This window comes from Lucilia cuprina, chromosome 4 (assembly GCF_022045245.1).
Source record: "Lucilia cuprina isolate Lc7/37 chromosome 4, ASM2204524v1, whole genome shotgun sequence".
NCBI lineage: Eukaryota > Metazoa > Arthropoda > Insecta > Diptera > Calliphoridae > Lucilia > Lucilia cuprina.
In genome coordinates, this window is record NC_060952.1 from 80,655,152 (window position 1) to 80,727,240 (window position 72,089).

Below are 72,089 nucleotides of genomic sequence, written 5' to 3' on the forward strand. Positions count from 1 at the left end.
AAAGTCAACAGTTTTTATATGTATAAGTCAATGAATATAAAAAAAAATCTGGACTATATTCTAAATTGAGGGTGTGATTAATATAGAAAAACATGTTCTTAAAGTAATTTATTTAAACTTTAAGTCACAAAAGTTAAATTTAACACTTGTAATCAGTATCTCGCAAGTAAAATTATTCGATTCTTAAATAGAGAGCTAAATGAAGATAATTAAGATATATTGTCGGTTTTAATCATATCAATAGGTCAATAATTTACCTAACAAGGTGCACTTTTCGAAAAGCCCTTGTATATGTTACATTATAGTGTTTTATTATAATTTTAAAATACAACTTAAATAATTTATTTGAAATAATTTTTATAATTTAACCTGAAGTTAAATAAACACATTTACATTTGGTCATTTTGTAAAAGTAGTAAATTAATTATGTTGCCATGAATAAGCTTTTAATTTAATAATTCTTTAAAAATGCTTAAGATTCTTAAAAACTAACCAAAGTTTATTGTACTTAGGTTTTAGTATTATTTAAATTTACAAAAGTACAATGACTTCTTAATTTATTTTAAAGGATGATTCATTTATGTATTTTATAGCTAGAAAATAATAAAATTTCTTTTGTGGTAAGAATAAAATTTTAATATTTGTAAAACTAAAATAAAATATTTTATTATTGATGAAAAATGTTTCTCCCACACCACAGTATGTTACAAATCCTTATTTTTTGGAAATATGTTATTTCTGGAACACATTTTCCGTGCTTCCAAAATTCAATTTCAATATCTTTATATATTCAAATTTTACATTGATTCAGACTTCATACATATTTGAGATTTAAAAACATTTTTAATGACATCTACATCTACAAAGATTGCCACCAGAATTCTTCAAAGAAGAATTCAGGGGCTCGAGATAGATCGAAAGTCTACACAGTGAATGAACAAGACCACCGTGAAATAGGGCCATCAAGGCAGGTGTGTAAATTTTGAGACACGTCGTGGTGGATAAATTCTCAGATCAGAGAGGAAATATGGTAAAGTTTGTATACTAAATTATTTCCTTATTTTCTCAAAAAAGATGGGGGTATATGGATTTTAGCATTCCATTTATAACACATTATTTTAGAAGTACGAGTATAGCAATTCGATTAAATAACTTTCATATGAGCTGAAATCTATTTACCAAATTTTTTGAGGATCGGTCCATAATTGACTCTACACCCCATATAAGGTCTCCTTCCGAAAATGACTTTAATACTCATTACTATCCTAAAAATTCCAGTATACTGATAACATTCGGATTAAGCAAGTTTCTTACAATCCAAAACCCCCTACAAATTCATCTTAAGATCGAGCCCTATCCCCATATAAGATCCCATTCTGAAAATTACTATAACGCTTATTACTGACATAAAAATATGAATGTAGTAACAAAATTCGACTCACATAAGTTTTATGCATGGTAAGATCCTTGCGAACCAAAATCTCTCTACCAAATTTTGTATTAAACGGTCAATAATTGACCGTATCGCCCATGTAAGGAGGATTCAGAAAATCGACTTAAAAAGGCCTATACTTAGGAACATAAGACTTCATTAAGATTTTAATGATGACTGATCTATTACTGACACCAGTCCCTATAAAAGGTTCCCGTCACGAAAGGGTTTTGGTTATTTGAATATTAGTTATTATTATTACGTGTATAGCGATGAAATTTAACATAAACAATTTCTACTTATACAAAACAAAATCTATGAACAAAAGTTTGTGAGTATTGGTTCATATTTGTCGCAAATAATGTCCTCTTCAGAATATTACTCATACGCTCACGGTTTAAAAATTGAACAAATATTTTGTTTTTAAAAATTAATATTTTGTTTGTTCAAAAGATCTTGGTCCATAATTAACTTAAGACGTATTCACCCAGATTTTTATATGGGAGCATTCCTTTTACGACATACAGTTTTATGGTGGGTATATATGATATAACATTTTCAACAAGTTTGTCATATGTTGTGTAACAGCAAGAAATATTCATCTTGAATTTTATACAAGGTGGAGGGCATTAAAAGTTCGGCTGAGCCGAATATAGCATTTTAGCTTGTTTTTTTTTATTAGTCAAAATTAGCCAGCAATAGTTGTAGTATTTGTCCACTTATAATTAAAAAAATTTAAATGTTTACAAAACTTCAAATGTCAAAAAAGGAAAGTTTGCACAGATATTTAAACTTACTGACTTTTTATACGAACAAATATTTGTAGATTTTTATTTTTCTAAGCAAATAAAACTATTTAAAACTAAGCATTTAAAAATATTTTGTACAAATTTCTTGAACTACTTTTTTTTTGTAAAACTTTAAATCAAAGCTTACTCCAGTTTCCTCTTAACTTTTGATAAAATATGTGTAAATAGTTTTATAGTAGTTTTGTAGTTGTTGTTTAAAGTGTTTTTGGTTTTTTTGTAGCTTCTTGTTCCATCTTACAAGCACCAGCACACCATAAGACTAATTTGTTGCAGTAATAAATCTGCAATGCAATGACAATACATCTAAACATGAAAATGCAAAGCAGCAAAACTAACCAACGACATACATACACATTAACAAACACACTCAAACACTTACTATTAATGCATGCAACATGGTATGCAGACCACATGTCAAGGACTTCATTTAGTGTAAACCACAACTACACTAACCAACAACAGCATCGTCAGTAGTAGCAGCAGCAGCAGCAAAAATAAAGGCACCAGCAACAATTGCAATAACACAACCGAGAAAAATGTAAGGAAAAATAACAAATTGCAAGACAAACGAACGAGTTATACAAAGCAGACAACAAATAACAGCACAATGGGTTGAAAATTTTTAAATAGTAGTCTGCATTAGTTATAGGTATATAAAGATATCAGATACCAAACAATTTTTAAAGTATTTTATATAACACCTCCAATGGCGATTGGATGATTGGATTGAAGGTACCTTCAATGGCGATTGGATGTATATATAAGTTTGTCGATCCTTGTACAAAACTAACAAATATTCATCTTAGACTCAATAAAGTATATACACTTGTGAAATTCTGAATCGATTTAGCGGTGTCCGTCTGACTGTCTGTATACAGCACGCTCATGTTAAAACTACGCAAAGGATATCAGCCAAATTCACCAAAATCATTTGCTGTTGTACTAATAGTTTAGTATTAAAATCAGTAATATTGATTAAAAAATTATAGACTACCTCGAAAAAATTTAGTTTTTTCGTAATTATACCCTGCACCATCATCAGTGGTGATAGAGGGTATATATAAGTTTCGTTTCGCGTGTAAAACCAAAAAATATTCATCTGAGACCCAACAAAGTATATATATTTGCTGGGTTCTTATCAAATTCTGAGTCGATTTAGCTATGTCCGTCTGTCCATCTGTCTGTCTGTCTGTCCATCTGTCTGTCTGTGTAACACACGCTCACACTAAAAGTAAGCTAAGGACATCAACCAAATTTACCGAAAATATTTACTATTATCCTAAGCAGTTTGGTATTGAAAATGAGCAAAATCGGTTCAGAACGTAAAAAGTTATGAGTAAAAATTTCGGACTACCTCCAAAAAAATTACGTATTTTTCGTAATTCTTCTATTTTCTCAGAAACTACAATAGATAATTTGATGAATTTTGTCACACATTATTTTTTTCTATCTAGAATCAAGTATGTTGAAAATAATAACAATCGATTCAAAATTTCTCCTAGCTCCCATACAAAGGTACATATTCCCGGATTTTAGTTTATCATTAATAACTCCCTCAAATATATAAGTATAAATACAAAATTTTGCACATCATAGCTCCCATATAAGGTTCACTTCCGAAAATCAATTGTTTAATGTTCATATTATTCATTCAACAAAAATTTTTTCACATCGGTCCATTATTGGTCATAGCTCCCATATACGCTTCCGAAAAACAATTAAACGCATATATTTTATTGATTACTTGGGTTATTTTAAAAAAATTCGATGTATTGTCTTTACATAAATCATCTTACGAAATTGTTTTCCGGATCGGCTCATTATTGTTCATAGGTTCACTTCTGAAAGTCACTTAAACACACATATTTCATTATTTCAATTGCTGTAAAATTTTACTTAAATTGATTATGTATGCACATAAATCATTATACGAATTTTTTTCATTTGGTCCATAATTGGTCACAACCAATGTCCAATTCCGAAAAATAATAAAACGCAAATTGACAATCAAAGTTTTCGGGATTAAATTTTACATAAATTCGTATTTCTGAAAATCAGTGAATATCACATAATTTACTTTTAAATGTTAATATTTCATAATAAAATAAATGTTAAATAAAAATTTCATTCTGCTAAATTGTTTTGGAACCGACCTAATATTGATAAAACTTCTGATCAAACATCGTTTCAAAAATCACACAAACGAATTTATTTCGACATGAATGTGTTTGTAAATGCAAAAATCATTCTCCTATTTTTTGGCATCTACATGATCGTTCTAAAGGAATTCATGGCATCCGTACGAGGTCCACAACCAAAACTCAATATAAATTTTTCTGGATCTAATCAAAATTAGTTCCAAACATGCCTAAATATTAGTCGAGTCATCTAAAAATTATATAGTTAAATGGGCATTAAAAAAATAAGCTTCCTGGTGGAGGGTATTTAAGATTCGGCACAGGTGAATATAGCACTATAACTTCTTTTCATTAATACACATCGATTGGGAGGTATTCCCTAAAAGCAGCTCCTCGGAACTATCTACTTTTTTCAGCTTCATTAAATTCTTTTATATATTTTTATACAAATTTCTTCCTACTTTGCTGGAGGTCAGAATTTAAGCTCGAAATATTCTATAAGCATTCAAAATTCCATTCAAACTTATTTGTACATAGTACTTTTTCCAACAACTTCAAAATATTTTGAACAAATTTAAACATAATATTCTTAGGTATTTTAAGTAATATCTTATTGCAACATAATCCCATTATGCAAATACCAACAAACAAGAGAAATTTATATTTTTTAATAAAGTTTATCTAAAGGAGTGTTAAACTAATCTTTTTCTCTGCCAGTGAAGAAGAGAAATGCCAAATATTAGCAACAACTATAAACATAAGATTTTCTTGTTTTAACTTATTACAAAGAATCTAACGTCTTTCCATACTATACGTATGTACTTGTACTTACATTGTGGGTTGGCATCTTTTGGATAATAATAATAATAATAATATTGCTTTTATAGAAAATGCATAAGGAAACAGCAAAATAAAAATTTTCGGTTAAAATTTTAATACAAGAATTAATTTACATACATATGTATGTATATATATTTGAATAAACTGTAAGTTAGAAATAAGTATGAATAAAATAGGATGTTAGTATGGTAGGACCAGTAAATACGAGTAAGTACAAGGATATAAATCATTGTTTACCCGTAAGTATAATTTTAGTTTTAAAACATAACAATATTTTCAAAATTTGGTTTCTGTTTAAAATGCACAAAATGCACATACATATATATATAATACTTTTTTATGGGGGCTATGTGTTTATATAAGTTGTATTGTTAAAGTCAAATTTGTGTTAAAGTTAAATAAGTTTTAAACAAAACTTAAAGGAAAATGAAAACCCAGCAAACATATAGGTTTGGATGATTTGAAGTAATTTTATTGACAAGCCATAATTTTTCAATTGTTCGAGTTTCTGTTTGATAAATGTACGATCGCCTAAACATGGATATAGTTAAAAACCTAGCATTGAAGCTAATGATCTCGGAATAAAACTATAGTAATGCTGCCTTGAATCCATTAAAACTGTTGGGTAAAGTTTCTAAAAAGTATGGATGTAAGTATCTGTATTTATAACTAATTGTGTACTTAAACTCAAATATGAATGTTTGTATACTTATTTGTGTAAATTTTTGTTGTCCCTATTGTAATTTTAGAATTGTTAACAAAGATTTAAAACTAATTTTGGTCAATGTTTTACCAAAAGCAGCATAGGAAAAAAATATTAAAATGGATTTTAGTCCACAATTATGTACGTAATAATAGAAAATAAAATTAATATTTAAGTAGATTAAAAATAGGAAAAAATCAAAACCTAATTGAAAAAGTTTCAACGTTTTATTTGACATTGTCGAATCTTTAATACCCATTACTTTTATATTGATGACTTTATATTAATCGAAAATTTTTGAAAATAGTTTTCTAATGGAATTAATTACACAGGCCAACAAATTCTTAGCCAGATGACCAAAGTATGCTTGTATAAAGGATTGAGCCACACTGAATCCGAATTTGACCTCAGAAGTCCATTCTGAGTATATTTTTAAAACTTGTATATTTTATAAAGAAACTTTTATATTGAATTTCACATTAATTCCAAAGTATTCATGCAATTTATGGATAAAAAACAAAATTTTCTTAATAAGGCTTTATAAAGAATATGGGCCGACCGTCATTAAATTTGGGAAAAGGCAATAATTTTAAATAACAGTTTAATTTTTTGAGTTTCAATGCGATGTAAATGGTTGCAAGTCCATTTTAGACGTTTAAGATATTTTTTGAAGGGGGGTTTTTATGGTGGCTAAGGTCAAATATTTGTGTCAATTTTTAGAGAGATAATAGAATATTTGACGTAATTATGTCATAAAAAGGGAGGTACAGTTGTATGAGGGCTAGGTGAAATAATGGACCAATTTCAACCATTTTCAATAGACTTCGTCCCTGTGACAAAAAACATGCTTGGTCCAAATTTCATCAAATTATCTTGAAAATTGCGGCCTGTGCCTTGCGCACAAGGTTTACATTGACAGCCGGACAGACGGACGGACATTTCTTAATCGACTCAAAAAATGATTCTGAATCGATCGGTATACTTTAAGGTGGGTATTGGACCAATATTTTTGTATGTTACAAACATCAGCACAAACGTATAATACCCTCCCCACTATAGTGGTGTAGGGTGATCCCAAATAGAATGTTTTTGACAAAGGGAACATTCGAGTTAATACCAGTACGAATCCGTTGTTACACAGATGGCTCTAAATTTGGGGGACAAAGCGGGTATGAGGTTGAAGAAACAGAAATATAACACTGTTAACCTAATCATAACCCAACTTTTAGGCAGAAGTCTGAGAAATAAAGGAATACGTAAATTGGATTACAATAAATATGACGCCAACAGCTTTTAATATAATAATCGAAAGCACCATGGCAGTAAGGGGCTAAGACCGTATTCGATTGTCAGAAAGCTTAACTTGAAAACTATCACAGATGTAAGATTTACATCGTATGTGTACCAAGATACTCTTGAGTAGCCGACAACGAAAGGGCGGATGTAATAGCAACAAAAACTGAATTAAAACAAGTAAGAAGTTAAAGTCGGGTGAGGCCGACCATATACCTGTATAAGAACAAAATATAATTTAGTTTTCATAATAAAGCATTTAAGTTTTATTGATTACAATGTTTACAAACCATATTCGGGGGTACAGTTGTACGGACATAGCTAAATCGACTTAGAAAATTATTCTGAGCAGATTGGTATACTTTAAGGTGGGTATATTATTGTGCGTTACAAACATCAGCACAAACCCAATATACCCTCCCCAATAAAGTGGTGTAGGGTATAAATATGGGTGAGAGAATCCCATAAGTCCTGTTGAAATAAGGAAACGGTGAGTAGAACCAAATTAAGTATGATTGTACGTATTCTGAGTGGACACACAGGATTACGAACACATTCATTTGTATAATTGGCCTAGTTCAGACGAATCTATAGCTGTGAACAGGACAGTGAAACTCTTAAGCACTTTCTTTGGCAATGTCAGGCATTCGTAGAAGTTAGAAAAAAATATCTTGGAAGTGATGTTTTTTGATTAGAACAATGTTAGTTAGTTAGTTAGTTATTTAGTTAGTTAGTTAGTTAGTTAGTTAGTTAGTTAGTTAGTTAGTTAGTTAGTTAGTTAGTTAGTTAGTTAGTTAGTTAGTTAGTTAGTTAGTTAGTTAGTTAGTTAGTTAGTTTTACGTAAGTTTATTGAAATACACTTTGGTCACAATTGGTATTGTTGCTCTGTATTATCAAAGTCTCTGGCGGGAATCAAAGTCTTCGTCTAACAGCCTAAAACTAATCACTCTTCCCAGTGGCTATATCAAAAAAGTAACATTTTAAAATTCAACTTTTTTGGCAATTTATTTCTACTATTTTTAACACATCTGCCTAAGAAATAACATTTACAGTACTGTCTTCTTTTATTCTATGAATGTGGCTGTATTAAGTTTTAATTGTAGTTTAATTTCCGTAAGAGATTTTTGAAACAGGTCAAATGTTAAACATTGTTTTAGAATATACTAAACTTCATATGCCGTACATATATACACATATGCAGATTACAAAACTTATACAATAAATGGTCCTTAAAAGGTATGGATGTGTATGCGCAACATGTGTATTTATATGTATATAATGTACGAGAAGAAAAAACTTTAAAACATTATTTATTTTAAAAGATAAATACATGAACACAAAACAAAACTACTTGTAAAAGTTGAATTACTGACAGCAGTAAAAGTAATAAAACTAATAAATTGTTGTTAACATTTTGTAATGGCAGATTGTTTAACCAACTCTCACGGTCTACAATTGTTATTTATTAACATTATTATAACGTAAGTAGAAATAGTTTTAAGGAATTTTACTTTAGAGAAATATAATTAAGCTTATTGGAAATTTAAATTTAAAAAAAAAAATGAATAGAAAATATTTTTTATACAATTGAAAATTTGTTAAAAAAATCCCGAAAGCAAGTTATAAATACTAATAGAATTTCTCTATTTTTCTTCGGTAACTGTAAGACAAATATTTTGTTTAAGATCAACATTAACAAAAGATTTTGACAATTACAAAAAGCAAATACCAAATTCTTAGAAAGAAGTTTTACTTCAAAATAACTAAAATATTATATAGATTCCCATACAAATAACTGGTCAATGCAGCTGATGTTCTTTATTCATTCTATAATTACTCGTTCTGTGTAAAGATAATCAAGTGGAAAGTAAACTATTTTCATGACAACACAACGGATGATTATAGGTGGGTGGTTGGCTGTGAATATTAATATAGTTGACTGAACAAAATATTTGACGTTTAAAATTCCTGTTTTGTTTTTAATACAGAATGCACATAACACAATGCTAACATACATATACTATACACAAATACACATAGACATTTTTTAAGGAAGCATGTTGTATCAGAAGGACATCGTTTGACACATGCAGAAATATCATATATATGGTTGACTGTGCGAGTGTGTGTATGTGTGCGGATTGAAAATGAGAGACAGAAGTTCATAACTTGTTATAAAACTCAGTAGGATATCGCTACAACAGACAATTTCCGGACAACTTTAAGTAAAAGATTTTGTGCCCTTTATACATCCGGTCGCTTGCCAAATGTTTTCTTCTTTTTTACTGTTTTTTAATTCCTTTTTTTTTAATTTTGTTGTAGCTTTTCAATTCTACTTTAAACATACAACCAAAATATGAAACAGAAGACCAACAACCAATTGATTGTTGGTGGGTTCAGTGGGTGGGTGTTAATGTCTTATGGTACAATGGTTGACGCTGGATTTGATGTGTCAAGGAAGGTGGTTGTTAAGATGTTAAGAATGTCAGCAGGCTGTTGTGAATGGTTTATTATAAGACTATTAAAGGACAATGATAAAAAATTACAACAAAAACAGTAACAGCAACAACAAAAAAGTTAAGGTTATGCCAAGCATTATCCCCATGGATTGGGTGACTAAGTCATAGTCTTTGTTATAATAATTTCCAACACTCTGACATGGACTAACTATATAGAACAAAAAAAAGTGATAAAAATCTTTAGAGAAGATATTAATAATATATTAAAATTCCTGGGTAGTTTCTAGTCTAGTTGCAATTGAGAGCAGAAAAACATAAAGTAGAAAAGAAAACTAAACTTGAAAACAATACAATTTTGCTGTTTGCTTGCGAATGTGTATGTGTTTGATGATATTCTGCCATTTACAGCTTTTTCTTTCTTTGGCTTCTGTTTTTTTTTTTCTTGTGCTGTAAGACATGTCCAAAACAGCTGTTGCTCAAACTAACTTGCCAGTGTATTGTGTGCTCATAAACTATGACCATAGAGACTCCTGCTTTTTATTTAAAGTCCATTGGGTTGCAGTCAAGTCAATCATGATGATAAAGTTAGTAATTTTTGGTTGGTTTGTGAGAGTTTACTAATATTTCAACTTTTGCTGTTTTTTACCCAAGAGTTTTTTGTTTGGTTTTACTATATGAATGGTTTATGTAGTTATAAGATATTTAATATAATTCTCATGATAATGAAGACAAAATATAAATCAAATTGTAGTCATCGAAGTTATAGAAAATCTATTTAAACTGCGTAATTATATAAACTGCTGCATTGTGTAAAAAATATTTTTTATGCATTATCAGATATGGGCCAAATTAGCTTGATATATGACCTGAATTTTAATGATTTGTGACCTTTCACAACAAGATTTAATAACTCATCTCTAATTCATACAACTCAACTACAATTTTCTAGTAGTTTTTTCGATCTTAATGAATTACATGTAGAAATACAAGGGCTGAAAAACATTAATTGGGCTGCTGTTAAAAATTCGTATTAAAACAACCCTAGCCCACAAAATATCTGAATATTACCTTAATCACAATTTTTAAAATGGCGATAATTGAAACATTTTTATATATCCTTTGTTACATAGAGCTATATTATTGTCAATATAAACAAATAAATAGTAAAATATGCAATCAATCATATTATGAAACAAAAAATAAAAAAAAACAATCTTATTATTATTATTAAACAATTGTACTGCAGGGGATATGGAACAGACTTCCCTATCCATTCATATTTACAGTACGGAAGTCAACACGTTTCGCTACTTAACAATTTATTGAATAAAAGTAACAACAACAACAACAACAACAAAAATTAACAGCAAAATAAACACAAATATGTGTGCATCAATACATTTATGTTTTTATTTTTATTTTTTTATTATTCATCCTTCCACCCTTATGAAAAGCGAAGGCTTTGTCGAGGCTTTCAAGACATAATATTACATTTTTATTTAAATTATGAAAACAACAACATTTGACCATCTTGTCTTTTCTCCGTCACGTTATGATTGACCCGGATATTCGTTATTTCTTATTATATAAAGAGACTTTTTGCTTGCTGCTCATTTCGCCTTCATTGCCTGTTTGTTCGTTTGCCTATACTTATTTAATTTTGTTATAATTTTTTTGTGTAAAAGATTTTTTTCCAATTTCCGGCCATCCGGTTCTGGTTCTATATTGCATAGCGTTTATTGTTCGCTTGTTTTTTTTCTTTTTCAGTGTTTGTTAGTTTGCTTAAGATAATGTAATATAAAAATTATTAATATGTATATTGACTGATAAATATAAATGGGGGAAGATGATTTTAAAATTAATTTAATCAAAAATGTTATTATAGTTTACGTTAAGTTTAGATATAAGTACAAAATACAGATATATTTTACATTTTTCCATAAGAAAGAGTCAATTATGTTCTTAATATGTATGCATTCAGCATAAATTTTTTGGAAAAGTTTTTATTGATTAAAAAAATAATATATTCTATGTGGTAATAGTTTAGAATAAATACAAATCATAAAATATTTCTTTATATGTTTTATAAAATACCTTATTAAAATCACAAAAAATCACTTGAAATACAACAAATGTATATATACTTATTTCAAAGTGTTTAAGTTTTCAGTTTAAAAAATTTAAATGATGTTTATTAAACTGTCTAAAACTTGAGAAACAAAAACTTCGATACCGATGATGACACACAACACCCGAAAAAACCTAAGCAGAGAAGGAGAAAAACATGTGATGTTCAATCAAAGCACCTTTTAAAATGTCATCAACATAAAAAACCGAAAGGCAATAAAAATGTCAATTGTGCTAACAATCAAAGCTTTACCATAGCTACGATTCCTGTTGAGTAAGACACAGTATGTGATTTTATCATACCCTACACCACTATATTGGGGAGTGTATTATGCTTTCATGTTGTTGTAACACCCAAAAGTGTTAATCATACATACACCTTAAAATATACATATAAATCGGCACAAAATCAATTCTTTCCATCTGTTTGTCGTTCCGCCCTTTTCTCCGTCTGTGTGATTATAAAAATTTTGTGTGCGATATAATGTAATGAACCCTACACCACTATAGTGGGGAGGGTATTATGCGTTTATGCTGATGTTAGTAACACCCAAGATATACGAATCGGCTCAAAATCACTTTCTGAGTCGATTTTGCTATGTCCGTCCGTTTGTCCGTCCGTCTGACTGTCTGTGTGTCGATGTAAACCTTGTGAGCACGCTATAGGTCTAAATTTTCAAGATAATTTTGAATTTTAGAACATACCCTTTTTTGGTTAAAGGACGAACGCTATTGAAAATGTTTGAAATCGGTCCGTTATTTCGCCTAGCCCCCATACAACCGTACCCCCCGAATCGGCCCTTTAGGCTCATAATTACGTTAAATGTTCTATAATGTCAACAATAATCTACAAAACTTAGTTTTATAGAACGATAAATAACATTACTAATTTTTATACTGATCGAACCCCATACAAACTCCCTTTCAGAAAATGTCTTGAAGGTTTAAATTCACTTATATTTTCTAATAAAACGATTAAAATCTACATAAATAACTTTGAAGTAGAAGTAAATTAAAGAACAAATTAAATGCATTATTTTTTTATACCCTACACCACTATAGTGGGGAGGGTATTATACGTTTGTGCTGATGTTTGTAACATACAAAAATATTGGTCCAATACCCACCTTAAAGTATACCGATCGATTCAGAATCATTTTTTGAGTATATTAAGACATGTCCGTCCGTCTGTCCGGCTGGCTGTCCATGTAAACCTTGTGCGCAAGGTACAGGCCGCAATTTTCAAGATAATTTGATGAAATTTGGACCAAGCATGTTTTTTGACACAAGGACGAAGCCTATTGAAAATGGTGAAATCGGTCCATTATTTCACCTAGCCCCCATACAACCGTACCTCCCGATTTGAACTTTTTATGCTATAATTACGTCTGCTAGCTCTCTAAAAATTGGCACAAATAAGTTTTATATAAGTGTAAATGATACTGCAGATTTTTGTAAGGATCGGCCTATATTTGACCCTAGCCTCCAACAAACCCCCCTTCAAAAAATGACTTAAACGTCTAAAATTGACTTGTAACCATTTGTATCGCAATGAAACTCAACAAAACTAACTGTTATTTAGAAATATATTCTTTTCCCAAATTTACCGAGGATCGGCCCATATTTGACTTATATAAAGCCTCATTTAGAAATTTTAGTTTTTTATCAATAAATGGCTTAAATATTTTGGAATTATGGTAATATTCAACATAAAAGTTTCTTTACAAAAAATAAAAATTTTATAAAAGTAAAAATATACTCATGGTGTAGGGTATCATATGGTCGGCCATGCCCGACTATACTTTCCTACTTGTTTAAATTATCCACTTTTTTTAACATACTGACTGGTGTAGGGTATCATATAGTCGGCAATGACCGACATTTGTACTTGTTTAGACAAAGACTGTGCATATTAAAAAGAGTTAAAATCGGTCCATATTTTTACTTAGAATGTAGTTCATAATTTAGTTTAGTTTTTATACCCTACACCACTATAGTGGGGAGGGTATTATACGTTTGTGGTGATGTTTGTAACATACAAAAATATTGGTCCAATACCCACCTTAAAGTATACCGATCGATTCAGAATCATTTTTTGAGTCGATTGAGACATGTCCGTCCGTCCGTCTGTCCGGCTGGCTGGCTGGCTGGCTGGCTGTCCATGTAAACCTTGTGCGCAAGGTACAGGCCGCAATTTTCAAGATAATTTGATGAAATTTGGACCAAGCATGTTTTTTGGCACAAGGACGAAGCCTATTGATAATGGTTGAAATCGGTCCATTATTTCACCTAGCCCTCATACAGCCGTACCTCCCGATTTTAAAAAATGACTTAAACGTCTAAAATTGACTTGTAACCATTTGTATCGCAATGAAACTCAACAAAACTAACTGTTATTTAGAAATATATCCTTTTCCCAAATTTACCGAGGATCGGCCCATATTTGACCTATATAAAGCCTTATTTAGAAATTTTAGTTTTTTATCAATAAATGGCTTAAATATTTTGGAATTATGGTAATATTCAACATAAAAGTTTCTTTACAAAAAATAAAAATTTTATAAAAAGTAAAAATTTTAAAAATATACTCATGGTGTAGGATATCGTATGGTCGGCCATGCCCGACTATACTTTCCTACTTGTTATGTATATAAATGTCACTAATGATCTCACAAATGATCGAACCTCATTTGATTCTAGTCCAGACGCGGATTCGTGGGTGGTGGATATTTTTTCTACAAAATATAAAACTTTGAAAAAGCTTAAAGACTTATTACAATTGATTCGATATAGGTATTGAATGTTGTTCGGAAGACAACTATTTGGGACAGTTGTTGAATGTTGTGCGGGATGGTGTAGACGGTGCGATTAACGACTGGATTCCGGTGAGATTTTTGTTTGTATTTTACCGTTTATACTTTTTCTATGGTTAGTTGCTATACAATTGCAAATACTCCGCAAAATAAAGAATCGCGTATATTACACGATACCAAAACGTATTATTTTGTTATTGGTTTCGACTTAGATACTATACTAAGTCAAGAGGTATTAGGGTGTTGTTTATTTACACTAAGACTACAATCAGTAGTACTACACGAAGCCGAGAAGTGTATGAATGCTCTTGATTTCGACAATCAATCGTAAATACTACAAAAAGTCAAGAAATATTCATATATTCTTGATTTCGGCTAAGAATTCAACGGGGAATACTACATGAAGTTGAGAAGTATTTGCGGGTTTTTGATTTCGGCTACGAATACATTCTAGAATACTACACAAAGTCAAGAAGTATTCCTGTAGTTCGTACAATCTATAATTTTTAGTATTTTGACTACTAGAGGAGGTATTAGATTCGTGTGTTACTTCGATATAATGTGCAAGTTCATCACGAATAGCAATATCAGCTCTCTTCAATTGTTCGAAAAATTACAATATAAACCAGTTGGGAATTTCAAAGCATTGTTTCTTACATATATAATAATTTGGTCCATTTTATTTGGTTTGTTTATGTAAGAAGTTTTATTTACACAACTATTTAAAAGGATTTTTAACTGACACATTTAAGCTCTCTTCATTAAATGGCTTAAAGTGCAATACTTTTCTAATATTACGATGAAATTCCGCATAGTAAAATTTAAGATTTAAAAGAATATTCCCATATTTAGACTTCCATCCGTATAAACTTTCTTTCAGTTTTGTTGTTTTCAGCAGCTTACTGTTTCCTATTACCAACTTGTACTCAACGTACATACAAACAAGTTTTAGATACCAAAGATATCTGAAGTCTTCAGAAAATTTATTTCAACACTGACAGACAGACGGACATGGCATAATTGACTACGTTATAGAAATATATAGGTCTCCTGAATATATTTACTGGTCTATAATGCCCGACTGTATATTCTTACTAATTTAATTCAAATGTTAAATATTATTAGCGTATGAGTAATATTAAATAAAAATCGTAAATAACGTTATGAATACAGAGATTAGTTTTCATTCTGATTTAAATTGTATAATTTATTAAAAGTTTTAAATTTCATCCTGTTTTATTTATTTTTAGCAATTCTGATTAAGTTTTTTGTTATTTGTACTTCAGGAAAAAAAAACAATTGAAAATTAAAAATTCCATTCATGTTCTTGTTATTGATTGTATGTAAACTTTCGGTATTCAATATCCCTACAATATGGGTTTGATATTGAAAAATCAAAACTTTTAATGATTATTTAAACCATGTGCTGCTGTAGTCATATTGTAAACATCAACATTTGAGTTTTCTGCTTTCATAACCATAAATCTTAACTATTTCTCTATTCTGTAGTCACTGTGTGTGTGTGTGTGTAAATATTCTATTTCAGTTCGTTTTTGTATCTTGTCTCGGTTTAGATTTAATAAATTGTTATATGAATCCATATAACAATTGCATGTCATTGTCTTTTAAACGTGTAAATATCATAAATGATTTTCATACTATTTATTTTTCATTTGCTTCATCTGTGTTTGAATTCTAATGCTACATGTACATACATATGTACATCAGTTTGTTTCACATTTATTCCTTGGTCTATGTTATGTTAAAATAAATATTTTACTACAGGATTTTACCTTTTTGTGACGGGTTTGAATTTTAGTAGTATTTATTTTGTGCTTGTATGGGTGTATATTTGTACATGAATCTATATATTTTCATATAAATGCATAAATTCATATAAACGTTGTTATTTTTGTTGTGGCTTAAAACTGTCAATATGTATGATTATAGTTTATTACCTGCACACGTACTCTCGTCTCACACAGATACATACATACTTACGTACGCAATTGATAGTGGCTCTTTTCTTGTTATACTTTATTGTTCTAGTTACATCCTTTCTAAATTCTCTGCAAATACTACAATATTTATTTAAAATACCTTTTCTCAGATACCGGAGTACCTACATCTAGTAGATGTATAAAAGAACAAACTAGGAGGGTCATCATTTATTTTTAACATGAATAGCTCTCTCAAAAAGTTGGTTTATAATTGAATAAATTTTTTTAAAAATGTGTGCAACTGTTAAATATTTATTTATTTTTTAATATTTGTTTAATTCCAGAACAGTTTTTTTGCTTAATTTTTTTTTAAACTTCGATTTAGTTAAAAAATTATTTATTCTATTTTAAAAAAGGATTTTATATAACGTATAACTAATATGGTTCATATATTATAGGTTCCTAAAGAAAAAGTAGTGAGCTTTTCCTGGACATTTATAGTCCACTCAAGAAAAGTTTTTAATGTCGTATGTAAAAATTATCAAAAATAATAAACATCTGACCTTTGATGTTTATTATTTTTGATCAATATCGGTGAATATGGAATTTATTTTTAATTAAAATGATATTCCTCTTTATAGCTTTTATATCCACAATAAGAAACATGACACAGTATGAACGAACAGAGTTATAGTATTATAGTTTTTAGTATAAGTATTATAAGCAGAGAAAGTGCTCCCGAACTTCACTGTTCTCTCCAGATGATCTACATTCGTCTGAATCCGCACGGCCAATATAGATGTACTCGTACTTCTGTATGCCCACTCAGAATACATACCATCATACTACTTAACTTCAGACTTGCTCATTTTGAGGAGATTTATTGTCTTATACTCATCAGGGTCACCCCATAGGATCTTTGTGGTTCTACCCACCGTTTCATTATTTCAAGAGGCCTTATGGGATTCTCTCGCCCTGTTTTTATACCCTGAAGTACTCGAGCTATGAAATCTCTAACCATTGCTGCCCCGTTGCTTAACTTCCGATATGTAAAACATCACTTCCGTTTACAACCACGCATATGGAATGGCCTCTATTAATTTGGCAACAGAACCTAGAGACGTAACCGGTGGACCGAAGTACGAATCCATCGAATAAGCCGTGACACTGTGGCAATTCTGATATGAACAGAGTATACTCTGAACATATCTGGACAAGGAATGAAAATTCAATGGTAGCATTTGTATACGATACCTTTCATCCATTATCATACAACCCAGCATACATCTCATTTATAAGACACATTCATAAGAGAAAAACATACGTCATATTTATTACAGGTAGACGGGTGGGTGAGGCCCACCGTTCCCCACATTCATCCCGTACTATATACAATTAATACCAAGTCATTTGCTCTGTTGTTTCGGCAACAGCACCAAACTTATCCCGAAATAATGACTTTACCTTACATCAGTTTTTTAACCGCAAACTCATTCTTCCCGCGAATTTGGGTTTAAACCACAGCCACTACGTGGATCCCGAAGGAACCTTAACCAACTGACCAGTAAGGGCATAGTCCTTCTACAATATAATTTAGCGACCCTATAAAGTATATATGTATATTCTGGATCCTAATAGATAGCGGAGTCGATTAAGCCATGTCCGTCTGTCTGTGTGTTTGTTGAAATCATTTTTAGAGGACCCCAGATATCGGCGGAATTAGGTGAGAACCAGAAAAAGTTAACTTATTGGTACTTTTCTATAATATTGAATCTAGAAACATGAAATTAGATATGTTGATCCCGAAGTAAGTGATGTAAAAGAGGAATTTTTATACCGACTGTTTTTTAACACACCATGGTGATGGGTATATAAGATTCGTCACAGCCGAATATAGAACTCTTACTTGTTAATTCAGCTTTTTTGCGTCGAATGGTTTTGCGTTTGTCAGGTTAACTATCTCGAGCTCAGTTTCCTTTAAAGCTGTTCGCATTTCGTTGCCGACTACTCCCGAATCGCGTTGTACTCATATGATATAACCTTTACCTCTGAGAGAGTATTAAGTTAAAGCATTCTTACAATCTAATACGGTCTTAGATTTACTTCTATCACCTAATATCGTAAAATTGCCTTCCGGCTATCAGTAAATTTATTATGGGCTGTGGGCGCCATATTTTTTCTAATCCAATTATTCCGTTTTTGCTCGGACTTCTGCCTGGTTATGGGTCTTCTATATAGAACTCCAGGCCCATTTTATCCTCCAACGGAATCCTGCTGGTATTTGCTCAAGTTTTCCGCTTGATCAAGACATTCTATCTGAGATCGACGTGTCAAAGTTTCCCACATATTCTGTGTCTGGTATGCGATCAGGCACGCCTGATGATTGTGTATATAAGTATTAGTATTAGTATTAGTATTAGTATTAGTATTAGTATTAGTATTAGTATTAGTATTAGTATTAGTATTAGTATTAGTATTAGTATTAGTATTAGTATTAGTATTAGTATTAGTATTAGTATTAGTATTAGTATTAGTATTAGTATTAGTTATTAGTATTTAGTATTAGTATTAGTATTAGTATTAGTATTAGTATTAGTTATAGTATTAGTATTAGTATTAGTATTAGTATTAGTATTAGTATTAGTATTAGTATTAGTATTAGTATTAGTATTAGTATTAGTATTAGTATTAGTATTAGTATTAGTATTAGTATTAGTATTAGTATTAGTATTAGTATTAGTATTAGTATTAGTATTAGTATTAGTATTAGTTAGTTAGTATTAGTATTAGTATTAGTATTAGTATTAGTATTAGTATTAGTATTATATTAGTATTAGTATTAGTATTAGTATTAGTATTATATTTAGTAATAGTATTAGTATTAGTATTAGTATTAGTATTAGTAATTAGTATTAGTATTAGTAATTAGTATTAGTATTAGTATTAGTATTAGTATTAGTATTAGTAATTAGTATTAGTATTAGTATTAGTATTAGTATAAGTATTAGTATTAGTATTAGTATTAGTAATTAGTATTAGTATTAGTATAGTATTGAGTATTAGTATTAGTATTAGTATTAGTATAGTTATATGTATTAGTATTAGTATTAGTAGTAGTATTAGTAATTAGTATTAGTATTAGTATTAGTATTATATTATATAGTATTAGTATTAGTATTAGTATTAGTATTAGTATTAGTATTAGTATTAGTATTAGTATTAGTATTAGTATTAGTATTAGTATTAGTATTAGTATTAGTATTAGTATTAGTATTAGTATTAGTATTAGTATTAGTATTAGTATTAGTATTAGTATTAGTATTAGTATTAGTATTAGTATTAGTATTAGTATTAGTATTAGTATTAGTATTAGTATTAGTATTAGTTATTAGTATTAGTATTAGTATTAGTATTAGTATTAGTATTTAGTATTAGTATTAGTATTAGTATTAGTATTAGTATTAGTATTAGTATTAGTATTAGTATTAGTATTAGTATTAGTATTAGTATTAGTATTAGTATTAGTATTAGTATTAGTATTAGTATTAGTATTAGTATTACCTTGAGAATTATAACTTTACATATTTACAAAATACTTGAAATTTAATGCACCTCCCTCGTTTAATATTCTCTATTGCATATTTGCAAACTGATGATTTATTAGTATTTATTTTAAGTCTATGTCTTCTTCTACATCTCACAATTTTTAAACACCTTTTCGTTAGAATATTAAACAATATCTTGATTTATGATTGTGCGTAAGATGCTAAAGTCCATATAACTATTTACGTATGTATTTCAATTTGTTACATTCTCTTTGAAACATACAGTACCTTCAACATACGCTCAGAAAAACTTTTTGTCAAAAATAAAGAATAAAATTCTGTAACAGTTACTCAATATCTGAAGCATTTTACTCGAATGATTTATTATTTATACGAAATTTATTTCGTGAGTGTATTTTTCCTTTGTCTTTATTTTAACATTTACCAAATTGCAATAGTGGTTGCCTCTATCATTATCATATGTGGGTAGATGATTCTTCGTAAGATATCAACAGTTCGGGGTGTCTGATACAAACCTGTGATTTCATGTATAGTTAGCGCTATTTATTGGATATTTTATTTGCTAACAATTTGCAAGCACTGAAAACTACCTTACAAATATAAATTATAAAAGCTTTAAAGGTATACTGCCTTAAAAGGGATACATTATTTATTCCTAAATCTACTGGGTTATTATGTGTGAAAGTTTATTTGTATAAGTAAATAGTATATATATATATTGTTAGTATAATAAATAAAATGCCTTTTATTATTTTTGCGGTAATTGTTGTGTCTAGTTGTCGGTTAAATATGTGAATTATGAATTATTGTTTTATATTATTATGAAAATCCTAATACTATGGTTAAGTAAATTAGTCTTAATGAATATTGTGGTTGAAAATATTTCAAAGCTTAAAACATATTGTGAATTCATAAGAAGACAGGTTCCTGTCAATTCTAATTATTTCTGGATACATAGTAAATGGTATATAATCCTATTAGAGTATATACATATATATTATTAATTAATTTCATATATGAAGCATATACTTTCATGTATGTTCGTATCAGAAAATTAGCAGAATTGGGCATAATCTCCATAAATATATGACATGATCATATACATATCGCCATTTTCGGATATGAACATATATTAATATGTACTAGCATACACAAAGGGACCTTCACTTCCCTAATCGAAATTAAATTAATAATTCAGATTATAAAATATGTATGTAAAAACTATAACTATATGTATATAATGCACTCTCCTCTCTTTTATCAATAAGCTCTTTTGTTAGTTGTTTCTATGCATTAGTAAAAACTTTAAACGTTTATAACTCCCATAATTCTTTACTGATCTTAATGATATATTTTTTGCTAATATCGGATGTGTACTGTAGGAGTAAAAGGGATCACAAAAAATCACCTTGCCTATTAATTATATAGATATCGTCACCAATACATATATATTTATATATGACTAGCATACAACCCGCTACCTTGTAAGCGAGCCGTTTTATAGGCATTGTAAAATTGTGATAACATCTCTATTTTTTAATATTGTACTACCGATATTTTAGAAAATTCGAAGAGTACCTTTTGAAGAACATACTAAAAGTACCATAAAGTCCTTTTCTATAGGGTCTCTCTTAAGCCGGGACATACATGCTTAATTTCATGTTTCTGGGTCTAATATTATAGAAATTTCTAAAAGTACCTTTTTTAGAACAAAAAAGTACCAAAAAGTCCCCTATTATGGGTTCTAACTTAATCTGGACCATACACGTTTAATTTCATGTTTCTAGGTTTAGTATTATAGAAATTTCAAAAAATACCTTTTGAAGAACGATTAAGTACCAAAAATTCCCCCTTTATGGGTTCTCACGTAATCCGGGCTCTACATATATAATTTCATGCTTCTAGGTCCAATATTATAGAAATTTCAAAAAATACCTTTTGAAGAACGATTAAGTACTAAAAATTCCCCTTTTATAGGTTCTCACGTAATCCGGGCTCTACATACTTCTAGGTTCAATATAATAGAAATTTCAAAAAGTACCTTTTGAAGAACTTAATCCGGGCCATACATGTTTAATTTCATGTTTCTATGTTCAGTATTATAGAAATTTCAAAAAGTACCTTTTGGAGAAGCGAAAAGTACCAAAATGTTCTCTATTTGAGGTTTAATTTCACATTCTTAGGTTCAATATTATGCAAAAAATCAATAATAAATTTTTCATGCTTATAGGTGCAATATTATACAAATTTTAAAAAGTTCTTTTGAGGAACGAAAAATTATGAAAATGTCCCCTTTTATGGGTCCCTACTTAATCCGGGCCATACATGCTTAATTTCATGTTTCAAGGATCAATATTATCGAAATTTCAAAAAGTACAAAAACGTATAAAAAAGTCAAATTTTATGCAAAAAGAACCAAAAGTAAATACATTTTCATCCCTTAAGCGTTCAAATACCAAAAAAGTACTAAATACGTATTTTTATTTTTTCGTTAAGTTATGAATAAGCTAAAAATATTTTTTGTATGTTCTTTGGTTTAAAAGATACATGGGGTGCAAAAAAAAAGTATCAAAATGCAGTTTTTACCCGTTTTTTTCCTAAAGGGCCGAATTTGAAAAAAAGAAGATATGAAGTTACCGAATTTACCCGTTTTTACCCTTTTTTACCCCCTTATCATTCGAATTTCCAAAAATCCCGTTTTAGTGGATCTATTCGGTGTGAGACCAATCTCCTGTCCAAATTTCAGCTCTTTAGCTTCAACCGTTTAGGCTGTGGGATGATGAATCAGTCAGTCAGACGACATAAGTATCTTTTCAGAAGTTGGAAGTGGTTAGTATGATTGTAAGTTTTCTAAATGACAACAACAATTTATACTAATCTTAATAACCTATATCTATTAATGGACTGTATACAATTGACATTTTAAATTATAAATAAAATGTTTAGTATCCAAAACATTTTCCAGTTATTATTATTGATCTACTTATCTACAACCTGTGTGAAGCGCTGATGATTTTCTTTTATTCTTTAAGTAACAAAAATAAAATGTTTAAAAATGAATGCCCCACACTCAATATTAATGTATGTATTGTAGTTTTTTGAAAAGAATTCTTTAATCTAGAAAAATCATTAGTGTTGTTCTATTCTATCTTTCTTTTAAATTCTTTAAAATACAATTTAATAAACGACTTTTCTTAAGTAAGACAATAAGAGCTCTCATTGTTTATATTGTTTTTCTACTTGAGAGATTTTCCATAGATTTGGATTTGGCTGAAGAGAAGTGAAGCAAAAAAGTATGAAGTAAATGAAGAAAGAATTACGGAAACCAAGAGTAAGAAAATACTTTAGAGTTGTAAACAATTTGTGTACCAAAACCGCAGTAACTATACAAATGTATGTATGCAGTAATGTATGTTTCTAAGAACAAAAAATATAGTTTTGAAAATAATTTCAAACTTAAACTAATGATTTTATTGATAAATGTTATAATAACAGCATTAAAAATTAAATTTTTTATGAAACTGAACGTAATTTGTTACCTGTATTATTTTGATCTGAACTGTATCAATTTAAGATTAAGATTACTTCCTTTGTATACCTGTAGAAATGTATATACAATGCTTCAACTGTACATTAAAATTCTAATATTTAAAGAAAACTTTACTTTTGACGTAAGCAAGTAGAAGTTAGTTGAAATGTAGACATCAAAATGGAAACAAGTACATATACCCTGCTAAGATTAATAACGTATTACAATAGACAATAGAAAATATTTATCCAAAACCCACATAAAAGAATGTATATTTATAGCCCACATGACTTTAGTTTGTGCTGATGTTTGTAACGCAACTTAAAGTACACCAATAGACTCATAATCATTTTCTGAGTCGGTTTAGCTATGTCCGTCTGGCCGTCCGTCTGTCCGTCCATGTAATCCTTGTAATCAAACTACAGGTCACAAATTTTTGTCCCAGAAACGAAGCCTATTGAAAAAGGTTAAGATCGGTCGAATGGTCGAGGGCGTAGTTAACCTGACAAATGCAAAACCATTCGACGCAACAAAAGCTGAATTAAAAATATGGATGAGAGAATCCCATAAGGCCTCTTGGAATAATGAAACGGTGGATAGAACCACAAAGATTCTATGGGGTGACCCTGATGAGAGCAGGACAAGAAATCTCCTCAAAATGAGCAAGTCTGATGTTAGTATGATTGTACGTATTCTGAGTGCACACACAGGATTACGTGCACATCTATAAAAAATTGGACGTGGGGATTCAGACAGATATAGAGCATGTGGAGAGGACAGTGAAACTCTGGAGCACTTTCTTTACCACTGTCAGGCATTCGTCGAAGTTAGATCCAAGTATCTTGGAAGTGATGTTATTTCGGAAATAACATTCTTAACCAACACTGATTGGAAGATTCTTAGGAATTACGTCCAGGAAACTGAGTTTCTAAACATGAAAAAATAATACATTCAGTGAACAATTTTTTTCATGAATTGGAGCGCACAATAAGTCCGATAGTGGCCTATGTGTATTTCTTCGGAGTTGATGTAGTATACATCCTCCTATCAACCTAACCTAACCTTACCTCCACAAACCGACAGACGGATATGTCAGGATTTAATTATAATTTTATAAAAAACCAAAAAAAAAACAAAATCGACATACATACCATCCGTCGGAAGGTGGGTGAAAAAATATTAATTGTTCTAACAAATCCTGTAGACTTCAATAAATGATCTAAGACCTCATTTTTTATAAAATTTTACACCAATTAAAAATATTTAACACTTTCAAATGTATCTCAATCATATGGACAAAAAACGTGCTGATTGAATATTGCAAGCAGTAAAATTTTGAATGACAAACATAAAATACTTTTATCATTCCTTAACTGAGGTTTTAAAAAAAATAAATCCTGACAAATAAATAACAAAAGTATTCAATGAAAACCACAAGTCGTGCTCTTTCTAATGCTCTGCTGAGCGCTTATGAAAAAATCAACAACAACAAAAATCTACACTACAAATAACAAACTTGAGACATACAGTTAGACATTTGTATATAATTTTGCATGACTGTGTAAGTTTAAATATGGCAATGTTTAACTTGTCAAATTGATTAACTCCATAGAAATAAAATTTTAAAAAAAATCTATAAGGAATTGAATTTTTAAATTGAATTCACCTTTTGTAATATCAGTCAGTCGACTTTGTTGGTTAAGGCCAAGTCTTCGAATTACAACTGAGTTTTATTAGGAGAAAAATGCAATTGGAAGGCCTGGTGAAAGGTCAAAGTTCAATGACACGTAGTCAAGAAAATTCTTTGTGTGTTGTATCAAATAGTTATATGTACTTATTTCAGATTTCAACATTTTTTATTGTTGTTGGCTATATTAACATTTTGAATTTATTTATTATTCAATATTGAGATAACCAACTTGGCATTTGAAATGCTAATAGTGGAGAAATAGTTTTTTTAAGTTATTTTCAGTTTTCTATTCCTTCCTCTAACTTCTGACATTTACTGTTCAAGCAACGACAAGGGATAACAATGAAGTATGTTTGGGGCATATTTTGGCTGCAAGACACGTAGTTAAAACATGATTTATGTGTATTATAAAAAAAACTACCCACATATACAAACACTCTAACACAACTTAGTTTATATACTATCTAACTAGTGCATTTCAGTTTTTTATGACTACATGAAATTCATATACCCTCACATTTATATTAGTAATGTTTGAAAGGAATTTTTCCATATACACACATAGATACATTTACCGCTACATGTACATAGTTTTTTAAGCAACAGACTTTTAGTTAAAAAAAAAAACTTGGTTTCTAATGATGGCTGCACTTTAATGTGTAAAAAAATTGGTTTAAATATTCCCTTGATTGACACGAGTAGATAAATCATGGCACAAAAAGTGTGTCAAATTTAAACCAGTCAAAGTTTTTTCTATATTTTATTATTATGGTAGTAAACTTTATTGACGCATCAATAGATTTATTAAGGACATTTTCCAAAATTATGAGTTTTTCCATTTTATTTTGTTTTATCTATTTGGCAAGTATGTATGTAATAACTAAAAGAAAGAGCATTAATTAATTGCAATACATACAAGGCCAAGGACGATTTAAAAAATATCCTATGCAGGCAGATAATGAAAATTAATATGCTTGTGTGGACGTGGATACGCAGGGAACAAGATAAGCCATTGATAATATGTTTATTGTTGGCAGATATGGACTTAAGTAAATGGTGTTTATTGATTGCTTTGGTATATTTTGGATCTTTTATATATGTCTGTCTATAGAATCACGATAGAAAAAGGCCAATAGAAATGTCCACAATAATAGGTTTGATTGATCTTCCTTTCGAAACACTGCGAAATATTCATCTAAGATCCAACAAAGTATATATATTCTTGATTACTATGAAATTCGGAGTCGTCTGTCTGTCTGTATAAGACACGCTTACGTCAAATCTTAATGAATTTCAACCAAAATATTAATTGTTATCCTAAGCATTTTGGTATTGAACCTTGAAAAAAATGTGATTTTTCACATATTTATTTTTTTCTTTTTTACAAAAACTACTGCAGATAAATTGACGAATTTTGTCAGAGATAGGATCAACAGATCTCTAGCTTGTGATAGAATTATTTAAGTTATTTCTTGTGCTTTTTTTCGAAATATTTTAAAAGCGATGTTATACGAGTTCATAAAAGTAATATGGACCTACCATTATAAGCTTTGCTTAAGCAATTTAGTTAGATTATATCATAATATCCAGCCTACAGTAGTGGTGTAGGGCATAAATGATGTTAGGTTAGGTTCGGTTAGGTTAGGTTAGGTTTTATTTTATTTTATTTTATTTGTAAATTTATAGATCTGTAAAACCTAAAAAAAATTTGTATAATTTAAAATTTTCTTTAAATAAGATATTACAAAAATTTTAAGTAAATAGTTGGATAAGAAAACAAAACAACGAATACATTTTACATTTTACATTTTAAATAAGTCGGTGTGAATTTTATTCACATCTTTGTTTTATTATTTCCTGTTTTTTATATGTATATATTTTTCATGTTACAAATACTTACATATATTTTTTATATAAATGTAAATTTGTGCATTTTTTAAATTTTATGTTTTACTGTATATAAGATAAACAATATTTGTTAGTTTCTATACATAAGTATATGTATATATTTCTGCATTTAAATGAACAAAAAACTGCAATATGGCGTGAAAATATATATATTTTTTTTAGCTAAAAGAAAAAATGTTATAATATGCAATGTAACTTCCATTTCAGTTTCTTGCTAATGGTTGTAATAGTGAAATTCACATCAAAATTTTAAAAACTAAAACAAAACGGAATAGTTAACTAAGCCATAGTTAAAACTAGACTAATTTAAATGCAAACAACTGAAAATGTTTTATAAGTTTGTGACGAATTTTAGATACTAGTCATTATGTAGTTTGTGGACATGAAGACTGTTTAAAAATATTTCCTTACAAAAGTAATAGGAACGCTAAATATTGATATCTAATAAAATATTTGGGTGTTAATAATTTGTATTTGTTGATATATTACTTCCTTCTTACTGAGTGTAGCTCAAAAATTTAGAAGTATTTTTATATGATAATATTTTGTTATATTTTTGTATTACTAATTTGAAAACATAACAATTTGCATAACTACAGGAAACAAAAAAAAATAGCTGTAATAGGACTGTGTAATAAAAGTACAAAGATAATATGTATAAGAATAAACTTAAAATATGCAATGTTGTAGGATTATATTTGTTTAGAATATTTTTTTTTTCAAGCAATTACTTTTGGCAATAATACGCTTATAACATTCTATGGAAAACGTTAAAAAAACCTACTCATACCAGTATGAGAAGAAGTTATAAAAATATGTGCTATAAATAGGAATGAAATTTTAATAGGTTTGCAACCTATCCGTCATTTTTCGAAGTAATAGAAGCAAGTCAAACAAGACTATCTAACTAACTTACTTACTAACTAATTCGCAATGAAGCCACGAAGCCATGAAATAAAGCATTACGTAAAGCACTCAACTTACGAATGAATACTTCCCGGTGGACCGCTTTTACCTCAGGTGTTATTACAAGAATTTAACCAGAACTCTTAAATCTGGAATCAATCTGTACTGGAGATACCTTTGGTGCACACCCTATTAGTTGTGGTTGCGATGAACTAACTAACTAACTAACCAACTAACTAACTAACTAACTAACTAACTAACTAACTAACTAACTAACTAACTAACTAACTAACTAACTAAATAATTCGCAATGAAGCCTCGAAGCCATGAAATAAAGCTTCTCGTAAAGCACTCAGATTTACACATGAATAGTCGCCGGTAGACCGCTTTTACCTCAGGTGTTATTACAAGGATTTAACCAGAACTCTTAAATCTGGAATCGATCTGTACTGGAGATACCTTTGGTGCACACCCTATTAGTTGTGGTTGCGATGAACTAACTAACTAACCAACTAACTAACTAATTCGCAATGAAGCCACGAAGCCATGAAATAAAGCTTCTCGTAAAGCACTCAGATTTACACATGAACACTCGCCGGTAGACCGCTTTTACCTCAGGTGTAATTACAAGGATTTAACCAGAACTCTTAAATCTGGAATCGATCTGCACTGGAGATACCTTCGGTACATACCCTATAAGTTGTAGTTGTGATGAACTATTTACTTCGACATAAGATAAAAATAATGTTTTAATGTCACTTTGAACGCCTGCTCGTATACGAGTAGAAGATACTCTTGAATGAATTTTAATAAAGCAATTGTTTACAAAGGATTTATTCTAAATTCAATTATTTAAAGACATCAGTTGGAAAAATTATAATTGATACAAAGATTGCTGTAGGCTGTCTCTTGTTTCTGGCAATTTTAAAAGATTTGGTTTTTAAATAAACTGTTTAAAATCTGTTCAGTATATATAAAGAATTTCTTCCCTAAAACTTATCACATGATTCACATATATACTATACAAAGTACATACTATATAATTTTGTAAACATACTCACGTAGTTGCTTGCAACTAACTATAACAACACGTTGAGGCAACTTTATTATCATTGCAACGATAAGCATGTAACCACAAGAAAATATGATTTGGCTTCATTCTTCCATACACTCAGAATATTCAATGAAAAAGTAACATCAGAGTTTGTTTGTGCAACACTGCATACATAAACTGCAAATATGTATGTAGTTTGTTAGTTGTTTTCGTTTTTTTTTTTTACAGAAATTACTTAGAACGCTATAAACTATAAAACGTTCTAAATTTTTTCCTGTTCGCTTCTCATGCATACTTGGCGCAAGCGTGTACTGTTGCACGTACTAAAGTTCTGCGAAAATGTTTATCATTTAATTTAAACTTGTTTAGTTAATTCGCAAAAAAAGAGGATAGAAAACAATTTTCCAACAAGGATTTCGGCTGAAAGTTTTCTATAACTAATATTATTTGTATATTTATGTAGATAGTGCATGTGTACTAAACTAAGAATATATAACAGTATGTAAGTGATATTATTTTATTGTAGCAGCACATTAAGATAAAGTTAAAATAATCTAATATAAATTGAGTAAAATATAATAAATGGCTTTTAAAAAATGTATATAAGTTAAAGCGAAATAAATTCTTGTCGCAGTAATTAATATGAAATACGAAAAGTTTTATAAAATTAGTTATTAATCATAAAGGGACCTATGTATTTAGCATTTCTCCAAAAATAATTTTTGCGTTAGTTTTAATAAAAAATTAGAAGTTTAAATTTTATAGAAGTTAAAGTATTTATTAATTTCATTAAATATACTTTAATCATTTTGTACGACGAATTTTCGATAATTTTCTATTTTTATATTGAACTAGCTATATCCAGTGTGCTTCGCTACACTAGAAGCAAAATAAATAAAAACAAATAGTATTTCTATATTCGGCTGTGCCGAATCTTATATACCCTTCACCAAGTGTGTTTTAAAACCCAGTTTTTATTTATTTTGTATCTCTGTACACCTCACACATAACATACACACAAACAAATATAAACTGTAGCAGAATGAAATATTAACCGTTGTACTGTAATACCACCGTTAAACTGTATTACCAACCTCAAACAAATATGAACTGTATTACCAACATATTACTACTTTATCTCCTTGTTTTTTTATACCCATCACCTTCGTGAGAACAGAACAGTAATCAATCATACAAAAAAAATACACAGCTGAATAAAACCAAATACATCTCCACACGCACATGTACATCTTTATCCATTTCACAGTGTTGTTGTTGCTTTTTTAATAAAGCATAAAAAAATGTGGCTTTTTTGATGAATTTTCAGAGGTTGTCTAGGATTTTTGTTCATATCTCCGTTATTTATAGACCGATTTTGCTGAATTTAAATAGCGATCTTTTCGAAAGCATGTCTAACTGAATTATTGAAGATTCGGATCTCGTCGATATCTGGAGACCTCTAAAACTGATTTCAACAGACAGACGGATAAACAGACGGACATGACTTAGTCGACTCCGCTATCTATAAGGATCCAGAATATATATACTTTATAGGGTCGGAAAATTATATTATAGAAATTACAAACGGAATGACAAAGTTATATATACCCTTCTCACGGTGGTGAAGGGTATAAAAAACCACTTAATAACTATGAAGATTCTAACTGTAATAGTTCTCCAGATGTATAATTTGTTAAAATTCACTAATTTTTCCGCATGTTTATTAAAATTTAAATGTAATTGATGAAAAATCGTTAAAAATCTTACAGTTTCTCAGATAAACGAAATCTTGTATTTCAACTTTGAATGTCAAAGTTCTTCATGTAGAATTTGAAGATTCAATATCTAATAGTTTCTTAGATATACGAATTTTTCTGCTTAGTTCATGTAGGGACTCGCAGTCAGCCTTTTTTTCTACAAAATGTTCAGATTTATAATGAAGTCCTTCCTGTAAAATTTGAAGAATGTTGTTCTATTAGTTTCTCAGATAAATAAATTTTGTATTCAATTCATATGGGAGGCGCAAAGCACCCATTGATAGTCCTCTCGTTATTCTCTGAATGTTCACATGAATGTCAAAGTTCTTAAATTGAAATTTTGCAGAGATTTTAGCTCCAGTAGTTTCTCAGATAAACGAATTTTACTATTTTATTCATATGGGGGCCCCAAGCCCCCCATGATGAAAGTCCGCTAATTTTTCTCCAAAATTTTCAGATGAATATTGAAGTTCTTGGTACAAAATTCGAAGAATTTGGTATAATTCGTTAAACGAATTTTTGTATCTCATTAATATGGATGGTGCTTCTTCCCTCATGGAGGTCCGTCAATTTATTTTCAAATTGTTTACATTCATGTTAAGGTTACTCGTGCACAGTTTTACGATTCTAACTGTAATAGTTTTCAAGATTAACGAATTTGTGTATTTCATTTATATTGGTGGTGCCACGCCTCCTAATGCTAATCTGCCCAATTTTTGTCCTAAATAATCATATTAACACTAAAGTGGCTCCGACAAAAATTTATTGTTATATTATCTCAAATATACGAATTTAATATTTTCTTAATAGGGGCGTGGCATCTCGCCCACTTGAAATTTCAAAACAAAAAGTAACCTATTGTTCCTTCCAGATATAGAAGAACACACAAAATTTCAAGAAGATCCGTTCGATAGTTTAGCCTCCTATAATATACAAACAAATAAACAAACATACATTTATTATTATATATAAATAGATAAAATCACAATCACTGCAATATACAACATTTATCGAATATTAATATTATCATATATTGGGTTAAGCTTGCAATAGGTTACTGGTTAATGTTCCAGTTTGGCAGACTAACAAACAAACTAATTTTTTACTTACTTTCTTACTAGTACAGATTTTAAAGCATATAAACTATATATCTTGTGTTGAAACCTTATTATGGAAAAAGTGTGTTGTAAACCATTGTTAACTTTAATTACAGTTTTTGCATAAGGCCCTTAAACTTTACTTCATTTTATTAGGTACGATTTTTGAAGCTTCTTGTAACATTGATTTTTAGTATAAAAGACAATCTTCTTAAGAATAAGGTACGTATGAGTAATTGTTATCATATAAAATAATTAAATATTACTTATACGTCATCCTAATGTAGAAAAAGTGACATAATTTTTAGGAATTACTTCCAGGAAACTAAGTTTCTAAATACTGAAAAGGTAATATACTCAGTAAACATTTTTTTCATGGAAAGGAGTGTACAACAGGCCCCATAATGGCCTAGATGTATTTTTTCGAATTTTATGCACTATATATTCCTAACAAAATCACCTTCATTTAAACTTTACCCATAATTCGGTTATTTTCTATACACGAAATATCCCTTGAATATAATAAAGAACTCAAATAAAACTCTATAAAACTATCTCAACCTAAAAGAAATTCTTTACACAAAAAAAAGAAAGAAAAAACACAAAAATCGATTAAAATTCTTTTCTAACTAATACTTGTGAATTCTAATTAAACAACACTTAAAAATGTTGGTATTGTCAACATCAATGACGAATGCCTTTGATTTTATTTCAACGTTTATGCAGTTCGTGAACCAAAAACTCTTTAGTAATGTAGCAGAAATGAAAAAAAAAACTCATGACGATATAAATTCACATGCAAAAGAAATCACAATAATGAAATAGAACGCTAAAATAACATGGAGCATTGATTTTCAACCAATCGCAGCCACAATATACTACATGCCAAGAGGTATTTTTTTTTTTCTTGTTAAAAAAATTCACTACTTTTCAACAGATTTAACGGTAAAATGATTTTTTCCATGTTTGAGCTTCTGTTCAGTTCACTTCTATTCTATTTGGCTTATTGGACTTTTCCTAAAAGTTGAATTCTTAAATAAGTAAAAAAAAATATATATAAAAATTGTAAAGCAAGAGCAAAAAACGACGTTATAATAAAATTCAAACTAAATAAAAAAATTAAAGAAACTTGTTTAACGGAATTGCATCAAAAATATAAGGACAAAAGGGAAATGTAAGTTTAATCAAAAGGGTAGTACTTAAATGAAATACAACAAGAACTGAACACAAAACTCAATCAAGAACGAAAGAAATATATTCCAATTTATACGTTGGAAATATATTGCAAAATTAAAGGTATAAAAATATTCAATTTGTCGTTAAATTATATTGCTGTTAACAGTGATATAAACTTTTATACAAAAAAATGCATTTTAAGAAATAAAATTAATAACAAAATTATATTTACCACTTTACGTTAAATAACTCAAGAAATTAACGAACTAAACTAAAATTCTCATATTTCTTTCCTCGAGCATGTTAACTCAACACTTTTAAATCACTAGACTGTATTCAAGCAATTACTGTACACGTCTGGTGTTACAAGTAGACAAGTAGAAAATTATTGTAACAGCCTGAATCGATGTATGGTTAAAACGAAACCTATTGAATACTAAACCAATTTACAAACATTTTAACTGGATCATCACGAAGTTACACTGTAAAAAAGCAAGTCAATTTGCTAAGGAACCATGTTTGTGTATGTGTGTAAGTAAATGTGTCTATCTGCATGTAAAATGTGTGAACATCATCAAGGACTTTTCCAGTTTATGCCACTTTGTCTTAAAGCAAATTCCTTTTTTTTTAACAGTTTCGCTTTTGGTTTTTAACTATTTGTAACAGATACATTTACATGTAAATATGTATATGTATATTGTGATAAAAGGCATTGAGAAAAAGACCCGCTTAAAGGTCTGCAAATCTTATTACAGAGAAGGTGCTACAGGAAATATCAACCAGGTTACTAAGTAATGTTCCACTTGAGAGATAAGGCAAACAATTCATAAAAAAGAAAACCATACCACTCCTAGATTTGTTTCATAAACTCTTTACCCATGTATTAAATGTTTTTATAACGATATTAATTATCTTTAAATATACAGGTCAGTGTCCTTCTAAATGGTTTTTTAATAACTAAGAGAAAACTGTAATAAGAAACTGATCAATTTGAACATTTATGTAGGCAAAAGAAAAGTCTGTGTAAACAGTGTTTTTAAATTTTGCCAATAGGACAAAGTCTTTTAGCTTTACAATGTAATACAATGAAAAAATAACATCATCGATATGTTCGCCAATTGTAGTTGAGAAAATTGAGTTTACTTATATAGTTTTTTACAATGGTACTCTACGTTATGTATTTGTGGTTTATTAGAATAAAAAAAAATTATAGTTACGAGTGTCTACTTACATGTAACTGTTTTTAGGTGTAAAGAAATTAAATAAGGAATCTTTTAAAAAGTACTTTGTCTCTTTTCATTCAATAATAATTAATATTGACATTTGCAATACTTTTTACAAGATTTTTTATGGAATTCCTTGCGTTGACCCTCCGTTTAAGGAATCCAAAATGTGCATATTTAACAATGTTGAATTTGTGCTGATTTAATAAAACTGTGCATATTTAAGTAAAATTTTGATGGGGGCTTTTTAGAGGGGCTAGAGTCAAATGAGGCCCTATAATTATAAAGTTCATCGGGGTCATCAAGACTAGTATAGAACCTTGTTTCTACGAGTATATTGAACATAATTATGAACTTAAAAGCCCTATTTGGCGGGTTCAGTTCTATGGGGCCTAGGTGAAATAATGGACCGATGTTAACTATTTTCAAAAGGCTTCGTCTGCAGTACAGTATATGGGCTAAGTGAAATAATGGACCATTGTTAATCATTTTCAATAGGCGTCGTCTACAGTATAATAGACCTTCTATTATTATCATTGAATTATATTCAAAATTGTGCCTGTAGTTTGATTAAAATATTTATAAGCCCTATTCGGGGTACAGTTGTATGGGGCCTAGGTGAAATAATGGACCAATCTTAACCATTTTCAATAGAGTTCGTCCTTGGAGCAATAGAAGATCATTTACCAAATTTCATTCAATTATCTTCAAAGTTGCAGCCTGTAGTTTGATTACAAAGTTTACATGCACGGACGAACGGACAGACGGACAGACAGACGGACAGACAGACGGACGGACAGACGACGGACATAGCTCAATCGACTTATAAAATGATTCTGAGCCGATTGGTATACTTTTAGGTGGGTATAGGTCCAATATTATTGTGCGTTATAAACATCAGCACAAACCCAATATACCCTCCCCACTAAAGTGGTGTAGGGTATAATTAAATGATTTTAGAGCTATTGAGAAGCAAATTTGTATAAAACAAAAAATAATTGCTGAATATATAACTCCAAGAAGACGTATTTTCTTTTTTTTGTAAAAAAAAAAAAAAAATTCACTGAATGCACGTAATTCTTAAGAACTTTCCAATCAGTGTTAGTGAGTAATGTTATTTCCGGAATAATATCACTTCCAAATACTTGGATCTAAGTTCGACCAAAACCTGAAAAAGAAATTGTCAAAGAAATTACTCCAAAGTTTCGCAGTTCTTTTATACATGGTCTACATTCGACAAATTTTTTACAGATGTACTCTCGGAACACATACAATATTAAGCTACCAATAAGATCTTTGTGGCTCTACCCATTGATTCATTATTCCAAGATGCCTTGTGGGACTCTCTCACTCATATTTTTAATTAAGCTTTAGGTGCATCCAATGGTTTTGCGTTCCTCAAATTAACTACATCGAGCTCTCTTTAAAGCTATTACATTCGCCCTTTATTATCGACTACTACCACGTACCCTGGAGAGTATATAGTTTAAGGTGTCATATAATCCAATAAGGTCTTTTAATCCAATTTTCCGGGTCTTCAATATAGAACCCCAGTCCCACTTTGTCTCTCAATTTAAAACCATTTCATAACTTAATAAAAATATCATGATAAAAATCCTCAAGAATGTGTAAATAAATTTTATGTAATTACAAGTTATTTTTTCAGAAAAATACATAATTGGTCATAGCTCTAATATAAGGTAAAGGCACTTTATGCTACATATTTCATGAATGTATTTTTGAATATATGCAGATAAAATCCGTCATGTGTATGTTCTGTGTAACGAAATTTTGTTCTGATTGGCCCATTATAGGTCATCGTTCGAAAGTCCCTAAAATTAATATAATTCATTAATAATAGCAATATCGTGTTAAAAATCGGCAGGATTGAACGATGGACTTATGTCAAGTCACAGAACTTTTGGAACCGATGATTTCCGATCAGGATGAAATTTGTTAGTTCTTTTGTATAGTAGTTTTTCAGTCTACATTGCGCCGCCCCCGCATCAGTTATTGGATCAATTTTTAAAATGTAAACTGAATTACTGCTTAACTACGCCTATGTTCTCTAACCATGAGCATTGGTTGTTAAGAGTATTCGACAGTCTGCTATTGAATACTTTTAATATAATTTCTTTGTAGTCTTTAGCCAATGCTTAAGTCATTGAATGAGTACCAACTGTTCACGATTAATTACATTTTTAATTTGTGCTACGCGACGATTCTTATCTCTTTTTTTGGGGGGGGCTTAAACAAATTTTGCAAGTTCTATTTTGTTGTTGTTGTTTTACATTTTATCTCCACACTTTCTTTTCTATTTGTCCTTTTTTCTTTGGGTAAGGACGTTTCAGTCAGTCAGTTAGTATTTCTTTTACTTTAAGTAACTTATTTTCGTTCGCTAAGTTTTCTTAGTGTTTGTGTGTGTTTTCCCTCGTTTATCGTTTGTTCGGCGGTATTTATGTGTATTGAGTAGTGTAGACAGTTTTACGACTTCATGGGGGATTTATGTTGGCTTAATTTATGGCCATGATTAAATGGTAAATATGGTTCAGCTGGCGGTGATTTGTTTAAATAAATCGCATTTAATTGTTTACATTTTTACCATTTCACTATTGCATTTTGCAATACATTTCAATACAATAATAGAAAATGGAGTGTAACAAAAACTCAACGAAAAAAATTAACAAACCAAATAAAAATTTCAAAAAAGCCAATTATTGTTATTATGCTGTATTGTTGGTTTTATGAAAAATATTTCAACATAACGAAGAAACCAAAGAAATTTATAACTTAGAAGAAATACAAATTTAATTCCTTGGCAGATTTTAATTTACAAAGTGTTTTTTGCTTATGAAAATGTATACATAATTAGTAAAGCCCATTAGAGGATTTATCATGAAAAAAAAGAATATTATCAATATTAAGCATTTAAAAATTGAAATTTTTAATCGTCAAACCAATTAATTACACAATAAGCTGACTAATTGTCTAAATCATTGTTTATCGGCGGAATTTATCCTGTAGAGGGTTTTAAGTACGAAAAAAGAAGATTAAACCTTCGTCCAAAATTTATATATAGATACTGTATTTTTCTATACTATTTGTATAAATATTATCCCAGCAAAAACTTTATAATGACTTTTAATTGTAATCATTTACTTATTAATATAGTTTTTCAATAACTATTACATGTCATTCTGATTACATAGAAGTACTTTAATAACATCTTATTTATAATGTATATTATATATATATTATATATATATATTATATATATATATATATATTATATATAATATATATATATTATATTATATATATATATATATATATATATATATAAATGTTTTCAAATTCCTAGCTTAACTTCCGGACATGGCCATATTAAAATAATGACTTTGTGCTTTAATGCTTTTGTGTTAGTAAATTTTAGCATTTTACCCCTGTAAATAAAATATATATTTATATAAATTTGTGAAAGCTTTTCCGGGAACAAGTTGATAATTGAAGTAATTTTTGTATTTTTAGAATATATTTAATGAAGTCAGTCTTTCTGTGGACATTAACAAGACTGAATCATAATGTTTTTGATATCATAATAGTTACAAATGATTTTTTTTTATAATTCTTAACAATGGAATGTGTTTACACACTTTTATGTTAATTTTATAAAATTCAATGAAACTTAATAAATATCATTCGAGTAAAAAGCTAAAAACATAACATATAATAATTTAAATATAAAATGATCTTGCCAAGAAAGTGAGTCCATCTGCGAGTTCAATGAAACCATGATAAGTACTAAATGAAACACTGAATCCGAATCTACACGCAGAGAAAAATCATGGTTGTGGTAACCATATTCTAAGAGCAACATATATTATGGTTAGAATTATGATTGTAGTCTAAATATATTATGGTTATTGCAACAATTTTAAAATATCATATTATGAATTAATACAGTTAAAATATTTTATCATAATACTTTTTATTTACCATAATATTGTTTGTTATACATGGCTATATTATGATCCAATGTAATGTATCGAAATCAGATTTATTTATATTAAAGTAAAATTACAGTTTCTAAAAAAGTAAAAACCTACAATACATGACACAATTTACAAATTTAAATTTGAGTGGAATAAACATAACTACATTATTCCATATAAAGTGAAATACTTATACATATAATGTTTTAAACCAAATGAGAATTATTTCAACTCATTTTATTGTCGCATAAAACAACACACACACACAATAATATGTGTGAGTTGTGTGAATAAAGTTGTTTTGTTGTTGTACCAACAGATATAGAACAAGATAACATATAATGGTTATTTGTAAGTTTTTATGGTAACATAATATGTTTTCATTGTTACTATTATTTAGCTATTTTCCGGTGAATCATATTCAAATTTATAATTGTCAGGAACATGCAAATGGTTACAGTAACAACAATATTGTTTTAATAGAATTAAAATAATAATTATATGTTTTAGATAACAATATATTGTTACAGTGAACATAATTTAGTTATAGTAACCATGTCTAACTATGTTTTTCTCTGCGTGTATTTGAATCTGTATCAGATTTTCTTAAAACAGTTTTCGAAAAAACAAGTTAGAGAGCTTTATTGGACAATGCCGAATCTTGAATACACTTCGCCAGCTTAAGTTTTGTCAAAATTATTTAAATATTTAACTTTCCATGTAAACATTGTAATTAAATTGCAATTTTGAAGGTAATTCAATGCAATTTGGTACATGATCTTCTATTGTTCAAGGGACAAAGCCTATTGATTGATCGGTCCATTATTTAACCTAACACCTATACAACTGAACCCCCTATAAGACACTGATTATTGAATTAATCCTGAAATATTGAATTAATCTTTGTTTCACCGACCACACTAAATTTTTTTTTTTTTTTTTTTTTGATGCCATTATATTTCTAGCATATAAGGTTGTAAACTTCCAAAAATTCAAGACCAAGTGTGGTTTCATCTGGAAGCTATAAGCTTTTAAAGGTAAAATTTAAGATAAAATAATTTTTAAATTTAAATTTGGCCTTTATCCTAAAAAACTTAAATTAATGGAAATTTAACATCATAAAAAATAAAGACATACACACACTTTCTTTTATGCATTTACATAAACTATGACCATAATTTAAAATGAATTGTTGCATTTGCAAGTTTAAAAATTACACATAATGCCAGTGTCATAAAACACAAACTTTAATTTTTTGAAACACTAAATAACACTTTAAGTTAAAAGTGACATGTCCTTTAAACAAACGAACAAAAAAAAAACATGAAATCCGTAAATAAAAATGAAAACATGTACAAGCAATTATTGCTGAACCATGTGTAAATTTTTCATGACCACTTAGTCCTTAGAAAACAACAAGTAGAAGAGATGCTTAAGTTGTTAGAGTTCTTATGCAGCTATTGTTGTTGTTGTTGTTATCGTCGTCGACAACGTTGTTGTTTGTTATTGTGGCTGCTGTTGTTGGTCTTGTTTTTTTTTTTTTTTTTTTTTTTGTCGACATTGTTTGTTATTATTGTTGCTATTACTGTCAACTTCAATGCCTCCCAAGGCACCATATAAGTACTGGTACAACACTACAACAAGAAGGAACACATACACATTGCCGTCTCATATAAATAGAAACAAAATGCAAGAGACAACAATCATAGCAGCATAATATGGCTTAAAATTGTATGATAATTTAAGTCAAAAAATGTCAGCCTGCACCAGTGGCGCACTGCAATTTTAGTCATTAAATTCGTGAGAAAAAAGTAATGATATAAGAGAAATGTATTTGTAAAAAAACGTTTGATAAGCTTTGGTCTGTATGAGCCTATAGAAGTTATTGCTGTTGAAGTATCAAGTTGATATTAAAGAATTTTCTTTTCCGCAAATTTTAGAAGATTTTTCATCATTATTCATGTAGAACTTTTTCAACTATAAAACTATAGGTGGAGATTTAAAAGTTAAATGGTAAAAATTTCTTTCTTTTTTCCAAATCGTTGTCTATGGACATAAGTATCAAAACCTGTTTTTCTATAAGGCTGGACCAGAGCATTTTTCAGAAGTTTTAAGTTCAACCCATACCATTAAACTTATTTTATGACTCCACGCTTTGTATGTCGCTAGATACAAAATCAAAACCCATTAAGTCTCTCTATCCCATTATTCTCTCTATCAGTCCACCTTTATAAAATGACTTTAGAGCCCATAAGCCAAGCCCCCATTAAACTTGTTCTTTCAAAACTAACTATTTTACAGTTTTAATTAGGTTCCGATCTTCTTTTATAATTCAGTTCTATATTTGGTCAAACATGTTACAAACATCATCACAACTCCTATATACTATTCCCACTAAAGTAGTGTAGGTTATAATAAATGTTCATTGTTTTATATACAAGCATCTTTTTGAACACTTTATTCAGAATTTAATTTTTTGTATTTCTTCAATATTTTCTTTTACATCTTTTATAATACAAACTATTAAATTTGGTTTTGTATTTACTGCATGTCATATTTAAAACAAATAGGAATTTATATTCGAACTTTACTGACCACGTGATACCCTACACCAGTGAGTATGTTCAAAATGTGTATTATTTTTTAAATGATAAAGCATTTAATTTGTTTTTACCTTAATTCTGGATTAGACCGATATCAACCATTTTCAATAGGGTTTGTCCTTAGGCCAAAAGAAGAGCATATGCCAAATTTCATCAAATTATATTGAAAATTTCTATCTGTAGTAAGCACACAAGCTTTACAAGGACACACATACTGACAGTGGAACCGACTGTCAGTGCAGGACCAATATTATTGGGTGTTACAAACGGCAGCATAAAATCATAATACCCTTCCCACAATAGTGGTGTAGGGTATAAAAAGGAAACTTTCACACAAATATTAGTACTTAGTTCTTTTTAATTTTTACTTGCATATCATTGTGTAATGGCAATTTTTATGTCTTAAAACAAATTAAGCAGTGATGATACTTAAACTTTGGGTACTTTTTATTGTTTTAATATTAAAAGGTACACAGAGAAAACAGTTTCGTTGTGATAACCGAAATTGTTGCCAATCGAATTTGGTCGGTTACGACAACTATCTTATAAATCGATTTAACTTTATTTTAGCGAATACAAAAACATTCAAATTTATTTAACATTTAAAAATATTTTTTTTTGCTGGAGCAAATTGGGATATTCCTTCGTCTTGAAATACTGAAATTTTTCTAGAAAACAACATATGTACATATAAATACATAGTTTAGGTATTTAGAAAATAGACAAAATACTTTTTTTTAGGAATGACCACCAACTCTTTCGCAGATATTCCAATTATATGGACAATGAAAGATAGATCTTGAAACTCGCTGAAAGAAAAAATAATTAGATTTGTGTGTTTCTTCAATAAGTACTAAACTTACGATTGTTTACATATGATTCAATTTTATACAGTCCTATTCATGACAAATCTTAGTTTTTATAAAAAAAATTATTTGTTTTGTATATAGAAATTTATTTAGTTTAATTTATTTGTAATTTAAAATTTATTTACATACATAAATATATAAACGTCAGAGGAAAACTACCGTTTTATCAGTTCTGAACACCGAATTTTTAGAAATTAACCGAATTTATTTATCACAGCGACCAATATTTGGTGCTAAGAAATTGTTTGTTGAGTTCTAGTTTGTTAATTCTACCGAATTTTGAAGATAGTTTACGCAATGTTACGATTCGATTGTGTTAATAAAATATATAATCGATTTGACTATTATTTGATTAAAATTACTTTCTTTCGATCTTAAACATAGAATAGTAGTTGCAGTCGCATTATTTTAATAATAACAATTAAATTTCTCATGAAATTATGGAATATTTGTAATGGCAACCAATTCGACTAATCTTTCTTCTGTGTATAATTATCAAAATATATTAAGTCATAGACATTTTCTGAAGAAACCTTTTATCGGACATATTCATATCGAGTTTCGTTGCTTTGAATCATGTTATGAACTTTGAAGTCATTTTCTGAAATAAACCTTATGGAAATGTTAATTATGAACAGATTCTTAATTTTGGTAGGTATATTTTGGTTCATATAAAACATGTTTATGTGTAATTACATTTCTGTTTACACTATTTTATTTTATGTCTTTGCAAAAATATGTCAATACCAAACAAACCACATCGATAGAGAATATTAATAAAAAATGTCAGCTTCCTAGCTCTTTTCGGTCGGACTCTATCGTGCTTTTAACAGACAGATGGACGGACATTGCTTGGTCGTCATAGAATATAATACAGACCAACAACATTCCATTAAATTCTTTGGTAGGTCTAAACCATATTTTTTGATGGTGGATTTAAAAAAAAAAAAACATTTCTAATACCTTAGATACTGATGCGTATGATTAATAATTAATTAATTAATACATTTCATATTAAGTATACGCAACATGTTTTTAATTTATAGTTTATTTATGTGTATTTTTACCGAAAAATTTTGAATTATACTTCTATTCCATTAAAAATTAATTATTATCTTAGGGGTAAGATTGTCATTTCGTTTTTAATATCTACAATATGATTTAGATATCGAAGACGATTAAACCCTGTCCGTCTATCTATCTATCTGTCCGTATGTTTATTGAAATATTTTTTTACACATATTTACGGGAAGTTTCTATTTAAATCGAGGGAAAAACTATTAATTAATAACGAAGATAAAAGCAAAATTTCGGAGGAATCCTTTCTCAGCCACAACAATTTTTTAATCCAGACATTAACGCGACTTCCAAACATTGGAAAAATTGATATATAAATGTACATACTTCTCATATATGGATTTATTCCCCCTTATTCACAAACAATATTTTTATTTAATAAAAGGTTTATAAACCATTTATAAAATAAAAAAAAATTGTTTGTGAATAAGAGGGATTGTTTAAAACTCCCTTAAGCATACACATATGTGATATATTCTTCCTATAATAAAGGTAAAAAATCACAGATTTATATCTCAGTAATGCATCTAAATATTTAGTACCTTTAGTGCCAAAACTAATACACATCACTGATTTATGTACTGTATACCAACGTCTATCATTGCAAGTGTTTGTAAGTACTGTACTTACTTGCATATGTATGTATATGTATGTCTGATGGAACGTTTATGTGTATTCATCATCATCTGGTAAGAAACAAAAAAGTATGTCAAAGTTTTCATAATTACACTGATATGCAATTAATTTATGACAACTTGTCTTTTAGTTTATTGTAGTAGTTTTACTAACTATAGAGTACTACAATGTAATAGTTAGACGAGTTGTGGCAATAGAAGTAGTAGACTTTGTCGTCAACGTCATCATTATCAACAGCATCGTTTAGCAGTTGATGATGATTTTACAAAAAAAAATAAAATTAAACGTCTATGCACTTTATGTGCTTGCAAATTTGATTGCTTTTGTGGCTGCTCATGTTTGTATGTGCAAGTGGAACAAATTATGAAAGGAATAACAAAAAATAGGAATCATACAAAAGAAATATTTTCCATAAAACTCTTTCTGAGCCAAGTAGCTGGAAAATGAATGTAAATGTGTGTTATTTTTTACATAGAGAATCATATATACATACATGTAGACATGGATACTAGGTAAGGTTTTAAAAATCATTTGGAAATCATAACAATCAACTAATATCTCTACAAAGTAATTCTTTCGTTTATGGTCATTCTATATTTTGGTAATTTAAGAAACTCATGAATTTTCTATTGTTGATAAAGAAAATACCAGATTTTCATGAAATAAATTAACAAGATTTTGTAAAAACTTTCTAAACTGACTTCAAGTATTTATATGCTCATGCAAATTTTTTGTATATATTTCTCTTTTCTTTGCACTCCACTTAACTATATATTTCCAATATTTTTTTCCACAATTTGATTTTTGTTTTATTGACAATATTTTTTTCAACTTTTCTTTGTTTTATTTCACTGCTGTTATTTTTTCCTTGTTATTTGACAAGGAGGTTATAAAACATTGTACCAGTGGCAATATGTCAGCATTAAAAGCGATTTTCCCTCTAGAGTTTATTCCCTCTTCAAGTCTTTGTAATTGAATGCTTTCTATTGATAGGAAAATTTTTTCTTCTAGCAACAAAAGCATTGTTTATTTGAAGGATTTTAGTTATTTATGATGCTTCGAGGAAAAGAAATTCAAATGTGATGAAATAAAGTTTTCAAGTGGACAAAAATAGACGACGAAATAAATTTAGAATATTTGTTTTGTAAATAAATAAAAATATTTAAATCAATATTTATTGAGATTTAAGTAAACATTTATGTGTATACCTTCCAATTAGATAACATACTGTTATATGCCATAGCTAAGTAAGATACTCCCATGATAATCGCTCCAACATTTTTTACCGGTCTAGATGTCAAGAACGATTACTATTAAATTCGAGTAGATTTTTTATATTATGAAAGATTAGGTTGAAAGGAGGATGTACATCTACATCAAATCGGAAGAAATACACCTTGGACACTATCGAGTCTGTTGTGCAAAGAAAGTTCTCTAGATTTTCACTGTCCTCTCCATATGCTTTAAAGTCGTCTAAATCAGCACGTCCAATTTTATACAGGCTATGTTCACTAGGAATTCTTAACATCTCCTCCTGCTCATTTTCAGAAGATGTCTCGCCTTGCTCTAATCAGGTCATTGCAAAGCAGCTCTGTGGTTCTACACACCGTTTAATTATTGCAAAATACATTATGGGATTATCTCACTCATATTGGCTATATTTATGTTTCTGGGTCTTCAATATGGAATCCAAGGCCTACTGTGTCCTTCAATTTAGAGCCATCCGTGTAGCATCGGATACCCGTGTAGCATCGGATACCCTGATATAATAATCTTTATTAACAAGACAATCTATCTTAGATCAGGCACGTTCAATGATTGTGAATAGCCTTCCAATGTGTCCAGTATACACTGATGACGTGTCCTATAGCCGCTTTTGGCCAGTTCACCTAAAGTTATGAGCCCTTTGGCTATAAGTACCGCCTCATATCTTAATTATCTTTTAATGGGTGAAATATCTATCAAAGTTTCCTGAGCATTTGTTCACGTAGTACTCATGCCACTACTTATGATCAAGCAGCATGTACCCTGTAGTATTACATTTTTTGTCAAAGGAAGTCCACCAAATTTTTGAAGCATAAGCTGAAAATAGCCTAATTAAAGTTTTATAAAGCCAATGTGTCATAGCATAACTAAAATCCCATTTTAAATTTAATAAAATACAAAACTATTATAGTAAAGTATTATTAACCGAAAGATATTCCAACAATACAAAAATGTTCCTTTAATTACACTCATATTTCAAGAGTTTCATGCAACATTTCACTAAGAATATAAAAAAAAGAAAATAATACTAATGTGGTATTATCAAGTGTATTAACCCCAAAGATTGCAACACATTCGTATTTTTCCATAAACATTCGTATTAAGCAACAAACAAACCATCGAACTAACTAACAAATGTAAAAACATACATCAATTAGTAATTAGAAACTTAAGTCAATTATTCGTTTAATTATGAAAATCATTACAAACATTTACACCCGCCAACCATAAATGAAGTTATAAATTCATTCAATCTATATACTTCATTTATTAGGCAGAGAATATATTGCAAAAACACAAATGAAACAAACTGCTCATTTAGTACAAGAGTAGTCTAAACCAAAATTAGGGTTATATACATATGAAAAGGATCTTATAGGGGGTCATTTTTAGACTTTTCCTTACAAAATTAGGTAGAAACGTTTTGACCTTATATGAATGGTAAGGTCAATTAATTACCGATCCTTGTAAAAGTATTGCACAAAACTTGTTTATGTAGAATTTCGCAGCTGTGCTCTCATTTTTTAGCCATTCATGAGCGTTTAAGTAATTTTCTCCTAAAATTTAAGAAAATGTTTTTAGTTCCTGTAAAACTTTTTAAGTCGAATTTTATTGTAATATATACTTTTTAAAGTCATTTCTGAGCTTTTTTTCTGAAGTGGACCGTAGGGGAAAGTCTATTAAACATCTTCCTATCGAACTTGAGCGATGTAGATCGTTCTTTCAGACAGTTATGAGCATTAAAGTTATTTTCTGAAGGAGACTTTATATGAAGTGTAGTGTCAAATATGGGCAATCTCTATGAAACATTTTTGTGCGAATTTCACAGCTACCCAGTAAAATGTTTTCAAATCTTTGTATTGTAGATAATGTACTTATTTCATACATTACATGGTAATGAGTTATCGTTATCAATTATATAAATTATTTTTTTGTTAATAGAATTTTTAGTCAAGTGTCTACAGCGTATGACATTACTTGCCTACTTACCGTGTAAGTAAAGATTTTCAAATTTTGCTAATGAGTATTGTAGGTAATGTTTTTATTTCATACATTACTTGGTAATAAGTTATCGTTATCAATAACATAAATTAAAAAATAAGTAGTTATTCACCCAAAAAATAACTACTTACACGTTTCCCCAATATTACCAATATTACCGGGTAAGTAAAGATTTTGCTGGATTCTTTTAGCCAGTTATGAGCGATTAAGAAATTTTCTGAAGGGGGCTAGGCGAAATCGAGAACCGGATATTGCTTATTTCAATACCAAACAAACTGCACCAACTAAAAGTATTTGTACAAAATTTCAACTTACTACCTACTGCCATTTGGAATCTATCATGCTTTCAACACACAGGCGGACAGACATGGCTAGGCCGACTTAGGCTCTAAATTAGGGAACAGAGTGGATCTAGTGTTGTATATTTAAGACACAGGAACAAAAATAAACCAACGTTTGCGGAGGTGATAAAATTAAATCTAAGACCTTACTGAATTGTAAGAAAACCTTAGCTGAATACTCTCCCAGAGGTATGGAAGTAGTGGCCGAAAGGTCAAATTCATTAACTTTAAGGAATAAAGGAAGGAAGCTAAACGCAATTAAAGCTGAATTAAATATACGCGCAAGAAAATCCCATGAGGTATATTCAAATAATCAAATAATGGGAGGACAGTGAAACTATAATTTTCACTGTCAGGCATTTGTCGAAGTTATATCCAAATATATTAGGAGTAATATTGTGCGAAAAATAACATTTCTGACGAACACTGATTGGAATTAGGATTAGGATTAGGAATTACTTCCAGAAAACTGAGGGAAATTATATAAATAAATAAATAAATAAATAAATAAATAAATAAATAAATAAATAAATAAATTTAATGTCATATCTGATGAAAAGCTTTAAAGCCGCTACTCTGAATCTCGTGTGAATTTTTCCATTCCATTTCATTGTTTAAAAATAGTAACTAATTGTCATTAAACATTCATAGGCATTTTTGGATTATTTCAGTCTTGCAGTAAATGAACGAAATATGGTTTTATTATCGACAACCGACGTCTGATCACCGCGCTTTAAAATACAAAACGACCGATTTATGTTGGAAAATGCTTTGAAGTGGCTTTTACTTGGTTGTGGTTTGGTATACACATTTTTGGTTACACAATTCAACAAGTTATTTTAGTATTAATTAAAAACGTGTAACTGAGTATATACAGGGAAATAAAATTTCAGATGTACTAGCCAGACAGTGTTCAGATCCACACAAAATTATATATTACTTACAGGAAAATAAAATTCCAGTTGCACTAACACGAGAATTATCTAAAATTAAATAATGTGAACAAATATATTTCTCTCCACCATATATCTTCAAGAATTGAGCTCCAATTATTTTGCAATAGATCAAATTTTAAGCTGAAAAAATGCTGTGGCTTTATCTGAATGCCAATACAACCAAATTATAAGTAACTGTAATTTATCAGGTGTTAAGCAAGTCAGTATGCAACAGGTTTCTTCCTAGGTAAACATGTTAAATAAAATAATAGTTCATTGTGTTAGGATATTAAAAAGTTCAGATATTATATGTGAAACGGTCCTAAAAGACTGGTCTAAAACTTGCGTTTATTTCTGAATAGGTATAAAGTGTGAAGATAAACATTTTTTTATTATTAGACAAGAACCGGATGATAACGTTGCTAGAAGACTAGTCTAAAACTTGCGTTTTTTCTGAACAGGTATAAAGTGGCAGTATGAAGTGTGAAGATAAACATTCTCTTATCAAAAAAATGCCAACCGGGAATGATTGTCGATGATACCTATAGTAGATGGGATGATATAAAAAAGATCATTAATCAGCTGATGGATGCATGCCATTGAGGCTACTAAGGGGCCTGGTATCTCAATGAGATGCAACTAAAATTAATAAACATGGACGAGAGAAATCCATACGGTCACTTGGACTAATGGGACAGGGCCATCCTATAGAGTTTAGTATAATGGTATATCTTTTTAGTGGATACATAGTAAAGTAGAACAAGAAGTATCCATAGGAAGAAGAAGCTCGTGGTTATTATGATTGTTACTGAGAACAAGGATGTAAGCACAAACGAATTTGGAGCTTGCGGAGAGTACAGTGAGGTTTTGTAACATTTTCTCTTTCTTTGCGACGCTTTCGTCGAAATTATCGCATTAACCTTTGTATAACGGAGTGGACCCAAAACATGTGTAATATTTAATAAAAGTAAACTATTGAGGATAATTTGCAATCCACACGAATTAAAAAAGCGAGTGTTTATGATTCTGCGATTGGTAGGTAGGTTAACGTGGTAATTCACTGAGCGCGAACAGTCAAGTATAGTCGAAGGGAAACCGTTTTGACAAGACCACTCCACTCGTCAGATTTAGTATTATAAGGTATTAGATCCAGCCTAAAGTCATGTGAAATTTCATTATGTTATTAGTTTTATACACAGATATCCCACCAAACTTGGAAATGAACTGCCAAGGATACTATTTTCGTCTTGGCTAGAGCAGAGCATTCAAAGAGATTATGGAAGACAGTTTCTCCATGTCTTTGCAACTGAGAGGGTGCGCATTGAAGGGAAGCCCAAGTCAACTGGTATGTCTGCCTAACACCCAATGTTCTTTTATTACTGCTATAAACCTCGATATATTCGGGACATAAGGTATATTTTGCGTTTCTCATTAAAAGTAGGCCATAATAACTTGGCATTTAGAAAAAATAATCTGTGGATACATTGGATAAAACCTAACAGAGTTGCTATTGAAATGGCGTGAGAGATATCAAGAACAGATCTCATCTAGCAAACTTATCTACCTGTTTATTCAGTCCGTATGCGCAGAGACCCAAAGTTAGACAAGTGACAGATCCTTGTTGCATCCTTGTTAATAGTGTATAAGTTTAGGGAAAGAAATTTTTGGTGGTACACTTAGTAGGTAACCCCTAAACCAAAGACTGTGATAAGGATAGTAGGCCTAAAATCTTGACCTGTCCATATATTCTTGACCTCCAATATACAGCAGAGTTAAGACTTGCTGCAGGCAGATATGTCCATATAATGCATCTGTGATCCATTTAATTTCTACCAAAAACTCATGAATCTATAAATGCTTTTCTTTCCCAGTAAAATGTCGTAAATGACAACATAAATATGAATTGATATTGGGAACTAGCTACACTTAAGCATAGTAATTATAATATATTTAACTATAAACTCATTAGCAATTTACAGTAATTATTTTATTCATATGTATATTAACTCTACATTTTCATTAATTTAACTACAGTCATCATTATTCACTCTTAACTTAATCACCTTTAAGAAATCAAGTAGTTTAGTGTTTATTTAACTCCCAACCAATACATAAATAGTTCATTATCTTAAATTAGTTTTATGTAGTTTTTTTTCTTTTTTGGTAAATTAGAAATTCAACTTATTTAATTTATTAACGAAAGTCATTGATTTAAGGTTTATGATGATGGTTGATTACATTACTTACATTACATATGTATGTATACATAAATACATTTACACATACTATATTATGTACTATGTATATTTAAAAGCGTTAAATGTAAATATATGTACGTTTTTACACATGAATGAGTGAGTGTTTTAGTAAACTCATCTACACGTGTAGGCAGTGAAATGTATTTTATGGTTTGCACTTAATAAGCACTAATTTACAATATTCTCGTACTTACACTTACTTATTCACATATACTAGGTATGTATGTATCTATGTATATTATTGATAATCGTGTAAATATGTAATGCTTATTCACTATAATGATGATGATTGTTTATGAAGCAACAAAATAAACTAACAGACATAAAGTTTGATAGAATATATATTTGTGGTGCGATTTTTATTTTCAAAAATTCTTTAAAATTATGTTTTAATTGCATATAATAAATGTAACAGAAAATATTTTAAATTTTCTAATTGCTTAACTTTTAATTAGATTTAATAAAATGTTACTTTTAAAATTATTACCAACCCTCGTAATAAAGATGAGCTTTTGATTTAACTGATTAAAACTAACCGTGGTACCATTTCTGTTGCTCATATTAGTTTAGATCAGTAGCAATACTGCAACAATCATTTTTATATTTGGCTATGCCAACATACAATGTAGCTTTTATCGTAATTTTCTAGTAAGGCAACACAATTAACTGACTAACGACTTTATGCAGGAACTAATTATAATGAAATTTGGTGAAGAATTTTAGTCATATAGCTGTTATTTAAGTTTTATAATAAACTTAACTATTTAAAGTAGTTCTGACCCCATATTTTATACTCACCATCACAAGAGATGGAGGTATATTGATTTTGTCATTTCGTTTGTTGCATATCGATCTATCTATGACCAATAGACTCATAAAAGTATATTATGGGTACATATTGCATTAAAGACGATTTAGCCAAGTCCATTTATCTGTCCGTCCATCTCTATTGAAATCACGATAAGGAAAGTGGGTAATATCGGCTTACGTCTCTAGATAGCCCCCATACAAGTAGAAATCCAAAAACAGCCTTAACGGTCATAACTGTTTCAGAAGTACGATCATAGCGATGAATGTGCTGTAATCTTTCTACTATTTTTTTTTCAGGATCGGTTCATAACTGACCCTACCGCCCTTACAAGAACCCTTCAGAAATTTATTTTAAAGCTCATTACTGCTCGAAAAAATACGAGTATAGCGATAAAATTTGAAGAAACTAAGTTCCTCGCTAGCCAAAATAAGTATCTTTACCAATTTGTATGTGGATTGGTCAATAATTGCTTAAAAATACGAGTAATGAAATACAGTTATAAAATTCAACATAAGAAATTTTTATACGAACGTTAATCTTGCTACCGGTAATTGTTTTTTATGAAATTACTTATACGCTCACGGTTTAAGAATTGAACAAAAATATTTTGTTTTTAAAAATTAATATTTTGTTAACTCGAAAAGAAATAAGTTCATAACTGACTCAAGCCATATTCCAAATATCATCCTGATGTTAATAGGTCATCCTTTTACGGTACATGGTTTGATGGTGGGTATGTGTGATTCGTCACAGCCGAATTAAACAACGTCCGACAAAAAGAGAAAAAATTCGTTAGAAAAGAACCGGATGATATACGTCTGATGCTATAAAATCTTCGTTTTTAGTTTTTCATTTCGTGATCCTGCGTTCTTTCAAAAGGACTTCAAAGTTTTAACAAGTAGGAAAGTATAGTCGGGCATGGCCGACCATATAATATCCTACACCATGAGTATATTTTATGTTGAATTTCACCATAATTCCAAAGTATTTAAGCAATTTATTGATAAAAAAAAATTTTCTAAATGAGGCTTTATATAGGTCAAATATGGGCCGATCCTCGGTAAATATGGGAAAGGGTTTTTTAAATAATAGTTGGTTTTGATGAGTTTAAGACATTTTTTGAAGAGGGGTTTGTATGGGGGCTAGGGTCAATTAAGACCCGATTATTACGTTAGTCTGCAGTGGCATTTATACTTATATAAAACTTATTTGTGCCAATTTTTGGAGGGATAATAGAATATTTGACGAAATTATGGCATAAAAAGTCAAAATCGGGAGGTACAGTTGAAAGATTTTTTATACATCTTTTGATCTAACTAAAAATAACACAAAATATTTTACAACTATTTTGTAAGTTTGACATCAAATTTGGCATTTTTTGATGAGTAAAACTATTATCGATTTGCAGTATAGTTTGTGTTTCATCTGGGTACAAAAAACTACAAACCTCGTTTCTCAAATGTATATATGTATATTAAAAATTTGCCACTAAATTAATATTTTTTTTATTACAAGCCCACTGTACTGTGTGTTAGTAATACAAAAGCAGCCTAATATTAATTAAAATACCTCATAATGTATTAAACTAATCAGTTAACAAAACTGTATGATAGATTTTGTACAAAATTCTACATAGTTGTTGTAAATTGTATGAACAGTCAGATGTTTATGTGCTTTTCAGCTTAAGTAATCGTAATCGTTTACATACATTTATTAAAGCACATTAGCCAGGACAATCTTTAGAGGCTAAGAGTTTAATTAAAATATTAAAAGTAATAAAAAAACAAAAAAACATATTGTTTTTCTTATGATTATACAGAAATACAAAATGTAAACTCCCATAAAAAATCCCTTTTTTGTCTATATTTAAATAGATATATAAAAAAACTGTAAAATATCATGAGCTCCAGCTCACGATATTTTCCAGCTCAGAGTTTTAGATGTTACAAAGTCTTACATGTCCCACTATATACATATGTATATTAATAAAGTTTTCTCAAATTATTCTCTATTACCCCACTGTATACATATGTATATTAATAAAGTTTTCTCAAATTATTTCTCTATTTAATAAATACACTCGAGCAATTAATGCCGTCTACAATACTTTACATCAACTTCATTAATATTCTCTTATAACAAGTACAATTTAACATTAATTAAACTCACCAATTCCGTACTTACACACACATTTAAATCTTATTTAAATTATTATTATACAAATTAAATTCGGGTCATTTGGATAATAAAAACACTTGTTTTGCTATTCTTTAAAAGTTGTTAATCGAAATTTTATTTCTGTGCTGTAAACTTTATCCAAATGTAATTTCTCTTAAGAAAAACTGAAAAAACAAAGAATGAAAGGAGAACTAAAAAAAGGGGAATATAAACTGTTTTGTTAATTTGCTTTCGATTTCTTTTCATATCATATCCACTTAACTTTCTTTGAAAAGTTTAAAATCACATTTAAAACAACTGCAAAATAACTATCGATAAAAATCATGACGATATTGGGATTTCTTTTTTTTTTTTTTCTTATTGTTGGCTTCTTATCCTTATTTTATTTCAATTTCCAACTATACAATATTCTTGAAAATAAAAGCCACACAAAATGCTTTACTTGCCATAAACTGCAGCTGTATGTAGAAGCATTCGTGGCTGTATGGTTGGTTGAATGACTGGGTGTCTGCTTGACTGCCTGCCTGTTGTGCAAGGAAGGAAGCGGGGGAGTACATAAATACAACATCATCAGGAAAACTATTACAAACACAACATATACAATTTAAGTATAGAGGAATGCATATAGGTTCATACATAAATATTATACTGGCTTACCTTGTAAGAAGAGTGTAAAAATTATTTTGTTATTCCAAAAATTTCATATATTATTTCTCAAAAGATTGTTTATTATAATAATGAGGCAAACTGCATAAGATTTCTGGAAATCTCCTTTAACTGTATATTAAACATTGAAAATCTAAATAAGCTATTAAACTTGTCCATAATGCTGCCATATTACAAATATTATAGACTTTTAATGAAACTTTTTTGGAAAATATTATATAGTTTTGATTAAGCCCTTACAAAAAATATTGTTTTGGAAAAAAGCCAAATCAAATTTATTTTAAATAACGTCTTTATCTTTTTGAAAATACTAATTTAATCAGAGCTGTGTTTTTTTTCAAGTATTTTTATTTAAAATGAAAATAAAAATACGAAATAAGTATTTTATTAATAAGTATTTGTAAAATACAAAACAGTCTGGGAAAATTTTTTGAAAATATAAGTAATTTGAAGAATTTTAGATTTTCAATACAATACGGCACAAGACTTCGTTTTATATTACTAAATAATTGACTTAAAGTCAACATTAATTCCGTGAATACTAAGCGACATTAAATATCATTTCAGCTAATTTTTGCGCTTTATATTGTCAGTGCGAAACTACCTATTTCACCTACTACTTAGAATTACCCCTAGCCACCGTCTGTCCAGGTTACTCTCTATTTTAACATGTGCTTGGCCTACGAAGACACCAATCATCACCCCATAGATTATGAAGAGACATACAAAAAGCTTAATTTTGTTTTTTAAGGGTCTACTCTCTCGTTTTCAAAAGGGATATCCGTGATGAAAGACGAATTAGAGCCAACCAATATTACTGGAAATCACTCTCTTTTTCCGACGCAGGGTACATATAAAATATTGTAGCGTATCAACTAAAATATGGGCTCTATTTTCGTTGACTAATAACATTTTATAAAAATTTTCACTATTTTGAGCCTTAAAAATGTTATTTTGTTTGAAATTTTTTTTGTTTGAAAACATGAAAATAAAAATATTTGTGTATTTTGTATTTTTATTTTCAAAAATTTATTTTATTTATTTATTAGTTATTTCTCTGAGTCAGTCTAATAAACATCGATTTGAGAGTCCTCATACTCACTTCTTTACTCTTGCAAAAGCCCTGTAGTTTGAATTGAGTGTCCTATATAACTAACTTACTAACTAACTAGTGGCCTCCGGTAGGTCTAGACCTAGGCCCAGAGGCCTAGGAGTATTTCTTCGGATTTGATTTATATATATCCTCCTTTCAAACTAACTAACTAATTTAGTTACTTAACTGATTTTCTAGATTACAAAGAAAAATTTTGCATTTATATTAAAAAAAACAAGTAGGAAAGTATAGTCGGACATGGCCGACCATATAATACCCTACACCATGAGTATATTTTTACAATTTTTACTTTTATACAATTTTTATTTTTTGTAAAGAAACTTTTATGTTGAATATTACCATAATTCCAAAATATTTAAGCCATTTATTGATAAAAAAAACTAAAATTTCTAAATGAGGCTTTATATAGGTCAAATATGGGCCGATCCTCGGTAAATTTGGGAAAAGGATATATTTCTAAATAACAGTTAGTTTTGTTGAGTTTCATTGCGATACAAATGGTTACATTTTAGACGTTTAAGTCATTTTTTGAAGGGGGGGTTTGTATGGGGGCTAGGGTCAAATATAGGCCGATCCTTACGAAAATCTGCAGTATCATTAATACTTATATAAAACTTATTTGTGCCAATTTTAAGAGAGATAGCAGAATATTTGGCGTAATTATAGCATAAAAAGTTCAAATCGGGAGGTACGGTTGTATGGGGGCTAGGTGAAATAATGGACCGATTTCAACCATTTTCAATAGGCTTCGTCCTTGTGCCAAAAAACATGCTTGGTCCAAATTTCATCAAATCATCTTGAAAATTGCGGCCTGTACCTTGCGCACAAGGTTTACATGGACAGCCAGCCGGACAGACGGACGGACATGTCTTAATCGACTCAAAAAATGATTCTGAATTGATCGGTATACTTTAAGGTGGGTATTGGACCAATATTTTTGTATGTTACAAACATCAGCACAAACGTATAATACCCTCCCCACTATAGTGGTGTAGGGTAAGAGACGATTACTTTCAAATATATGAAAAATTTTGTATTACGGATATTCAATGATGCTTTCAAAACCTCTGGGCATTATCCAACTATAGTGCACTTATACATTTTCCCATCGAAAACATATACATACATATACACTCTTATACAAAAGCAACGTCATAAGCAGCAGAAAAAGGTGTTAAAACAATTAACTGTTTGCATGTTTAACTTTTAGGTTTTTATGGTTTTCTATAATTTTTCTGTTGGTATTTTTTTTTTTTTGTAGTCGATTCCATAAATTTTCTGTAATTCTTTTCTTTTTTTTTTTTGTTAATGATCGTTTTCAATGAATTCTACTGTATTTATGTAATATGATATTATAAGTGCATTAAAATACAAGAACAATATTTTATTTTTAAATTCATCTACCCACAGTTATATACATACATAAATAAAATTCTAATGCTACTGACGGATAGATTCATCATCGCACAGTTTAAACGATCGAAACTACAAAGTTAAAATTCGTTCTGTAGGTAAAAAGTTTGTTTGTTAGGTTTCAAACAGAAACCTATTTAAAAAAAAAATTATCTTTTTCGTCGACATTTAACTAAAAGCTACGTGATATTAAATTTTGTTATAACATCATTTAATTCATACCATACATAACTTTAATATTTTTATCTGTCTATATTTTACACACAGTACAATTTTCTCTGCATTGACGTGTTTGTAATATTACCATAAGTTTGACATCAAGAGCAAAAAAAAAAAAACATGTACATACTTAAAAAATGTGGAATGTGTAGAGAAACATTTTCCACTGTAATGAGTTTTCATGACAGCATTTTAATATTGTTTCTATGTGATACATAAAAAAATTCCCTTTATTAAATACATGTCGTTAATATGTTTTTGATTTGTTATTAATTGGATTTGTTTTTCGTTAAATTTACAAGTAATTGTTTGGTTATTGTGTGTCATCTATTAAATGAAAAATTCAAACAGTGAAGATAAATTAAATATTGAACATACGCCGCGGTGTACCACATATGGAAGTTACAGGTAATATTTTGAAAAAAAAAAAAACCTAAATAAATAGAAATAGTGAAAAGAACTTGTGGTTGACACAATTGACAATGAAAAAAGATGATTAATCTGTTGAATAGTTGTATTTTTTTTCTTTAATAATTAAGCGTTTAAATTAATATGATAATTGTTTGATAAGAATTTAAATTAATATATAATTTTTAAATATATATTTTTTAATTGATGCATGTTTAAATTTTTATGTAATTACGTTGAATTCTAATTAGTCGGATTATTCTCTTTATCACGGTTTTTACCATAATGAAAAAAATAACAAATATTTTAAATTCTCATAAAATGCTTAATAATCAAGGCATAGGTCTACTAGTTCTAGTGCAGTCTTTGATGTTTAGTATAATAATAAATAGAATAGTATTAAAATTGTATAATTGTAATCATAACTGGATATTATGTGGTTAACTTAATTCATTTTCATTTGTATGTTTGCTTGTTATTGCTAGAAACGTACAAAAAAAAAACTAAACAAATAATGTATAAGCACCAACAACAATACCAAGAACAGCAATAAAGACAATCACAATAATGTCAACAACAAATAACTACCATAAGCTGGATCATTATACCAACAATATAAAAACCAAAAACAAATATAACTAAAAACAATCGAATCAAAGTGATAGCGAGTAAATGCCACACCATTATCGAAAACCAAGAGGAAAGAGATGCTGTTGTTGTTGGATGGCTTGTGTTCAAATACAAATAATTGAACATTTTGCCTGTTTTTTTTTGGACTTTTTTAAGGCAATAACATTGTTTTCCCTATTGGACTATAAAGGCAGCACAGTGCGAATTGTTGTGTATCGAAGGTGCTGGAGAAGGGGCAGTAGTGGTAGAGAATATTCTATAAATGGCTAAAAGCTAAGCGGATTAACACTGTTATTTTAAGTTCACCAAACGAAAGTAGAATAAATTAATGAGTTTTCCTTCTGTTCTCTGTTTGTGTTTGGTTTGTAATTTTTTTTTTTTGTTTTCGTAATATTCATAGTATTTGTTTTGGTTTAGCTGTGTCTTTCTTTTTTTTTTTTGTATTTCCTTCTTGGTCTCAATATACTGTTTTTATGCGGCTTTGTGTATGAGTTTTTCTCTTTCAACATACACTACATCCTCTTTTTTCTTATGTGCTAGTAAAAAGCAGTATTTTTTTTTTGTTACAAATTGTATACTATGTAATACTTGTAAAGCCCAGTTGGTAATGAAATCACACTCGTGTCTCTACTCAAGGTTTACTTTTCGACTTAGTCATGTTTAATTGGATGTGAAAGAAACTATTCCCTTAGGTAAACATAGAAATAAATAAAAAATGTCGCCTTGTACTTTTAAAAATGTAATCCAATTATTTAAACAAAAATTTTAATAAAAAGCAATGTCATAAAATTTATTTAGATAGAATAATAAAAGCTAAATGTAAAATTTACTTAAATCATAGACTGGACATTTTGATTTGTATTAAAATTAGGTAATTTCTAAATTTTTGTACAAATTGTTCCAATTAAATCTGAATGTTTAAAATTTTCAGCACGTGCGAACTTGCTTAGGAATTGGAGAAAATAATTTATGTGAATATGAGGACCAAATATTCAGTAGGTAACGAAATATTTTCATATGTTTTCTCAGTTTACTACTATCGTACTAAATAGGTAGAGTATCATCCAAATAGGCTTCACTATAGGATAGAAACGAAACTGATCAAATCATGGCCCTCGAAATAGTTTTTCTATATCTATATATACATAAAAATTAATGTGTGTTTGTTTGTATGTATGTTTGTTTAAAGTTTATAGCCGCCTAAACGGCTAAGCCGATTTTGTTGAAATATTCACAGTGAGTTTCTGTATACCTGGAAGTAAAAATAGGCTACATTTTATTTTGAAATTTCATGCCACACCTACTAACTGTTAAAAATAGTATATCTTAGAAATTGGTGCAATTAGTTTCCTCAAATTGTGCACGGACAACTTTGACATTCATAAGAATATTTAAGGACAAAATGGGCTGAATTGCTATAGTGGGCATGGCAACTTCCATATTAAGAAAATATAAAATCAGTATATCTCAGAAAATATAACAGTTAGAGTCCTCCAATTTTGTCGGAGCCACTTTAGTTTTAATATGATTATTTAGGATAAAAAGTGTGCGCACTAGCAGCTGGGAGCGTGGCACCTCCTTGTATGGAGGCTTTTTCTATTTTTTTTTTTTTTGACATAATAGAACATTTAACATAGTTATAAGCCAATGATGAAAAGGATGGTCAATTTCCATTTTGTCAAGTATTTGGAGACCAACAGTTTACTTAACGACCGCCAGTATGGCTTTTGTAAAGGTTGCTCTATGGGAGACCTTCTGACCTTTATTTAAGAGAAATTATGTCATTCAATTCACCATTTCGACGAAAGTATTTGGGTCTGCATTCTCAGAGATCGCACTATACGAGTTATTATAAATAGGATTTCATCAAACGAGTTTAAGATTCAAGCTCAGAATTAATCGCCTAATCATAATTAAATAAAAATGTCTGAATGTGGTTTTGTTAACCGAGTCGATCTCAAAGCCTGGAATACTCAATGTTTTTATTAAGACATAAATGCTTGGCAGATATTGTTGTTCCATCTATATTCATATATGAGTGGTGTAAAAATTAATTAATCAGAAACTCTTGGTGTTTTGGATATACACTGAACTAAACATATTTTTCAAGTGTCAAAAAAAGCATTCAAGTGTCTCGGTTTGTTGAAACATTCTACTGATCTTCTTATTGTTTACACCACTTACATCTAAACGAAATTTCATATATGAGCCGGAGCTTAGAAGTCTATTTTGGACTCGACCACGTACAGGAGAGGGCGAAGGTACTTATCGGTGACAGTAGGGTATGTAACTCTATTAGTTAACTTGAGCACCGTCGAAACGTGGGGTGTTTTCTATCGATACTACAATGGAATGTGTTGCTCTGAAATTACGGAACTTGTTCTCAATACCCGTATATACTTGCATATCATACGTTTTTTTTATAAGACACAAATTTGTGGTAGATTGGCCAGTACAACACACTAAAGGGAAAATTCATTCTTCAGCCGTATGTGGAATAAATTTCATGCAGAAGTATTCCCTGCCACTTTCAATATAAAAATATTTAAATATCTACACTATTCCCACTATCCTCCTTCCCACAACCTATTTCCCTAGATCCAACACAATGCTTCGCGGTTTATTGAAGCATTAAAATGAGTAATATTGCAGTAAATATTTCTAATTGCCCCCGTGCAATTGACCACTAGTATTTGGGTCTGTTTTGTAATTTTTGCCTCTATGCCTCAGAACTAAATATAATATAGTCTACTATTGGCACCTATATACATTTCTATTTAATTACAAATATTGATATTTAATTATACAATAGATTGACTTTGCAACAGAAGAGGGATATACTACTTCTACAAAGATATATCAGAATACAAATGAGTAAAGACCAAAGCGATGACATGGTACACAATCTTCACTAAGCTACGACAGTTTATATGATGAGAATGTTAAGAAGAAATTCATATTTTGCATATAAATAAGATAGAATATTTTATTCGGCCATATCGAATCTTTTTGTACAAAAAAATTAAAAAAAAATGAAATTACCCAATTTTTAATTTGCTTTTACTAATTTTTAATTAGTTTGTTTGTTTTTACAAAACATATTATTGTTTAGCAATTTAAGATCATATAATAAAAAAAGCCGCCATCAACTCATGATGTAATCTAAACCACATTAAAAGCCACCACTATTACCACCACTATACCACCACTATAATATAATGTAAAAAATAACAAAAAGTGCTATGATATTTATACTAAAAGTTTATGACAATACTTTGTGTTTTATAAATTGATTTATTATGGATATCTAGTTATATTGTTCAACCGACTAAAAATAGTTTACTTAAATACTTTAGTATACTATACGCAACACTTTTTAGACTATAATTTCCACCTGGGTTGTAATTGTTTTTACTCAAAGCTTTTTATGCTATTGGATTTTTTTCCAATTTTATTTTTTTTATAGCAGGATTTTATGCCACGTAGTATCATTATAGTCACCATTCAATGAACCATTATGTTGTATATACATACATATAAACATACCTCTACTTGCTACACTTACAAAACAAAACACAAATACACATACATATGCAGTTTATACTAGTAAGTACTATTTGTATGGCAGTTTGTTTTATTGTATTTGTTTTTAGTACTATGGTCATCTGTTCTTTTCCGGTTTCCGCTTTGCTTACTTTTATTTGTATTTTGTAATTGTTATTATATTGAATTCATTGTATAAAAAGAAAATGTTGCTTTTGTTACAAATTTATGTTAGCATTTTTTTTAGTAGATTTTCTTTTAGTTTTATTTATTAAGAAAATATCTTTAAATATTTATATATGTTCTTTTAAAAACTATATATCTTGTAGTATTTTGTTTTATAAAATATTTGTAATATTTTGTAGAACTAATATTGCAGAAAGGATGTAAGTTTTTCTTTTTACAAATAGTAAAAAATGACAAATATACTTATGTATAAATATTTTTAAACAAACATTATATAACAACTTGTTAAGGTAATGTAATTCTTGTTTAAGTAATAACTGTAGGTCAGTTAACATCCGTTACGTATACATGATTTTTATTTATTAAATATCACTCATTCGACAATTTGTATATAGCATGATAAATATGTACATAATAGTTTATATTTAACTTTAACTATAAACTATTTACATTTAAATATTTCAAATTAACATTAATTTGACATTAAACGTAAATATTTAGATTTTGTTACAGTTATTAAACAGTTATGCATATTGATTTAACTTCAACATCATTATCATTACCAAAAAACAACAGAAAATATGATAATTAATTTGATTTATTTATTTTTATTGAAATTGCTATTAAAATTTTCTATTTATGTTTTTAATTATAATACATATTAGACTAATAACATATTTTCCACGGATTTTTATTTATTTAAATTATATACATTATTATGTACTTATTGCACATTTCTACCCAACAAAAACTTACATTGAAAAGGAATGAGTTAAAATGTCGCTTTCTACTTCTTCTTAATTAGCATTTAAACTCATTATTTTAGTACGGTGATGATATTAACAATCTTGCTTACAAATATATTCTTAAATAAGTACTTACAAATAAGTAGGTTTAAAGTTCTTTTATTTTAACGAACCTTTTTCGTTTTTGTTCGTTAGTTTGCGTTCTTACTTACACCACTACTGAATAGTTATATTAGTGTGCGTCCAATAATGGATTTCACACAGAAAATCGACTACAGATTCTTCAGTAGTAGATTTTAAGAGTAGTCAAAAGTAATACAGATGGTAAGTAGTAGTCATTGAAAAGTAAGTGTTCATACAAGTACAAGTCATTATCAAGTGTTTGCTGGGAATATTTTATATGTATACATTTATATTTATATACATTTTATACTAATATTATTCCCTTTTTCAAATACTAATTGGATTTATTTTTAATTTCACATTCAATAACTTAATATGATTTTATAAAATTTTATAGAATTTTAATCCCATTAAAATGAAAATTTTCAATATTTTGCTTTTAGCATTATATGTTCATATAAAACGTTCGTTAATTTGGGCAACCATAAAGCAGGCATTTTCCCAAAGATAAAAAGTAGATAATTAACAGGCCAGATTTAAATATGCAGAAAAAATTGTAAACATGAAAAAAAACTTAAAATGAATTTATTCATAAAATGCTCAACATAAAAAAGGTATTCATAAAAATATATAAAAACTTTAGTTAATTAAAAAGCTTTAAAATTTGCCCCCATACTAATGTACAAATTAATTTGTTAAAAAATAAACTATTTAATTTAATAAGTATTTAAGTGCACAATTATATGGGGTGTAATAAGTATAATCAATTATTTTTCAATGTGTATGTAATAAGTAAATTAATTATATATATATTATTATCAGCAGACTGATTTTCAATTGACTTAATTTGATAAAAATAACTGTTTCATTTATTACAAATGGAATGTGTAAAAGAAGTGTAAAACATTATTTCAAATCTTATATATAGATGCAGTTAGGCGAACTGATTTTATGATATCCTTTTATTGAATAGGAGATAAATATTATGTACAAGTGGGCTATAAAATATGACTATATACCTTTTTTAAGGGCATATGATCAAATAATTATTACAAAAACCGAAAGTATTATTTATATAAAACTAAGCAGTGCCATTTTTTTGCAACTATACAGGTTTTCACCATATTTCGGAAATTGTGTTGAGTAAAATATTGTGATAAGTTCACACTTTGCGCACAAGGTATACAAGCCGGTCCACATTAAAACTAAGCTAAGGAATAGGCTCAATTAACTTGAAATATTAACTGTTGCTCTAAGCAGTTTGATATTGAAAATCATCAAAATCAGTTCACAATAGTTATGAGTAAAAAATTCAGACTACCTCGAAAACAATTATGCATTTTTCCTTTTATGTGTGGCCTCCGGTAGGTTAGTAGTTAGTGTTCTAGTCTGGTAGACCGGAGGTGGTGGGTTCGATTCCCACCCGTGGCACTGGTTAAGGAGCGCACAACAGGCCCGATAGAGGCATAGGTGTATTTCTTCGGATTTGAAGTGTATACATCCTCCTTTCAAACTAACTAACTAACTTTCTTTTATGTTCAAAATCGTTCTGAGGCCGACATGATTTAGCCGATGTGATTTAGTTGTCATAATAAAGCATTTATGTTGAATTTTACCTTGTTTCAGATATACTTAAGCAGTTTTTTGTTGAATAGAATTGTGGACATTTAAGTCATATGAGGCCCTTTAATTATAGAGTTCATGAGGGTCGTCAAGGCTAGTATAGATCTTGGTTTTGCAGCATTTTGTCAAGATATGAATACATTAAACTTAATTATAAACTTAAAAACATTATTCCGCGGGTTCAGAAAGTATGGACTAATCTTAACCATAAGTTTCGTCCCTGGGACAATAAAAGATCATGTACCAAATTTCATTAAATTATTTTGCATCTTTGATTACAAGGTTACAAGGACGGACAGACGGACATAGCTAAATAGCTACTATAAGGTGGGTATAGGACCAATATTATTGTGCGTTACTAACATCAGCACAAACCCAATAAAGTGGTGTAGTGTAAAAAAATTGAAAACATTGAAGAAAAAGTTATCTGAACAACAATTTTTACTAGGACCAATAGGTGAAAAGTTACATAAATTCGAATAAAACACTGTATGACCAAAATGTTCAACTTTGGCCATCTCTATGTCTGGCAGTTTTATCTTGCCTACTTGGTACAAATTTCATCAAAATCGGAAGGCACGTAATAATTTACATAAACGCACATTTTTAATATATTTAATAAGTAATTGTTAACTTAGACACAAACATGTTTTGTATTTCTATGAATCACTATGTGTAAATATTAACAATTTTCACAGAAACTTAGCAAAATAATTCTATAAAAATTAACATACATTTAATTCTATATGAAAACTTAAGTCCTGTTAAAATGACGTAATCGGCCCATAATTTCAAATGTCATCCTCATCCATTCAAAATTAATTTCTTTTAATTTAGACCCCGTAAAAGAAGATAGTGATAATGGAACTAGTGATTATGGAAGTGATGATGGACGAACTCTCTGTTTTGTGATAACTGTATTTTGATTTGTGTTCATAAGATCTGTAACAATATCCAATTGGAGGTTTATGAGCGTCATGTGCTTAAATTTTCTGTATGTATGTGTGATGTCTGTGCGGTAGAACAACCAGTTGTTTACTAAACTCGAATTTGTGGTTGATTTTTTTTTTGCATTCCTTAAGCAGAGCCTTTACGCGAGAAATTCCATACAAAATCATGTCATCTTTCATAACAAATGTATATCTGCTTCCAAGAAGGCAATATTTGTTGCTGCAATACTATTTGCGACACTATCCATTGCATACACTCATGGAGTTTTAACCTGCTTAGTTTAAAACTAGTTGAGCACTCTTGTTATCATACCAACGACAAGTAATCATTTTGTGCATTTCTTCATATTTGAAATTACTTGATAATCATTCTAGTTTTTAAGGTTCCCTCTCACTACTTGATTTTGAAAAGATATGGTGAAATTGGTCGTAGATCCCATACAAGTTCCTTCCGAAACTCACATTACTTATTAACGAATAAAGATATCAACATACAATTTTACAGACCAACTTGTTAAATTTTATAACGACTGTACAAATTATAATAAATAGTTCCAAATATTTATAAAAGCTAAAAGTCACACAATTTAATTCAATCAACATGCAAAGTTTTAATTTTATTTAAAATGTTTCAATGTTTTGAACAAAATACTAGAATTCAATAAATTTTTTCATAAAATTAAAAACAAATTTTAAAATGCTTAAAACTAAATTGTGGAAAATTAAATGGAAAACTCGAAGAAAACATTTAGGCTAACGAACAAAAAATCAAACATAAAAGCATCAAAGCATCAAAACATCAAGCAACAACGAATATTAAACACTTATCTGGTTTTCACAGAAATTGAAATGGAATATATTAAAGTATACCGTATCAAATAATAATGATTAAATCACAATAATTTATAATAGCTCAATTTAATTTATTTTAACCCAACCATGTTTAACTCACCAATACACACTGTTCCAAGAAAATATTATTCTACGAGATACTCTAGTAAACAGTTTTTGTTTCAAATGTTTTTAAAATATTTTTCAAAACAAAATTTATCATAAAACTATAATTTATTCCGACTAGTCAATATGCACATACATTTGTATGTTTATCTCCATCATTTGGTAAGTTCCAGATGAACACAATGATGTAAGTCCGCTTTGAATTTATTGCAAATTTTAATTTATTCCACACAATAAACTCATAAATATCGATTTTTGTCGAAAACAAAATTAGTTTTTTTCCCTCTTCGTTTAAATGTACAATTTAACAATTTTGTATTTTTTGAAATTATTATTTATACCGTATAAATTGATTTTCATTTAACTAAAGGCAGCTTTAATATATATTTTTTTGATCATATCAAGTGACAAAACCAGAATACTTAAACAGCATGATGTAGAAATAAAAATTATGAACACATACTAATAACAAGTTCTTTATACAAAAGTGTAAAAGCCAAAAAATTGCATTTGGTTGCAACAACTAAAAACTTTTTTATTTTAGATTTTATTACGATTTCTTTTTTTTATACTTTTCGTGTTTTGTACGTTGAGTTTTGTAAATGTTGCAAAACTAACAACGACCAACAAAATAAAAATCTTTATGTGATAAAGTTTTTATGACAAAAAAAAAGAACATCAACAAACTAAAATAGAAAATATCCTAAAAAACCAAACAATTTAAAAGCTGAAACATTTACTTTTACGTCGAGTTGTTCGCAAATGTTGCAACTACATGTTGTTTTTCGTTTCTTATAATTTTTATATTTTTGTTGTGTATATACATACATATATATTGAAGTATGGATGGAGAGGGTGTTTTGTTGTGGTTAAAATGGCTTTTTAAAACTAACATGTTTTTCCTGCTTAACTTGATTTTTCTAAACTGGTTACGGTTTATTCAGGCTCATATTTGATACTGCTGCTTGTTGACTCCTTAGTTGTATGCTACTGTTGTTGTTTGTTGCCATTTTATTGTTGCAACCTTAAAAGTAGAACAGAGAAAAAAAGGAAAACCTATTGATATTTCACTTAAAAAGTAGTTTTTAAGAATGTTTCTACTTAAAAATCTTAGATTTTCTTTCTTTGCTAACAACTTGCACTTTACAGTATACTACAATAATATTTCCACATAATCTCGACTTTTAACAATGTTATGGAACTTAATTATATTTAAAAATGATCAATTTTCTATATCCATGTTTATTGTACTTTTAGTAAGAAATCAGGCCTCCCATAATGCAGTCAACATAAACGTTAGAAACTACTTAATAGGAAAATCCATAGTAAATCTCTTAGAATAAAGCAACTTAATATTGTAATAATTGTTAACAGATTCCAAATTAAGATGTAAGAAATTATAGTCGAGAGAGGCTACACCTGTTACTAAAATAACATGCGATTTAGTTTTTATAATAACGCATTTTAGTTGAATTTTATCTTGCCTCATATATACTTAATCGACTCAGAAAATAATTCTGGGCCGATTGGTATATTTTAAGGTGGGTCTAAGAGTTGTGAGTTACAAACATCAGCACAAACCCAATATACCTTCCCAACTAAAGTGGTGTGGTACATTTGTTCACCCTCCGCCATCATCAATGGTGATAGAGGGAATATATAAGATTGTATTTTTATGTGTAACACTAAGCAATATTCATTTAAATCGATTTAACTATATCCATCTGTCCGTATGTTTGTCTGTCTGTCTGTCTGTCTGTCTGTCTTTCTGTCTACCTTAAATACGATCAAGTTAAAACTAAGCAAAATAAATCAACGAAATTCAACGAAAATATTCATTGTTGTCCTAAGCAATTTCGTATTAAAAATCAGCAAAATCGGTTCACAAAGTTAAAAGTTACGACTAAAAATTTCAGAAAACATCTAGGATTTTTTTTTGTAATTCATAGTTCATTTTCTCAGAGACTACCAAAGATAATAGACACAGAAAAACGCCGAGACATCTAAACTTTATTTTAAGTCGTAAATTTTAGTGGCATGCTCCGTTTTGAAAAGTTGGGTCAAAATCGGGCGATATTGCGTTTTATGATGTGATATTTTATTTTTTTAAAACGCAGTATGTCGCTAGATTCTACGACCGAAAATTAAGTTCACGTGTTTCAGCGTTTTTCTGTGTCTTTTTGAAAGTTAAAATTTTACGTACAGTATCATACCTTTCATACATGGTCCATTTCTAAAAATTACTTAAAGCACATTACTGACTTAAAAGTTCGCATATAGCAATACAATTCGATACACAAAACTAAGTTTCATACAAACCAAAGTTGCATAATAATAACCTAATGTTTATAGAAGAGCATTTCATTTACTGTATACAATATGAAATGACATAGTCACTATATAACACCCTTATTTGTTTATACTTCATTAATTGTAAAATTCTAATTTAAAATAAATATGATCAAACTTACGCATTTGTTAGTGACATGAACACATTGGTCTATTAAAAATTCTTAATAAAAATTTTAATTTTGATTTCGAAATGAGGGCGTGGTGAATGTTGGATGCATTCACATTTCTCAATACACTTTGTGGAGCAAAAAATATGCTAAAGGGTACGTGTTAATTTAGGAAACAAAGTGCTTAAAAGTGCGAATAGGTCTTGAACAAAACTGTCAAAAAGAGAATATTCATGCACAAGAAATTTAAGTTTTTTTAACTGAAAAGCATTTCAAACATTCATGGGGATACTTTAGAACTTTTTACAGACATTATTTCTAAAAACTTACAGTATGAATAAATACATATCAGATCTTATGAACATCTTACCCTGAGGGGTCTTTAAACCTAAAACAAAGAATGGCTATATAGAATTGTAGATTTCTACAATATGTGCCTCCGGTCTTTTTTAATAAAAGACGTATGTATATGATAATTCATTATATTTGGTGCCAACTTAATAGTCTTGTTGTAAAATTAAAATGCTCTACATGATACACCACAACTCATCGACTCTTAGAAATGCAATATTTAAGTATTCTACATACGCAACTAGTTTTGACACGGAAATTTGTACATGTCAACAACATGTATGTAAATTCTTTCTCTGTGTTTTTAAGACAAGTTTTACATGATAAACAAATGGATTGACGGACATAGCTGTTTCGATTAGCACACTTTAAAGTGGATGTTACAAATATTCTCAGCTTTTGGTCAAGAGCTGTCGGTGTGGTTAATATGGTCATACAATATCATACAAAAAAAGGAACAACAAGTAAGAAATTATAGTCGGGCGAGGCCGACGTATACTTCCCTACGCCTATTACAAAAAGTAAAATGTGATTAAGGTTTCATAATAAAACATAGAAGTTGAATTCTACCTTGTATCAGATATACTTAAGCCATTTATTATTGAATAAATCTGTGCACATTTAAGTCAAAATTTGAAGGGGGTTTTTTATAGGGGCTAAGGTCAAATAAGTCCCTATAATTATAGAGTTCATGAGGGCCATCAAGGCTAGTACAGAACTTGGTTTTGCAGATTTTTGTCGACATACGAGTATGTTAAACATAATTATGAACTTAAAAGCCCTATTCAGCGAGTTCAGTTGTAAGAGAGCTAGGTGAAAAAGTGGACCTATGTTAACCATTTTCAATAGGCTACGTCTACCCTAGAAGATCATGTGCCATATTTCATTGAATTATCTTCAAAATGATCGCCAAGGCTTGTATAGAACTTGATTTTGCAGATTTTTCTCAATATACGAGTATGTTAAACATAATTATGAACTTAAAAGCCCTATTTAGCGGGTTCAGTTGTATGGGAGCTAGGTGAAATAATGGACCTATGTTAAACATTTTCAATAGGCTATGTCTACCCTAGAAGATCATGTGCCATATTTCATTGAAATATCTCCAAAATTGCGACCTGTAGTTTGATTGTGAAGTTTACAAGCCCTATTCCGGGGTTCAGTTGTATGGGCTAAGTGAAATAATGGATCGATTAATAGACTTCGGCCCTTGGACAATAGAAGATTATGTACCAAATTTCATTGAATTATATTCAAAATTGCGACCTTAGTTTGATTATAAGATTTACATGGACGGACAGACAGACAGACAGACAGACAGACAGACAGACAGACAGATAGACAGACAGGCAGACAGACAGATGGAAAAGACGGACGTACATAGCTAAATCGAATCATAAAATTATTCTGAGCCTATTGATATACTTTAAATGACAAATATTATTGTGCGTTATAAACATCAGCTCAAACCCAATATACCCTACCCACTAAAGTGGTGTAGGGTATAATCAAATATCAAAAGATCCTTATTCTTAAATAAAAAAATTTCCCTTTTCCCCTTGGATCCGCGCCTGATATAAATTTTATTCTAATTGAAAAACAGTGATTTTCAAAGTTTGGTCACTTTTAATAAAAGTTATTATTGCATTAGTATTGTTCCTACGTAAAAATATTGTCAAACAAACAAAAAAGGATTTCAACTTTAAACACTACAACTTAAAACTATCTAGATAAGAAAAGTCAACTGAGCATCAATTTGTACAACATTATAAAAACAGACAAAATTATCGCAATTTTAAAAAGTTAAAATTCAATTGTACACATACTGACAACAATCTTAGCAACACATTCTTAACCAAATATAATGTTAACCCTTCCAAAAAAAAAAAAAAAAACTTTTTTCTGTTTCAATAGAAAAATGAAACGAAAAAGAATCCTTTCATTTTATTACATAGAAAATTGATTTAAGTGTATTTACACTGGTATCCCTAATTTCGTAAATACAAAGTTTAAAAAATTTACATATGAAAATTTTACAATTTACATAAACCAGAAAACAGCATGTAAAACAAAGTATGCATAAAAATATAAAAAAAAACCTTTTTTAAAATCCATTTAACTAAATCCATTTTTATTTAACATAAATGATGGCAAAAATCATATATTTCCCCATTTATGCAGCAGGAAAAACACATGAACATATACACACACATACACACCAAAAGACCTGGCAAACTCATCGCAATCAAAAAGAATGAAAAACTCTTAAAATGTAGGTAGTTATAGAACCAGTGATTTTTTCCCAGTTACTAAGTGGGTGTATTTCTATCGACAATTTAGATATTTTTACTCCGATATAATATTATATTGTCTTGTAATATTTACGTTAATACAAAATGAAGTTTAAAGGTATGTAATCATCGGAGTAGCCTTCAAAATTATTGAACTAGTGATGTTAAAAATGACAAATATTCTACATTAGGATAAACTTATTAGCTAAAAAAAGAAGCAATTCTTTTCATTTATTTAGAAATATTTTTTGTATTTTTAGGTTTTTTTTATCAAGTTTAACTGTATCCTTGTATATACAAATATACACAAACCTATATACATTTATAAATATAAACATGTATTTTTGTATACATATTTTATATTTAGCCAAAGGGTATCAAAAACAATTTATCCCTTATAATATTTGTACTTGTATATTTACAAAGAAGAAGACTGACAGTATTGTTCTTTTGCCATTCATATGGTTCATCTTCTATTGTTTCGTTAACATTCGATTTTCTAAAAAAAAAAATAAAATAATAATAACAAACAATAGCAAAAACAAAATTTAACAAAATATATTCTATTCAAATTAGGGTTTTTGTTTAGGATTTTCAGCCAATTGTTCAATTTATTTTAACTGTACGAGTTCAACTATAGTGCTAAAAAAACATTTATTCGACTGTGCCGATTCCTAGTATAGGCTACATCACTTAAATGGGAGGGTATATTGGGTTTGTGCTGATGTTTGTAACATACAAAATTATTCGTCCTATACCCACCTTAAAGTATAACAATCGGCTTCTGAAGAATCGTTTTATGAATCCAGCCGTCCGTTCGTCTGCGCAAGGTACAGGTCAAAATTTTCCCAATAGTTGAGTCGGTCCATTATATCACCTAGCCCTCATACAACAAAATCCCTCGAAAAGGGCTTCCGAGCTTATAATTATGTAAAATAGCCCTGACGACATTGAAATTTCATAGAGATCGGACCTCATTTGAC